The sequence below is a fragment of the Platalea leucorodia genome (genome assembly GCF_965183815.1).
Source record: "Platalea leucorodia genome assembly, chromosome: 8".
NCBI classification, from domain to species: Eukaryota; Metazoa; Chordata; class Aves; order Pelecaniformes; family Threskiornithidae; genus Platalea; species Platalea leucorodia.
In genome coordinates, this window is record NC_138830.1 from 47319572 (window position 1) to 47391660 (window position 72089).

The following is a 72089-nucleotide window of genomic DNA, read 5'->3' on the forward strand; positions in this document are numbered from 1 at the left end:
AGGAAGAGAAAATAATAATAACGATAAAAGAATATACAAAAGTGATGCACAGTGCAATTGCTCACCACCCGCTGACCAATGCCCAGGCTGTCCCCAAGCAGCGATCGCTGCCCCCCGGCCAACTCCCCTCAGTTTCGATACTGAGCATGATGGAATAGCCCTTGGGCCAGGCTGGGTCAGCTGTCCCGGCTGTGCCCCCTCCCAGCTTCTGGTGCCCCTGGCAGAGCGTGGGAAGCAACAACTAAAACATCAGTGCGTTATCCACATTATTCCCATACTAAATCCACAACACAGCACTATATCAACTACTAGGCAGAAAATTAACTCTGTCCCAGCTGAAATCAGGACAGGAGGCCACGTCCTGTACAGGCAGAACTTGGCTAAGGCGCAGAGCCTGGCTTGTGTGTGTTAGATGTCATGGGGAAGGAGAAAAGTGAAATGAAACAAAACCAGTTTGTCGACTATTTAAAAGATTGTTGGTCAGTGTAACCCTTGTGGAGGTTAGGAGTTTTATGATTTATTTCTTATTTTTTACAGATTGGCACTGAAGTAAAGTATTTGTCATTTACTCTCAGTAATCTTTTTAAAGAAATCTTTTTGATAGAGAGCTCTTGGGGAAAAAAAGGCATACCCTACAGTATTACTAGTGTAGGCAAGCATATGAATCTAGCAATGCATTTGTTAACCTAAAACAAAAGTACAAATGAGAAAAAGCCAGTATGGCAGCAAAAGAAAATATATATGTGACCGAAAATTGATTTTATCTCTCTGAAACTGTTGTGTACTAGCAAGAAATACTTAGTGCACCTTGGCAAAGTACAAACCCTGTAATTCATTGTCTTTTATGTTTTACCAATGAATACACAAACCGGTATCTCTCCATTTTATTACTATTTTGTTTATGAAGTGTTTGTGAATCTGTAGGACCTCTGGAAGATGGTAAAAAATTTATAAATATGCAAAGGCGCCAAGTTCCTCACTGGAACTGTGAACGTTGTTCATAATAGTAAGGAAGAGATGCAGACTGGAGATCAAAATGCTTGGGGGCGTACCCTCAGGCTCATGAAACCCTTGTGCAACTCAAACCTGGTTTCACTGGCATTGTGCATACAAAAGTGAGGGTAAAATAAGGCCCTGGAAGTAATGCTCAGTCTTATGCAATGGTGAGGCTCCTGCCTGAGAGGAATTGCTGTGAGAAGCAGAAACCAGTGACAGAAAAGAACTTGGGCAGAGGATGATTCAAATGCAGCCAGACTTCATATGAAATGGATTAAAAAAAAATATATCAGCAGCCTCCAGGTTGTGTTTCTCCCTGTATCCTGACAGACTGGCATGACTTATGAAGTGAGACATATTTTTTTATAAACCATTAATGGTTAACCTAAGGATGTAACCTTCTGTTTAGGAGTTCTAACCTGTGGAAATAAATGTGCAGTAGGATAAGCAAACTGGCAATTAATTTAAAACCTCAAGAGCGGAGAAGTTCACTTGCTAGGAAAGAGCAGCACAGTGATAAATGATTTGGAGAGGTGGGAAACCAGGGCAGTTAAGTGGCTTATGCAATTCATTTGCAGAGAAATATAAGGCGGGCTTGGGGACAAAAGGAGCAGAGCAAAGCAAAGAAAAAGAAATGGACCCTGAGGGTTTTACAATACAAAAAGATTGTAATGGGATTTAGGATAAAACTTTGTCTCTGACAGCTTGGGCATGGTGTTTAATGCAGTAGAAAGAGCAAACAGTAGTGTGGCACAAACTGGTAAAAAGATATCAAAAAGAAATTAGATGAACTGGGTTCCTGCAGCGTTTGAAAGGTTGGTGAGCGAGACCACATTTAAGAGATCAGCTGCATCACTTTTTAGTCAGCCTTTGTGTATCCTTTTGACAAAACAAGATGTTCTCAGAATTGTGGACAAAATTATAAAGGAGCAGTTGTGAATGACCACTCTAGGGTATAGGTGAGCAAGAGGCAGTACAACTGGCTTCTGTCTGAAGAGGGAAACTATGATTCAGTATCAGTGGAGAAAACAGAAAGGAATGGAAGGGGAAGGAAGCCACGGGCTGCTTGAGTTAGTGACTTGTAATCACGAAGGACGCTTTTGTGTTCCTTAATACTTAAAAGGACAATTGACTTTTATCAAAAGCCCAATAGAAAAAATGAAACGGTGTGAATGCATGCACCTGAGTTGTGTCTCTGCCACTCTTGCTCTCATTACTTTACAAGCTGGACAGATGAGCATGACTTGGTTATTAATCCAAATTTGCTCCAAGCTTAACTGAAAATGTACTGACTGTCAAACAGAGGCCAAAGAAAGCAAAAGACAACTAGGCTTTTTTTTTTTTTTTCTTTTGTGGTCGTTAGCTTGAAAATTGACTTTTTTTTTTAATGCCAGTATATGCTTTGTACTGTATTACTTGGAATGGGTTAGTATTTTAGGGACTCCTTTATTCAGATTGTCGAAAGTTCTTACCAGTAACTAGCTGTCATTAAAGTATACGCATGAACATAGCGTGCAGGTTCTGACCTTAATGTCAATTAGCTCCAATCCTACTTTGTTTCAGAGGTCTGAAAAAAAACAGGTGCCAAGGTAGCACAGGTCTACAAAACGTCCCAAGATGAGCATCTATAAAATACTGTAAATGAAGTGTTCACTTTACCCTAATAGGCTTCAGAATTGAGCCTTGTTGTCATGATTTGTTAAAAGATTACTTCATTTCTGGAATTTTTGGCTATATAATTTTTTTTTTTCCTGTGTGATCCAGCAGTTAGCTTTTCAGATCTGCTACACAACAATGTAAGCAAGTACACTAGGAAAAAAAAGCTGTTCTCCCAGGTGCCTGTATTTTTCCTTTCAGATCATGCGGCATCAGAAACAAGGATGTGATCCAGTGTTGACATGACTAGGAGCATAAGGCACCTTATGTAAATATGGCATTTACTTATGCATTTCTGTTCCGTAGCATGAATTTGATTCCAGTGCCTTACCTGGATCTCTTCCCAACAGATGAAGCTTGGCTGTGAGGAAAAGCGATGAGGGCAAATCCTATATCCTCTCCTTGATGTTAGGTTTTTCACTACCACTAATAGTATTTTAGCTATTGTATATCTAAAAGGCCTTTGGTCTTGGGAGCGTAAGGATGGTTGTCTTGGTAAAAAAAAACCAGTCCAACAACGAAGATGGGAGGGATGTGGACAGAAATTCTCTCCCTCCTGTTTTCTCTCCCTGTTGCCTCCGCTGGTATTTGCCCAGGCTGCGTGTTCTGGCGGTGGCTGCAGCTGCACAGCTGAGTACGGGCGTGTGAGTGATGCCTTCAGTCAGCATCGCTGTCTTTTCCAATGGTGGTTACCTGCGTTTAAGAATATGAGTATACAGAGGGAACAAAACTAAATAAAATCATAGTATGAACTGCCGATTTCCAAGCTAATCTAAAACCACCTTACAGTATTCCCTGCCTGTGCCAAAAAAGCACTGAAGAGCCCATTTTATTATTTCTGAGAGTAAGTCAACCTTCGCTCAACCCATCATTACAGAGGAAAAGGACTCAGCCTGTGCTGCCTTCTGCTTCTAGATACTGTGCGAGCCACTGCAAATAAGTCTCAGAGCCAGTTTTGGTTTTTTGGTTTTTTTTTTGTTTTGTTTTGTTTTTGTTTTCCCTTAAAAAAACCCAACACAATTATTCAGGCTTTGGAATATATCAAGAAGGTCGAGTCTTGCTTATTCTGCGGCACTTGGATTGTTGATACCACCCAAGTAACTGTAAGGATTTTTACAGTGACACACCAAGAACTGCTGCATTTTACCAAATTAGGTTCCGAAAGTTAAGCTAGTGTGTTCATCTACGTATCATCTGTTGGTTATTTCTTTGTATCCATGCTCACTATGGGTGATGTAAAACGCCAGGTTCAAGTCCTGTTTGAAGTTGGGCTTGTAACATATTTTGGCAGTATTTAGGGGAGATCGACAACAGTAATGTCAGTAGTAAGCTGATTTCGGTGCCATCTGCTGTATGTTAGCTGCAACTGCCACTGCGGTGAATGAACAAAGATCAAGTTTAGCTGGTGCACAAGGAAATGTAAATCCTGTTGTGTTCAGAAGTTATTTATACAATGGTAGACTTCGGTATTTTCTACGTAATAAATTCATTGCATGTCAATCTTCTAAGTAATATCTATGGCCAAAATGAAGATAATACATTTATTTCAGTATTAGAGTCAAGACCAAAACTAAATAGCTATTAAATCTTACAATTGAAAAGATTTATTTATTTTTATATATATATATATATAAAAAAAAGATTCTGTATGATCTCTACTACCAGATTTTGACATAATCGCTGTGGAGCAATTGTAGCAGGTTGTACCACCAGAAAGATTGGTTGTAAACTCCCAAGGTTTACAAAGGAAAGAGAACATGTGGATTTTGAAATTCCAGATGCATGTGCTGTCCTGACAAGGAAAATGCATTTCTTGTCTTGTAAATACAACAAACATTAACAACAAAGTAAGAATAAATACAGAGAGTGCAATGTCAATTTATCTAGCCAGTTTCCAGTGACCACACTTTAAAATGGAAGAACATGTCTCCACTCTGCTCTGAAATGTCATATTAAATTAACAAAGATATTCCCGTGATAGCTGTGCAGAAAATAGCTGGTATCACCACTCTAACTGCTGCCTTTTGTTGATTTACTCTTATTTTGGCAACATGAAAGCCAATGCCAGCTGACACACGTGCATCTGGCATGGAAAATACTGATAAAAAAGTCAGTGATGGGGCTTGATATTCAAGTGAAAGTGAAAAAAAAAATCTGTGAATATATAGAGAGACTGTCTCTGAGAAAGAAGAAAAGTATGAAGAGAGTTGGTGCATGCTATAAAAAGATAGGAAGCCCTTGTTTATATTTTATATATGTTGAGCTACCATTCCTTGCAGTGACAATGATGGCAGAGTGACCATAGCTGTTGCTTGCTCACTCTTCTCATGCGTCCACCTGAGAAGTAAGCATGTGGACTACAACACGGTTGTGGCCCAGAGTCCGGCGGGGAAACTTCAAATTGTAGAGTGGGTGTTGGTGAGCATCGAGGCCCTTGTTTCCCTGAACACTGCTAGTTCTTTGGGGTTTAGTTTAAGTCCCAGGTGAAGCAGGGAGAGTGCAGCTGAAACAGAGTGAAATTTTTATGTGTCGGTGATCACTTCTCAGGGTGCAGATACTTCCTGCTTCACTGAAATCTTCAAAAAGCGCATGTTGGCTGTGAAGCTACTAGAATGTATTATCAAAACAATAAATTGAATGTATGAAATGATCACATATTCAGTAAAAAACACTAGGGAAATGCATTATTGAACACACTGCCTCATGATGGTGTTTAGTCTGGCGCTAAATACAGCTTCAGTTGTAATTATATATGTGTTTTACCAGTGGGGCTCCCATAAATGGATTTCAAAGCCATGCTGAGGACAGTGTTATTACACTGATTTTCTATTACTTTCAAAATAATTTTGTTTCTGACAATGTGAACTGACAACAAAATGAAAATGTGTCCCACCCACTTAGGGCTTTTTGTACGTGCTCGCTCTTTCTTTTCCCTTTAGTTGCCCCATGTGAGGAACTTGATGTAGATCTTACACTTACCAATATCCAGCTGCATTTAAATTACTGCAGATGGAAGCCTGTGGGGCAGGAGCTCCAAGATGAGGGAGAGTAAAGAAGAGCACTCCTTTTATTGATGGAAAGGGATTAGTGTTGCTGTGAAGAGATTTATTTACAGAGGCTGTCTATCCTGAAGCGGCTCTTAGGCAGGCTGTACATGAACTTGGATTTGGGAACTGCATGGTGCTTCCCTAGAAGGTCTTGTAATCTGCATGGATGAAATGGGCATGGGAGACAGGGAAACCCAGGGAAATTGGTCATGTCACTGCCATTATTTCTGTGGGCTTGCATGTGACTTCAGAAGCTTATACAAGGTACCATAAAAGTGTACCTTTATACCTGACATTTAATATTTCAAGTTTTATTACGTAAAGACAGCCAAGCCCGGTCAATTCACTCAGAAATTCTTATTGAAGTGATCAGTTTATGAAAATTGTCTTCCTGCCATTAAATGGAATTAATTGCTAATGCAAAAAAAGGATGTAACAAGACACAAGACAATATAAAGCTGTCATATCAATAATGTATTTTTCCTGTATTTTGCTCAGTTAAGAAAAATTCAAGTGATCCGACCTTGTTTATTCTTTAGAGAAATATAGACCTACAATCATTACCTATGTTTTAGAATGGTTTATTAAGAAATAAACCATTAGTTGAGCAAATAATCTGCCATTATTTGACAGATCATTGGGCTGTTACATGAAAAACAGGATTACTCACAAGAAAAATGAGAATCCTAGGGAAGCTGTAGCTAGAGATGGGATTAAGCGAAATGTCTTAATATTTAAATATGGTATTAGAGGCTGAGGATAAATGGCTGACAATTGATGATAATGTTTGTGTACAAATTGGCTTAGATCATGTTGTGCCATTGAAGATGAATCAATCTGAACCTTAAAGCTGATTTACACTGAACAGATTTGCTCTTTTCAGGTCAAATTTGTGCTATGATGCTCTGTTCTTTTATAGTAGGTACTGCTGTCCCTGGCATTTGTGAATTTTATGTAGACAAAGTGGGCTTGATTTCCCTGTAGACTGTATTGCCCTATCTTCAGTTGTAGAAAGTGTGTCTTTCTTGAGTTAGGTGACATGAAGTAGAATTGTAGAAAAACAAGGCAGATGATAGGATTTTATGAATTTAGATAGGAGCATCATGATATTATTTGTAAAGATTTGGGGAAGTGTAGGTGAGAGAATTGTTTGGGTGGATAAAGGTGTGACAAGAAGATGGGTTTGGGATCTTGTTTGGAAAAGGTGGGGGTGTAAGGGAGGAGAAATGTGTGTGGGAGCGGAGATGGAGGGAACAGTTCCTAGTTTGGGAAAGTAGGATGAAGGGAAAACAAACTTGAGGCTGAGCAAGTCCAAACTGTGTTCTAAGAGGAGATGCCTCTCATTCTTTTTTTTGCATCCTGCTTCTGATGTTGGGGGTGGGAAAACTGTTTCTCTAGGTCACCCCCACTCATACTGTCTCATTCCTTTGTTTGGCTACTTCTGTAGAAAAATCTAGTGGGTATTTCATTTTCTCAGGCTTCTTGGTAGGGAAGCTACTTATACTGCTTCCTAGTATTGCAGCTCTTTATTACCTAGCAGAAAAGAGTTACTTGGGTGCAGCACAATCACATGCTCAGCATTCAATAAGAACCCTTTAGTTTCCTCAAATAAATGAGATATGTGAAAAAGATACGCTTATTTTAGATTGAGTGAAACTCCTCTAAGCTGAGTCTGAAAATCATAACTAACTGGAAATGGCAGAAAAAAGGCAATTGTGCTCTCTAGAGATAAGGGCAACTGACAGGTGGAGCAGCAGAAAAAAAACTATTAAAATGAGTGCATTGGAAGGAATGAGATCAACTGCTATAATGTTTTCTATGTTGCAAACCTGCTATTGCAGCTTGAACTGTTCCCGTTACAGCAAAACATTATTGGAAGGACTTAAATAGCTTGCCTAGCAGAGCAGCATACAGTACTATCACTGTAATTAAGCTTCTACCAGCATTTCTATGATAAACATATCTTCAGGGTCCTATAACCCAGGTTTCATATCTTTATTTGGTGCTTGCAATATACTGTGCTGTGATTTAACATTTGTCCAAGGATTATAATGTGAGATTGTGCTCTCATAGCGTTGCAGCCTTGTTCAGATCCGAGGCGCTTAGAGCAATATACATGTTCCAGAGTCCTATGGAGAATGTTGACTCTCTACAGGCTGTCCTGCCTGCGGGGAAATGGGCAGCTGAACATGTGGGTATAGTGAAATCACAGCGTTTGTGTTCAGTAAGAGCCTCATCCCTGCATGATTAAGTAGTTGTGCAGTGCTCGGGAGAGGGCAGGAAAATCACAGTGGACTGACAGTCACTGTCTGATTCCTATTTCATCTCCTCTGCTTGAGGAGGAATGTAATCAGTGCCAGTCCCTTTCTCTCCATATGTAGTATTGCAGAGTCTCTCAGGGTTAAGAGAATCCAACAGCCACTGAACGTGCATTAGCACATGTGGGTGGGCAGAAGTTAGGATCTGCACCCAAAATGCTTCATCTGATAAGGGACCTAGAGAAGATTGCTAGTTCATTGCAGTGAGGAGAAGAAAGAGACTCAGTAAACTTCAATTTCTGCACACTCTGGGTGCTTAACAATGACTCAGGCAGGTGTTCCCTTCTTTTTTCAGAAAGCAAGGAGGCCTCAGGAAGACTTCAGCTTCTAAAGGCAGCACATTAACAATACTCTTATACCCAGCGTGGGAATGCAAGGATGCTTTCCTGGGCCATTGAATGTGCTTAGCATTTTGTGCCATTTATGAGAATCAGTGGATGTACAGTTCAGTTTTCCTTCAGGAGCTTGGTGCTATCAGCTTAGCTACCCTGGAGTTCAGTCTCTCCCATCTCCTTTGGGATTAATATAGGTATTTCAGAGTCCCAACTATAAATAAAGAAGGTATAATGTTCATTCAGGATTTTTGCTAGCTTAAGTCCAGAGACTTAAACTAAAGTCTGTACTAATTCTGGACTAAAATTTGCTCATTACTGGGCTTCATATGAATGCTGCTGTGTGAAGGCCTCTCCTTTCCTAGCAAAAAAGAAAAGTTTTGAGACATTGCCTCTTCAATACTGTCTGCTGTAAGCAAGTCTCTGAGACGAGTACCCTGTAAACAGTGCCTGTGTTACTGTGCATTAGGGGCGTCTCATAGTGCTTCTTTTTAGTGGCTTATGCAGCCACAGCTCCTATTGCTTCAGTGACCACGAGAAGTAGGTCCTGTTTATAGCGATGCAATTCTAGACACCTTTGAGAAGCATCAAAATAAAATGCACTGCATAAACACATACCGTGTAGAACCTCGGTTGTGCATGTTACTTTTTGTTCTCTACCTAACTGGAGTCCAGTGTAGCCCCATTTGAAGTGTGTCAGCTCTTAAGTTTAAATTCCACATGCAAATGCTTCCAAGGCTGATCCCTTGGACGTTAGCCCAAACAGCTGCTGTCATGGAAATGAAAGCTTGTCCAACTGTTCAGCTGTTCCTTGGGGTCTTCAGAACTGTCCTGGGATGAGCTTTCTGTGGTCAAAGGAAATATTAACTAGAGACGAGTGTGTTTCATGAGTCCTTTCCTGTCCTGTAAAGGATTTGAACCAGAGGGCCTCTGAACCTGGTGAATAAAAACATCAGAGGTGGGTAGAAATTAAAAAAGCTAATCTTAGAGCTATGCAAGAAAAACAGCTGAGTGTTGATTATTTGTTGTGGTCTAAAATGGGATAATTTGGGCAGCTGCAAGAAAGGTCTGATGTAAGTAGTATGAATGGCTAAAATAAACATGTTTCTTAGAGGCAGAATTGAAGTAACGAAAGGGCACTGCAACTTGAGTCCCTTGACTAAATGTCTTTTTCCATGCCATATGGAGCCACATGAGGTATGTTGGTCATACATTTAGCATCTCATAAAAATAAAATCTGTGCTTTATTTCTCACCAGTGTTTTCTGCATGCAATAAATACTCTGTGGCTATGCCACAGATTTTAAATGCCTAACATGGTAATTTAAACTTCCAGATGTGTACATGACTAGCTTGCTCTAACTCTCCCTCATATTAACTGTGTTACCCATCACTCTTGCTCACAGTGACCTACGAAATGGAGGTTCTACTCATGCCTTATGCTACAGGTTCTCTGTTAATTGCAATGGGAATAATACTATATACATCATGCAGAGCTGTAAACATGTGCAGGGGAGGGTGTTTTAATTATAAGTCTTCATAGATCTTTTGCAAAAATCTCTTGTGCCTGGAAATGTGCTGTGAAATAATGAATAGTACTAAAGCTTTCATCCTTAAAATGCGTAAGCATTAGGGAATGTTACTTATTCAGAATGCTTTTATGCATATTAACTAACACTTGAGATGACGTGGGGAAGCGTGTGTGTATGGTTGCTATGGTACATGAAGAGGAACAATGGACCGATAACCTTTCAGAAGGGAGTCCCACTTTGAACACTTGAAGTGTAAAAGCAAAAATACATGGTGTACCTGAGATGAACAGGGAAGTTTGTGTCACAGCTAGGATATGAGCCCAGAGTTCTGCTCTTGCAAACAGGCTGTATTAGTGCATATTGTTTATAAGTCACAAATTTCCTCCTGAAATACGTCTACATCAAAGACAGTCAACTTTGCGTAGGTCTTTTTGGTGACCATTTAATGTTCTGCCAGATATCCTTCTCTTGGAAGGCCATCGTCGTGCTTCCAGTTCACTCAGGAGTGATGTATGTGACAACAGATGGATTATACACGGCTATGCCCATAGAATGCCTGGTCTGCTTGCCAAGTACTTGAATCAACATCCAAGAAAATCCAGATGTTGCAACAAAATCCAAGAAACCCAGTTCTGATTAGGGTTGATGCTTAATCATCTATTTATAGGAAGGTGTCATGGTTTAACCCCAGCCAGCAGCTAAGGACCACACAGCCGCTCACTCACTCCCCCCCCGAGGGGACGGGGGAGAGAATCGGAAGAGTAAAAGTGAGAAAACTCGTGGGCTGAGATAAAGACAGTTCAATAGGTAAAGCAAAAGCCATGCACGCAAGCAAAGCAAAACAAGGAATTCATTCACTCCTTCCCACCCACAGGCAGGTGTTCAGCCATCTCCAGGAAAGCAGGGATCCATCACGCCTAATGGTTACTTGGGAAGACAAATGCCATCACTCCGAATGTCCCCCTCTGCCGCCTTCTTCTTCTTCCCCCAGCTGTATGTGCTGAGCATGACGTCATATGGTACAGAATAGCCCTTTGGTCAGTTGGGGTCAGCTGTCCCAGCTGTGTCCCCTCCCAGCTTCTTGTGCACCCCCAGCCCACTCGCTGGTGGGGTGGGGTGAGAGGCAGAAAAGGCCTTGACCCTGTGTAAGCCCTGCTCAGCAGTAAGGAAAACATCCCTGTATTATCAACACTGTTTCCAGCACAAATCCAAAACATAGCCCCATACTAGCTACTGTGAAGAAAATTAACTCTACTCCAGCCAAAACCAGCACAGAAGGACTTAATTGTGCAGATTGTTTTACTAGGATTGAAGAGAATCACTTAATTTTTCTAGCTAACTCTAAGCTCTTTAGTAAAGCAAGAAGAGGAGGCTGGCTATGTTCTAACACTTTTTTACGGCTCTTCAGTAAGGGTAAAACGCTTTTCACTTACTCAAAGCAATCACTCTGCCTGGCTTGATGAGCGGTTTTGCCAGATCCATGCAGGTACTGAGAGACAGATCTGAGTCTGTTCAAGATGTGATTACTCAGTCAGGTGACAAGTGGTCACTGCCAAATCAACAGAATGAGATAATGATTTTGTGTCAGCATGAGGCAGCTCTGCTGCCTGGTGTTTCTGACTGCCCTGCATCTAGCCCTCTGTTGGCTTTCTAGGTGTGTTCTGTGATGCCAGCTCTTCTGCACGCTCGACTTGCTCGGTGGATCCCTGCTAGCCTTGCCTTCTGCCTCTGCTGTCTGTTGGTGTTGATTACTAGAAGGCAGCACAACCGGGCACAGCCATTGTGTGTTTCTGACCCTCGTCTAGGCTGCGTTGGTCACAAGGGTGGTGGTTTGTGCTGCTCTGGATCCTTACCTGGCTGCAGTTGCAGAGCTCATGTCATTCTCAAGCACAGCACTGTTAGGAGGGCAGTGCAGTGCTTGCATCTGTTTGCTGCCCATGTTTGCAGTGGTAAAATACTCCAGGTTTGGGAAATCATCAGACACCCAAAGCTGGAGTAGATAGCAATGACATTTGGGAAGTTTCAGCATCCACACAGATGGCTCTCACCCAACTGAGTGATACAGAGGAGAGCTTTGTAGTCTCCCCAGCTGTGTTACATACCCGTATGATCTCAATCCGTCCTCCCTCCTGTTCAAACAGGAATACCTCAACCGTGAAGCCACCTACTCTGCTGTACACCAAGGCATGGTAAATCACAGCGGCAACTTCTCTGACATTCATGCTGGCTGGTCTGGGAAGGTGCACAAAACCTCCCCTTGCAGCCCTTTGAGAAGGCCAAGGCTATGCAAGCAGGGCTGCCTGCAAGTGGTGCAGGACCGGCTGACCTGGCTGGAGGCTTCAGGCTGGCGCTTCTGCTTGGCGGTCTGCCAGGACCGCAGTTTTGGGACGAAATCCTCCGCTATTGTCAGCTGTGCGTATTCGTGAAATGCGCTCTGGTCCTCTAAAGGAGGAGGCCTGGCAGGGTGGGACCTGCGGTCAGCGTGTGGTTTGCTCGCAGAACCTTGGTTGCTGGCTGTGTTGTACACAGCGTCTGCAGGAGGAAAGAGGAGCAGATGGCGGCAGGATGGGACCCATGTGCGTCAGGGGAACAGATGTGGGAGCTGAGCAGGCTGAGGTGGCTCAGCTGCAGCTGAGGAATGAGGAAGCTGTGTCCCTCAGGCAGAGGGAAAACAAACAAACAAACAAAAAAACCCCCTCTGCTTACAGAGAATTTGCTACAATTTGCTATTTGGATATAACATAACTTTTTGGATCAGAGGGAGGAATAACTTTTTTTTCCTCTCCTGTTTTTGACCTACAAATTTACATGCTGCTATTTCTCTTTCCTCCTCTTTCCTCATCCTAGCTATGTTTTGAGGCATATTCTTATGCAAAGTTTTGCAAAGTCCCCAGGCATTCAAGGGGAGGCTTGGTAGTGGGTAGGGAGTGCAGTGGGAGTGCTGGGACTCCCAGCCCTCCTGCTGTGAGGGCATTGCAAACTGTTGCTGGCAATGGCAGAGTATGGGGCAGAATGTTGTGTTTGGGGAATTGAGCATGACATGGGTGGGAGAGCTCAGTCTGTAGCACGGGAAAAAAGTAATTAAGGAGTGATTGAGGTGGATTGGAGAGGTGGTGGCTGCTGCCAAGTCCTTTGTCAGCGTGCTGCCAGTATCAGTTGTATAAGTGCTCAGAGAGATCTGTGCATGTCGGCTGGGTCATTCTGCCTGTTGCTAAGGGAGGCTGGCTCTGCTGAGGCTCTCAATCAGTGTGGTGGCAGCGTAGCCCAGCGCAGCTTGTATGTGGTTATGTGGCGTTGGGGGTGACATGAAATAAGGAGCAGCAGGCTTTTTGCAGAACAGGGGGGACATCGCAGCTGCCACTGTGCAGGGAGGGGGGAAGAGAGCGAGGCTGGAGCTGGCTGTAAGAGCGAGGCAGGAATGACCAGGAGAGGCGGTGGACTGAGAAGCAGCTGCTGAAGGCGGCTGTGGGAGGCACAGCAGATTGCCAGCGTGCACAGTCACTCACTCTGCCATAAACCTTTGTCATAACCTTAGCCCAGTAAAATATTATAAACAGATTTTAAACTGACATAGGTGTTTGCTCCTGTTCTTTGTGACTGAGCAGCTTGAGTTCATCCTGAAGATCTACAGACAGCATTGTTTTGGGTCTGGAAGGCAGAGCCCGCCTTTCCTACCGTACTGCACGCGGAGATTTGCAGAGCTGGTGGATCAGCAGGGTTACAGTAATCTGTCTAGAGGAGTAGGAGGAGGAGAGAGGCTGAAGGCTGATTAAATTACTGATTACAAATACTGAATTAAATCCACTTGCAAGGAGTCTTTGACTTCCATGAAGCCATTACTCTGTAATTGTGTGACAAATGATTTCTGTGAATACTTTCAACTTTTAGGTGGTCACTGAAAGGTTCTTGGTACTTTTTTTTACTGGTTTGTTTGTATGGCTGCTTGGGAAAGTTTTGCTGCATGGTTACAATATAAAAATAATGAACAAATAATGACTAGTGGATAATGCATGTGTTCGTACACAAATACACTCATTCAAGGCAAAACCCAACCGTTTTACAAGTATCACTGAAAATAAAAATTAGTTGGTATTGCTTGAGAAAATCCTCATTAGTAGTTGCAGTTTAGTTTAGAAGGAGGAATTTTCTAAAGAAGGAGGGTTGGACATCGTCTTTATCATCAAAACCAGATTTCAGTGTCCTATGACAAACTAGTAGGACTTAGGACTTAGTGTTTGATTCCGGGCAAACAGGCAAACGTGCCCCGAGTAGGGTGATCTGGACTGACGTTTGAATAAAGGAGGCATCTGGAGCTTGCATCCTTTCCCCGAAGCTATTTCCCTGCCCTGTATGCCCTCCAAAACTCCTGCCTGAACAAGATCGCTACTTTTTCCTTCATAAATTCAGGCTTTGTAGCCTTTCTGGCTTCTGGAAAGGTCTGAGTATTTTTATGAAGTCAGCGTTAAAGCATGAAGCCGATTGAATTAACTTTCTGGGATTATGAATTTTACTGAACATGAGTAAGATGCTCGTGTGCGCGGGTGTAGCAGAGAAGGGAGCGGGAAGTCGAGAGAAAGCGGGTGGGGGGGGCGGGAGCGGCCCCTGCCCGAGAGCTGGGAGCGAGCGCCACCAGGCGGTCACTGCCCGCCATGGCAGCCGGCGGCCCCCGCCGCGGGAGGTTTGCTCCTGCCTTCGCTCCGCTTGTGAAGCGGGACGGGACTGACAGCGTTAACTCATGCCAAATTCGCTTGTGCTTTTCTGCTATTGCACTAGCGTGCATTTTATACATCTGTGGTGTGGGACGTATCGTGCGCAGTAAGTGCAGCGGTAAAATCTGGCCCTTCGGATTCCTTTCAGGTTTTTGGCATTTTTAGGTTCTTCAGGTTTGCTCTTTAAATAGGGAGAAGAAAGCAGGGACAGTTGCTCAGATAAGACATTTTAAAATTATGGACTTTGGACTCACATTTCAGTCTGTTTTCTCTGTACTGCCCCAGTTGCATAAAAGTAGTTTGTAGTGGCTAGACATTGTCCCAAGAAATATCTGCAATGTAGGAGGTTTTCTGTGGGTCAGAGCAGGAGATGGCTACATGATGCCTCCTTTTGAACCTTTCCATCTGAGAATGTACTGGTTTGTAGAGGGCACTGCAGGTCAGGCCTTGAGCTCTAGTGAGGCTGCCAGAAGAGCTCCTTGGACCATTTGCAGTCCAGCTGTTATTGACTTTCGGAAAAACCTTGTTTGGCTTATCTTTTAGTCGTGTTTGCCTGGGGAACTCGTTGCCTTGCTTTCTTCTGCTTGTTTTGGTAATTCCATTCAGAGCACTGGCTTTCAAGTATAGGTTCCCTTTTAATGAGGAATGAAAGAATTGCAGAGATTTATGATTGATTGTGGCATTGATGAAGGGGTTAACTAGAAGGAATTAATAGAGTCTTGTGGGAAAGCAGGTGGGACAGCCCCTCAGTGGGGATAAGTGGAAGGAAATGCTGTTTTTCCCTTTTCTTTCAGGTCAGGCAGGAACAAAGTCAGGAAGCTGCGGGAGGTCAGCAAAGATCCATGGGGTTTTGTTGCTCATAACAGAGTTTTGCTGGTTTTGTTTTCTTTTCCTTTTTCTGATGCAGACTAAAAGGGTGTCTTTGCTGTTTTGTTTTCTGTCATGCTTTTTCTATGGACTAGATTTAGGCTAAATCATCCACTTTGATCTGATCAGACTCTTATTCAGTTCCTGGTAAGACTTCATGCCTTGTGCTACAGTAAAATTGTGATAGCTTCTTAAATGAGAAAGATAGCACCTTGGTGATTTCTTTCATTCCAGGAAGCATGTGAAGGTAAAACCACAAGAGTTTTATTTCTTCCTACCTCAAACTTGAAGCATTTATTAAAAAAAAAAAAAAGTAGGAAGGGAGAATAGGTCAGGAAAGATGGTGATTATTCTTTTTTTTCTGTCCTAGCCCCACCTGAAATATAATGGAAGTAAGTATAACTATTATTTCTAGCCAAATAGGATAGTATATCTGCATGTTTACTACCACCATGAGCATTTCCCCTGCTTGTGACATATGCATAGGAAGGAAAATGTTTAAAATAAATGTATATAGGTGGATCTGTACTCGGAACTCTAAGCTCCAAAAAACCAGTGTGGCTTGTTGTGACTTGCTCACTACGGGTAGTCCTGGCTGGATGACAATACCTGTGCTTGAGCAGGTCCGATTGCCGGGTTGGCTGGTCCCTTCTGGTGCTATTCTAAGCTGGTGTTGCTGAAAGGAGAAAAGGGAAGAACCCACTAGTTGAAGAACAAGAACTCAGAAAAGATTTTTTTTTTCCTTTTATAACTAATCCTTCTGTTTTTGCTGGATTTGCTTTATATTCTTCCTGACAGTGTATCAGTAGTACTGGAATGTAACCAGATAATACCTGATACAATTGTTCGTTCTTTCTCTGAATAATGGAAAATGGTTTTGATAACGGGACCTTAGCTCACCTGACCTATCTGGGAGGTGCGGCAGTGTGCCAGGTGTTAACAGTCAGACAGCTTTTCATTGCTGCTTTGATATGTATTGGGGATTCTGATCACAAGTCATTGCTTCATAAAAATTTCTAACAGAGTGGGAGTGAAAAAGCTTTATTAAATGGCATGAACTTCTGTGTCTGAAAGTAATAAAATAATAATTTATGATATATTTTTAGGGATAAGAGATTAAAATGCATATTAATTAAATGAATAATGAAAACCTTTATGAGAATCTCTGCTACAAGTTGCAAGTAGCTGTTTAATCAAATTCTTTCTATGGAAAAATGCATTTCATTATAACATAATTAGCACATCTATTGTGTTTTTAATACAACTTGTGCTAAAGTGTGTTTGATCTGGAGTTTGCTCATGGCAATTAGCAGTGAAGGAATTGAACTTTTTTGCTTTATTCCAGGCTTTATAAATTATAAGTGCCATATCTGGGGAAAATTGATGTGAGTTTTTTGAAGCGCTAGAATAATTTTGGGAATATATTGGGGTAGTCATTATTAGTTGTGAAAAGAAATGGTAAGAAACTGTGCTATCTAAACCTGCAAATTTAGGGGTCATTTTTTTTTTCTGTCACAGGTGTGTACTGTTCTGTCATGCCCTATCTAAATCCCAGACTGTGAGAAAGCTGGAATATTGTGTGCTACAGGGTAATCCTGCTTGGATATGTCTGTAGCAGCAGATCGGAGAAGAAGAAGACAGCAGGCCAGGGGCCGGGGTGGTGATGCTGGGGGTGTCATCCTTTTTTCCCATTGAGGTAACACTGATAGACCGCTCAGGTAGCGGGCGTATGTGTAGTTCCCCCGCCGGCGGGTGGTGTGTACTGTCCCAGGGTGTTAGTACTTTCTGTTCTGCAGTGTGTCCTGTGCCATTTGAGGGAGTACTTTTCCAGTAGGAAAAAAGGGCAGGATCTCAGTAAACATGGTGGTTCAAACTCACCTTGATGCCTGGCTGCTGAAATACCAAACATCTGCTCAGAAATTGAATGCATCCTGTAGCACTGGCAGGCACGAGTCCTCCAAAGTCAGAGGGTTCAACCTTACCAGCTGCTGAAACCAGACGGCACTGTTGAGGCTTTTCTCTTCCTTGCCCCAGGAGCTTTACTGACAGCTTTCCAAAGAGTGGGAGAAAACTTCTTTTACAGAAAGTCCTTTGGTGAATTTGTGTGTAGTCTGAGTTCGCTTAGAGCGTAGATACCAGTGTTTTTATGGTTGAGTTCACGGTGGTACAAAGCCTGGTATTGTCTTCTGTGTGAAACTCATTAATGCACAGAAAATGCAAACTTGAGATTGGCTTTTATGTAGTAAAAAAAAAATACAGTACAGGAATATAAAAAGAAACCATCCAGTGCAAACATCTTTATACAGTGGAAATTGATACAGTGTTCCTTAAAATAGCTTTATAAAACAGGCTTAAAAATAGCGATTACAGGTAATACTATCTGGATGATGCTTACCAAAGTACTTTACTTACTGCACTAAATAATTTCATAACTAACTTTACCTGTTGATAGCCAATACCTTAGTTATTGATGAAAACCTTAAACTGTAAGTATTATTAGTTAGCATTCTTTATAATATACTAACATGTGGAACCTCAATAGCATACACTGTTGACTGGATTAAGCAAAACATAAGAGAATGAACACATTAAAAATAAAACGAAGGCTGTCATCCCAAAATGTGCTGCTTTTATAAAGGATGTGATCCAGAGCTGTTTTGACTGATGGGCAGAATTCTACTTAGTTTTCCTTTAGTTCATATTTGAAAATTTGAATGATTGCATTATTGATGATAGTAGTCATTAGTGTCCGGCTAAGTGTTATGTTGGACAACTTTTTACAGTAGTGAGAACTCACGTGAGACCATATTGTAGTGCGTTGCTATTTCCTGCCAAGAAAGCAATTTGGGGGAAGGGAGTGTAAATTAGAGATGACATGGAATAAGTGAAAAGCAAATTTGTGAGGTTCCACTATACTGGTTTAGGAAAAGAAAAAGATTTAGTGTTATTTGGTTAGCTACCAAATTTAAATAATCAAATCAACTAAACTAATACATACAGCTCCAGCACAGATTCTGCAAAATTGAGTATCTGTGTGGTAGGGCTCTGTTCCTGTTGAAGGCAACGGGAATCTGCATTGCCAGAAGCCAGAGACAGGCCATTGTCCTAAGAGACCCGCTTTTTACAAAATGTGTTTGGCTGAGTAACTGCCTTCACGGGAAGTTTCATTCTGTTCCTTCTGTGGCTCTTCATCAGGCGAGAAAATAAACACACGCTTACCAGGGACATAGTAGTTGCAGCTCCAAAACCTTACTTACATTTGCAGTTCTTTTATGCAGACAAGTGTGTGGGTGTGTAGCATTCTGGTTTGGAAGTCTACAATATTTTCCTAGGTGGAAAATACCCGTTTTACAGTACCTGCTTAGAAAAAAATCAAAACAGTTTCACAGTAATAAGGCCCTTCATTTGTTTGTCCCTGAAAAAATACAATTGCTTTAATAATGTTGAATAAAAAACCTATTCAGCCTCTTTAGAAATCTAGAGAGACCTGTGTTGCCATCTAGAGAGATGTACAGTATTGGAGTCTTAACATTCCCCCGATCGCCACATTTCCTGCCCTGCAGGATGTGTTCCATTGTGTAACACTGAGATCCTATTACAGAAAGAAAAAACAAGTTTGCTGCTAGCTAGACCAAATTCTAGCACGCCGGAAAGGTGCCTGAAATCATCATCACGCTGTTAAAAATTACTGATGAAACCAGACTGTGCATGTAAAAATCCTGTCTAATATTATCTTTAGTAACTCATACATGTAGTAGAAGACTATAGAGCAAGAATAATTGATAGCTTGGAAAGAAGGAAAAATAATGCCTCTTTTTGAAAGTGATGGAATAATTTCTAATATTAAGTGATAGACCATATGTTCCTCCTCTCCTCTGCTGGGTAAGCATAAGCGTGGAATATCAATAAAGATGTTCCAAGAGGGCCAGGCAAACCAGCTGGCTGGAGATACAGGAGGTTATTCAAACATTCCTTCCCAATGCCACTGAACTGCTCTGTTCCAGTGGATGGTGACCTTGAATGCATGTTGATGAAAACAGTACAGGAGGAGAGGAATGAAGGAGAAACTGGGGCCAAACCCACTTTTTAAGGAGAAGTGTCTATCTGGATAGGGAGAGGAGTTGTATCCTAGAAGACTTGAGCGGGTCTTCGAGCAGCAATTTTTGGGAAAGAACTGAATGTTAGCAAGGATAGCAGTGCTGGGGGAAGTCAATATACGGGATCTGTGTGTTTCTTTTTAACCCTACTGCTGTCAGGTTTTTTTTCATGTCTGTTTGAAACCCTAATACGGCTTGAGTGAAGAGCTGTGAGTTCTTCTTTGGCCATTGGCAGGCTCTTGATGTCTATGTGTAGTGGGAGGGAGAAAATTCATGGCTAATTTGAACTCAATACACAAAATCTTCATTTGGTTCTGATCCATACAGCTCAGCTAACATTTTAAACCTGGGTCCCCAGTCATTTAGGAAGTCATAATTGATATCTGAGTCTGAGGAGTCTGATTCCAAAGAACTGAGAGATTCTGCAATGGACTCGGCACCTTCGTAGCCGTAAATGTGAAGTGTGTCATATGGCAGCAAATCCCTGTCATTGTCAGCTTCATCCTTCTTAACTTCAATCATCATTTCCATTTCTCCAGCACCAGAAGTTATATTTCCAGGAGGCTTTTGGACTTGTGCATATGAAGAGGGAACTGCTTCCGGCTTTATACCGTTCTTGCGGACAGAGTTGAGTACAGATACATCATAGCTGGTGGTATCCATTTCACCACCACCTTCTTCATCATAAGTGACAAGCTGCTCATGAATCTCTGCCACATTCCTCCCAAGACCGCTCAAATCCTTCTTGTGTCTCTTTCTTAGAAGAATTAGCAATGCGATTACTGCAAAGAAAACTTAGATGAGCACGTGTAAATAGAGAAGGAAGTAAAACAAATTGCATTTAAGATACGTAACACAGTCTGAAGTGTTGGGTTTTTTTTCCAGAGTGAATTTTTTTTAACACATATTTATTTAAAAAAAAAAAAGTTTAAAATACTGTTTAACTGTAGGATTTGTATGTTCTCAAAGCAGTTCAGTCTGTACAGGAATTGTACAACTGACTCTTGAGCTGGAATCACAAGTACAAATGCGTAGTGTCACAAGTTCATTGAATCAACTACTGCCTTGAACTGGTAAATCTTTTAATGCCAGGCATCAAATGCTACTTATGTGGTAATTGCAAAGGAGGCCTCTTCTCAAGGAAGAAAAAATATTGCCCCTTCTCTGATAGATTCCAAATACAGCATATAGGTACTGGTCTGCTGATTTGTTACAGATTTATTAATGTATATATGTTCACTGTACTGTTTAAAGGGTTTCCAGACTAGTTCAGCCTTTGGAAACAGGAATCCTATTGTTATTGCCCCAGCAAAAATTTCCTTTTTTATAGCTGCCTGTGAGCCTAGTAACAATAAATCAAGTGTACTATGCATACGTGCAATAACCTTTCCAGTGACTCAGCTTTTCCAATAGAATGAATAGCTTTGTAGGTGAAACTATGCTAACAGGCCAAATAGAAAGAGCAAGCGCAATGAACCAAATAGTTACAGTATTTCTGCCTTTTTGACCATTTTATAGCCACAAAGCTTTTGTAGATCTCGGTTAAGAAAAAACAAAACAAAACAATCCCCACATTTTAAGTCAGAGAACATTACAAAAGTCAAATACTTACCAATGATTGTGAAGATACAGATAAAAATTGCCACCAGTGCTTGTATACTAACTCCAACTTGTTTAGCTCTTTCCTCACAAAAAGTGAAGTTGCCTTTTTCATTACACTTGCAGACACTGATGACAAGTGTATTTGTGCTGCTGAGCTCAGGATCACCGTTGTCTGAGATGATGATAGGCAAGTAGTGGATTTTGGCAAGTTCACGATTAAACTGTCCATATTTGACAGTGATATTAGCTGTGTTATCTGGAAGAAGTAAGGACATCTAATTAAGTGATAATCTCTACCAGATTTTCCTTATAGATTATCAGTCAGTTGGTACATCTTCCCCTTAGACAGAGCCAGCCTTTAGGGAACTCAGTGAAACTTGGGTGGCAACAAACAGTATTTTTTTCAGTAAGTTAAGCCTTTAAAAATAAATTGTTACTTAGCTCAGCTAGACCAATCATAGGTCATTGCTACAGCTTTTCTCCCCTCTATCCTGGTGTCTCACTTTGGCTAGCTGAGAAAATGCATTGCAGGGATACGCTACCGTAGTTCTCAACCAAGGAGAAGTTGCTATCTTCTGTGGCCAGGGAGAATTTGAAGAAACCTCTAGGTGATATTTCATCCTTGTCAGTAGCTGAAATCCTGATGATTACCTACAAAGATGGAAGAGGTCATAATTTTCAGTATAGATGGCCTCCAGTGATAAAACAGCTTACAGCATTTAAGTTAGGCCTGGGCTGTGTATCCTGTATAACCCTTCAGTAAAGGGCAGGACAGAGATATCTTGTGATGCTCCTCTTCGAGTTCTTTCAAGGCAAGTAATTTCCTTGTAGGTCTTCAAAAAGAGCAGTCTTGCCCCTTAGTTCACAGGTGGGAAACAAAAGAGGAAATCTTGTGTAATTAAAGCATAAAAAAAGTCTTATGCTGAAAGACATGGCTCGTTTAAATACCTAAGATGGCTATCTTCTAAAGTGTTCAACTTACTTAGAAGTATGACTCTCATTCATTGAATGTCATTGAGACTGCCACTCCTGAATGACATGCTTGTTTTTGAAAACCTCAACCTGGGATAGATCAGATGTATAAAATATAAAAAATGTGTATGATTATGTCCCAAAAGTATTTTAAAAATTAAATGGAAGGTGAAATAATACCTTGTGTGTTCTAACAGATTCCATCAGAGAGTCCAGTCTGTGACAAAGTCTCTTAATTAAACAAACGTTACATGTATGGGCTAAATACTTGTGTCTGAGGCCAAACATCTAAACCCACAAATACTAACACTGTTTGTGCAGGCAGATACTTGCACTCTGATGAATACTACAATAATGTTATATGCAGCGATGTTTCTCTTAGTATTTTGAAATGGTTTCATTCTCAGTATCACGTATGAACATTTGTGTGATAAAACTGAATTGCTAATTTTTGCTCTGCAAGGCTTGACTACTTCATGGTTCAATTGCTAATGCATGTACATACTTGAAAGCCTGGAGGGAGAGGAACTGTGCAGCCCATGTGTGTAAGCAGGTAAAAGTCAATATTCCAACAGTGTAAAGTCCTGAAGAGAGATTTCTGACCACTGATGTTTTGGAAATCAGTGAAATGATCAGGTGCTTGGGTATGAAAACTGAGACTAACTTTTATTAAAAGACATCTTTCGCTTGAGCTCGCAAGTAGATAATCCATGTTTAAGGGAAAAACTCTCCCTCCTGTCTCACCTTTCCTGGTGCAGCGTTTTCACACACTCTGGGTTCCTCGGGATAAACAAGTTCTGGAGCATTATCATTTTCATCAGTAACTATTACGTGAACTTGGGCATGTGATTCTCTGTCAGAAAGACGGCCTGAAATGACAACAACAAGAATACAGGTCTCTCGGATGTCTGGCATCTCAGTGCTGTCTAGCCCTCTCTTTCCACTGTTTGTGTCCACCTCTCTGCCTCCTGCATGATGAATATGGAAAGTTTCTAGCTCCATCATTAATTTAAATTTTTCCTTTGACAGAGTCAGATATTTTCCTGAAAACTCTCCTATTGGGCTAAATCATCAAGGATCTATGAGGAAGAAAATGACAATTGCTTATGGCTTCCTGATTCTTCACACTGTGTGGCTATGGGATCCAGCATCGTTCTCTGACACTAAGGCAACAGGCACAGAACAGGCCACGTCTATATTATTAAATATCTTTCACCCTCCAGAAAAGGCCGGCCTCCCCCAAACCGACTTGACACTGGCCCCTGGGCCTGCCCTGCTTCCTGAACCCGAGCGAAGCTGCACGGAGGTGCCTGTGCAGCAATGCTGCCTTGGCGGCAGCATGGGAGGGGAATTTTTTAACGGTGTAAGTGGGTGAAGCTGGCTGGGATGTTTCTGCTCTAACCACAGGCTTAACCCTGTTTCCCAAGCTGCTTCCTCTCCTCATGCCCTTTTTATTCCTTGTAACAAACTGGATGCATTTTCATAATAGCTAGGGGCCAAATCTTAAAACTGTATTTGACCTATTTGTAGATACTCATTTGATTTGGAAGATTATTGTGCAAACCCTGCAAGCATCCCTTTCATTTGTAGCTTTGTGGAAACAGGCCGTCAGGTTGCGGCTTTCCTTTTTGATAAGGTACAGTCCTGCTGTAAAGTTGTACACTGATTTCTTTCAAATAGGGAAGTGGGTAGCACTTACCATCTTCAAGGATTTCCTGAGCTGCTACAGTGATGTTGTATGAGGAACTGAATTCTCTGTCCAGAGGCTTGGGAAGTTGAATAATTCCAGTATCGGATACCCTAATATAGTCTCCATTAGGGCTAGCTTTTCGTCGAATAAATCTGTTTTTTGTTTAAAAAGAGATACGTCAATGCAAGGGTGATAACACTGTGTTTCACTTCAGTTCTTCATAGTGGAAGGTCAGGGAGTTCTTGTGTGACAAATTATGTTAATATCTTGACCAGGTGGTCTCGGAATATTTCCCTAAAATTATGCAAGCTGTGAGAGCGAAATATATGCGTCGGAAAAGTTTCCAGATTATAGTCTGGAAACTATTCAGAAGTCCAGAAGTTTCAGAAGTCCGTTTTCTTTTCAAAGCACATGCTTGAGAGAGTTATTACAATAAAAAATGTAACAATAAATTATAACCATGTAAAGATATCCAGGATTTTGCATTTTCCTGTAAATGTGCAAATGTTTTATCAGTAAGTTTATGTGGTAATTACATGGGTAAATGTAATTTATGTTCGTATTTGTTGGTTACCATATATTTAGTGGTGGACTTGGCAGTGATAGGTTAACGGTTGAACTCGATGATCTTAAGGGTCTTTTCCAACCTTAACAATTCTATGATTCTGTGATTCTATGATTCTATATCCCTGGCTGCAGTGCAGGAAAAATCAAACAGGATTTTTTTTTTTTTTTTTTTTTTTTTTTGGCATGCAGATTCTGAAAAATAGGGCCAAAGTCTCAGTTCTTTGTCAAATTCTTGGAATCATTAACAAATTCTCCACTTTAAAATAGAATTACTAAAGCTGGTGTTGTGTTACCTGATTTTCCGTTTAGCTGCGTCAGGGTCGTGTGCCCAAACTGAACCAAGTGTTCTTATTTCTGGATCATTTTCCCTTACTTTAAATTCATATGGTAGTTTGGTGAAGACAGGAGGCTCGTCAACATCAGTGACTTCAATAGTGACTGTTGAAATGCTTCTAGAGCCACCGGATTTAAAATAGCGAAGATCAACTGTGGGATCTGTTGCTTCAATGTCAAACCTGTATTCTGCTACTTTTTCGAAGTCCAGGGGCTAGAAAAAAGACAAACACAGATATTCTTCCTTTGGAGTAAGTAAACTTTGCACTGGCTATCTATGCAAATTTAAGCTTTGTGCTCTAATTCATGTTTGGATATATTACCAAAATGCATCTTAGCTAGACTCTTGGGAGAGCATTTCCAAACTGAACTTCTCTTTCATAGAGTGGTTTGAGCAGCGTCTGGTTTTGAACAGATTCATCCAGTATTCTAAGTTCAGCAAGTATTTCTTGGTTTAAATAATTTTCTTCTTATAATTTTGTAGCTACCAGAACTTGTTTAGCTCCTTTTTCTCAAAGGTTGGGGACCGGATTCTCCTCTTGGCTAGGCTTTCTGTTCTGAAGTCATTCAAGGCAGACTTCATAGCTACACTGACTGATAGCTGGGGCATTTAGTGATAAATGACATCCTCTTCCTTGTTTTTGCCATTGACTGAGATTATAAAAGGAATCACACAATGGAAGGAAGGCCGGGAGCTAGGGCGGTAAGAATGCCCAAGCTATCGCTCATTTCAAAGTTTGGGTCCCTTTGCATTATTGCCTGTGACTGTAAAAGCACCGTGAAACACACGGTAGTTAATTGTGTTGACTCTTGTTTTTCTCTTTGAGTAGACATTGCAAATGGAAGTGATAGTGCTTATCTAGCAGTTGAAATTTTATCTCATGTGGCTGCATATTTAAAATTATGACCTGTGCATGGCCAAAAGACCCCATGGACAAAACAGCAGGGTGAGCGTTGCCCACTGAGTGTTAAAAGATGAGCTGATTCCAGATCACCTGGGTGTATGTGTAAGGTCTCTTATTGCTCCTCCTTGGGGCAGAAGTTGCAAGCAATGCATTCCTCAGGTCCTGGAAAGGCCAGGGGAAGGACTGCATTTGGTGAAGGAAAGCTGCTTACACCTAGTGTGACCACAGCTGAAGACTTTACTGCCGGTCTTGGAATAATTGGTACTCTTTTTTCCTTAAAGTTTTCTTTTCTTCTTAATGACATTTCTAGTCTTAACAGTTAGAGAGACATTTGGAAGTGAAAAACACGTTCCTGTCAATGTGAGGATTACAGGAGGTGATTTATAGTCCTCCCTCCTCTTTTTTTTTTTTTTTTTTTTTAACTGTAAGTCAATGAAATCAATGAACTCTTGGCTTGGCGGTGCTATGCATAACGCAGGAATGTCCCTTGGTACAAATCAAGTACGTCTGAGAATTAAAAAACAAAGAGCAAACCATAATAAAGGCTTTGGAGAGTCTGGGCCCTCTTGAAGAGTTACAAGGAATTAGTGGGGAAGCTCTGAAAACACCCTGAGGAAAGTAAGGGAGCAAGTGCCAAACTATAAAGAGCACTTTTAGAAGAGTAGTCAGGTGGACTGGTTCACATTTTCTACTTTGGTTTCACTTGGGCTGCAGAAGGGAAAGATTCTTTGACTTGGTCAGTTGGTTCAACTCTTAAGCCAAGTATCTGAAGTTTGAGAGGAGCCTGAAGTGCGTAACCTGAGTATCTGACATAGTCACCATTGCACTCTGCAGTAATTCTAGATTTTCCCAGGACTGGCAGTTGAAATGGACTAGTAAATCACCAGCTCTTCTACTCACAGAACTCACAGAACAGGGTTTTCAGGATGAACGTATTTCATACTGACTTCCACGCATTTCCATTTTTTCCTGCTGCTAGTCCCAAACTGAATCAAACACTTGTTACACATGGAAAAACAAAATAATCGTCTTTGTTACTGGGAAAAGTACCTTCTTTGGCCTAATAATTCCTTCATTTGTGAATGGATTTGCTACAATTTCAAAGGTGTCCCTGTAATCTCCTCTGACAAAACTGTACTTCGTATTTCTATGTTGTGGTTCATCAATATCTTCTACTTTGACTCTGCCAACTTCTCCTCCTACTGAAATGTTTTCAGGAACTTTAAAGTGAAATGATGCTGTTAAAAAAACAAAACAAAACAACACAAAAGAGACATAAAGACTGTGTACATGGAAGTTAGAACTTCATTAAAAATTGTTCTTACTTTCTAGACTTACAGAAAAATATTTCATTGAGAATTCAGCATTATATACCTCTACAGACAGCACTTTGATGTATTTTTTATAAAAGTATAATTAATTCTCAAAATTGTCAAGATCTTGTACGAAGCGATGAAATTAATACTAATTTTTATTTTCTCTTCCAGGTGTACATCACCCAGGAAATGTGGCTAGGGCTGAAATACAGAAGACCTTCTGAATATGTAAGATTCTTTTGTCCACTTTTAAGAAAAGTTGAATTGTGATGAACTCTGACATAAATTCATTATAGTTGTGTCAGCCTTTGGTTTCCAAGTGATACAGTGCTTGCAACGCTTGGACACTTGCATTATACTTACGGTGTTTGAATACTGGGAAGTTGTCATTGATGTCGGTTAAAGTGATAATGACTGTAGCTGTGCTTGAATCCCCAGAAGACCCTGGAGCATCTTTCGCTTTAACAATAATTTCATATGTTGATTGACTCTCTCTGTCTAAATCAGCCCTTGTTGTAGAAATCACACCTTTGAAAAAATAACATTGAATATGATTAGATTTTGCAGCATGTCCAACATCTCTTATTTTTGACAGCGAATTTTTGTCTTATGCCACACATTCAGCTTTAGGTAGCATTTTTACAGCAGTATTTTTCTAACGCTAGAAATGTTAGGAATCTTTCTACATGAAGGAATATTTGGGAGATTTTGTACAATACATTCCTTTAAACTGATCTTTGCTGCTTAGAAGCAGTCTAACAATGTCTAAACGTGGTCACTACAGCATCTAGAGAGTTTGTCTGAGAACCTCTTTATCTGAGTTTTTTGCTCTAGAAGACTAGTATGGTTACAAGAGATACTGACATTATTTTTAAAACTGGGCAAAATTTAAACCAGAAAGTTTAGGAAAGCAAAGGATTGAGTTATTGGTTATTGAATGTTGCTTCAGAATTTATGTATTCCCTTTTCCCGCTTGGTCAAAGGAATGGTATCTATGCTAAACTGAAAACATGAACTTATATTAGCTCCTAGTCAGTCTCTTCACCAGCAGGGAAAAAATGACCTTTCATCTTCTCATTTAGTTCATGGCACCTGATATCCTGACTTTATTAGTTCATTTCCAGATGCAGACAGTGGCATTGCATGAGTTTGAATGAAAAATCTTTCTAAATTATGGTGAAAATTGTATTTTTGAACTATTATAACTATTATCCCCCTTGTCCAGAATGAAAAAGGCTTAAAACTGTGTTTTCTTCAAAGTGTAAGGTAAGGACAAAATGTAAGGACGTTTGCGTATCTGACCTACCAGAGTCATCAACTGTGAAGTATTCGTCTCCTTTAATGACTTGGTAGGTAACTGTGGCATGACCTGTAACTGTTGGGTCATCAGCATCGAAGGCTGTCACTTTGGTGACCGAGGTTCCTAGAAAAGGATTTCCAAACAGCATATTTACTATAAATTCTGCTTTTTAACTAGAGACATAAAGGGAAATGAGTGACGGAAGAACGTACCTACTGGTGACATTTCTGGGACAGATCCGTTGAATACTTTTTGTTCAAACACGGGGACATTGTCATTAATATCATAAACCTTGATAATGAATTTAGATGGGGGTTCCAGTGACTGGTTGTTTCTTCTGTCAATAATGAGAGCTGTCAGCTCATACTCTGCTTTCTTTTCTCGATCTAGCCTCTCAAATGCATACACATCACCACTGGTTTCTTCCACTTTAAAAATGGTGTTGGCATATTCACCTTCAATAATATACTTAGCGTTGTTGTTCCTTACGCTTGATGTGATCTAGAAGGAAAGTATAACTCAAAGAAATAAAAGTGGGCTTTGGCATCCAGATGCAACACAGTTTCTACCAGAAGATAAACACAATCAGGACTTCTTCAGACTCGGTTTGAAACCAGAATAGCCATCAAGACTTTTGATGTCAGCTGGAGTATTACTGAACGAACAGCACCACAGCAGGTACAGCCATGCAGGGTTATAGGATGAAACTTGCATCCAGACTGAAACTTGCTTACATATCAAGAAGCATTTTTTTTTAGATAATATCTCATATTTCCTAAAGATACAAATTGCTCATGCAGTTAACACATACAAATCATTAACCTCATTATGTCTGAAATAACACGTGCCACCACGTTCAGTTTGAGCTACTCTTGTTTGCAAGTAACCTTCTGAACTTAGCAGAGATTTTACTTAGATTTCACAGAATTACAGAATCAAATCTATGTTCACAGCTACTGACATTATTCAACGTTAGTCTCTATTTCTTAGCATGGAGCAGAATTCTGCCATAGCTGACAGCTTTCTTGTGTTTAGTCACATTCAGTTTTTTTATAGTCAGTCTTTAGCCTCATGCTATGACAGTAGGATTAAATTTCCACCCCATAGATTTTAAAATTCAAGATTATATGCAATGAAAAAGGGATGGGGTAAAAGGAATGAACATTAATCTGTTTTAAAATATAATATAATCCAATCCAAAATGGTTTTGCACATTATTTAATCTGCAGATAATCTGATGCTTCTTCCCTTTCTATACCTTCACCCATCTGAGGACACTGATAGAAGGTCTAAACCACAATTTTCCATGCACTATATTGCATTCTTATTTCAGCAAGCTATTTATCAATAATTGCGGGGTTTGACCAAGAATTTCTAGTCTTTTGTTACTGATGTTATCATAAATTGCAGCTGTTTGGTATTCAGGATTTGATTTATCTTATAGTTGTCATTTACTGTTGAACATTCTTTCATTTCTGTTTTATGTTTTGAAATGTGTCAGTAAAATTTTCTTCCCTCATTCCACATACTTAATCATGGTTCTGGCTGCTGGGGCTGCTGAAGAACTGTTTACAACTCCAGAGGTGTAACATGAGAAATAACCTCATCCTGATCTCAAAGATAGTATAGTCTGTGCCTTTTTTCTCAATTTTTATTTACTTATTCAGTGCAAAAGGTATAGACTTCCAAGATTGCCTTTTCTAAAACTGAGGATGAACATACAAAGGAAAGCATCCAAGGTCATGAAAGATAAAATCAAAATGTATCAGCATATTCCTGCAGCTGTCACTCAGTTCTGCCGCGCTGCTGCTGTGGCCTTTTTTAAAAGGTTTATCAAGTGTTCAATCCTGCAAGTGCAATGCACTGAACACAGCCATTGCGAAAGTAATCAGAAGCATTCCACTGTTGAAAGACCACAGAGCACAGTACAAAGTGAATTACTCTTATTTAGGACAGCTCCAGGAATAGAAGCGTTCTCCTCAATCTGCTACTGAATTGGGCTGAAATGAAACAGAGATACCCTGTGTTAGCTGAGAGTACCCTATGGCCTCTTTTCTCTCTCTCTCTCATGCTTTCTGCCAGCGAGCAGCACTGATCCAGAAAGGTCTGTTTCACTTTGCCGAGACAGCCTTGACAGATGCTGATTGTTGTACATGGGAGGAAAACGTACAACTGCATTTATCTGAAAAGTGTCAAAGTAGTTCAATTTGAAAGACTGGATTGGAAGAACTTTGTCTGGGTGATATGCAGTTAATCATAGGATTTTATGAGCGCTGCCCTGAAGAAAATGAGTTTGCAAGCAGGTCAATGCTCGTTATTATTTTTAAAAATTATTTTCTTTCACTTTGTGAAACAAATTTTTCGATTGTGTAACAGTATTCCTAAACATAGCACTTTTGTTTTGTATCCAAGCTGAGAGAGGTAAACTGTCTGTTTTTTAATGCATATGTTTTTATTAGCTGATCTCCTAGGATTTTGAAAGGATCGTGAGCTACCAGAAAAATATTGACATACGTCAGCCGCCAGACTTCCTTCCTAACTGTGCACCTGCATGCAATGCAATTGTTTCTGCACTGCGGATGCTCCATACTTGCCATTCTCTAAAATTTATTTGTATTTTTCAAAAGAATTAGAATCCCTTTGACATTATTCTTGATTTACTCTGTGTCCACATTCTTAAGATTTTAACACGTTAGTATGTTGGTATTAAGTCCCATTTCTATTTCCTTTTTTTCTCTTCTATTCTGCCTAAACTGCAAACCAGTAATACTTTTCAAGATACTCATTTGCTGTCTGCATTTCTAATTATACATTGCTAGCAGACTGCTATTTACCTTGCCAACATGGTGTGGTAATGGTGTATCAATCTCTTCTTTAATATGCATTTGGTTCCATATCCAGTCTCTCTTCAGTCGTTTATGACTGGCATTGTTTGAAGAAAAGTTTTGGCTTGTTTTCTGACTTTCTTTGTCAGCAAATGCTATCGCCAAGAACAATGGGAAAAGTAGAATGAGGTGGTTCATCTTCTTCTGTAGCCTACAAAGTAATACAAAAGATGAAAACTATATAAATAACAACAGAATCAGATTAATCGGAGAGAGCACACATAGAAGTGCAAATGGACTTTTCTTCTCTAGGAAAGTTTGATTACTTTCTGTATTTCTTTTCATCTGCCTTAACATCAAAATTTGAAATACCAGGCTTCTTTCTTCCATGAAACAGTTTTAACTAGATGACAACTGTAAAACCCACCAAAAATATTTTAATGAAATAAAAAATGTGCAAGTTTTGAAAGCTAGCATAAAAGCCAGCATCCACTTGAGCTGCAACAGTTAATCTGAGGAGAAGATTCAGTAGCGAAGATGACCCGTTCTGCATTACAGAAGCGTAGTCCAGGTGCAGAGCATAGCTCATGGGGAGGGTGGCCATGGGAAGCAGCACCAAGGCTGAGCCAGTTCAAAGTTTATGTTAACTCAACTTGAAATGAAATGTTTCAGCTTGACAAAGCCAAATGCAATGTTTTGACTTGCCCTGACACAAAATACGCTGTAGTCAATATCTTCATATGGAAAATATTGATTTGGAATAAAATCTGTTTTTTTCGTGGAAAAAATGATTCATGTGAAATTTTCAATCAATTCCAAGTACAACGTAGCAAATTATCTTGCTCAGAGAGCTCATTTATTGATTCAATTCCTTGTCTTTTGAAACGTTTGAAGACACACATAAAATTCCTTTATACCCTATTCTCAGGTTTTACCATCTACAAGATGATAATTTGTGAAATTATTCTCAGGTGAAACCATATTTTTGCATCATATGTTAATAGTAGCAAACTTTAGGCCTGACTTTCATATCAGATTGAGAAGTTATTTTAATGTAGCAAAGCCGATTCAATTTCTTACTAAATTTCCCTTTCCCAATATAAAGGACTGTGAGGTAACTTTAACACTCAAATAATCAGACTTTAAATTACACATAAATGACTTTCCATTACATTTTAGGAGCTGTCAGCATGCACATGAAAAATAAAACCGTTAATTGTGATAGAGAAGTTGGCATCACACAGGTGGCTAGATGTGAGATTAAATTAATATTTTCAGCAGGAAGGTCCTGAGACGTTTCCAGAATTACTCGTTGGTAACTAGGCAATCAACGTTATCTCATGGTGCGGCATCATTGTCAGTAAAAAGATTTTATTTACGATGAAATTTTGCTTTCCTGTACTTGTCTCTCTCCTACATCATTGTGCATAAGCTCGGGAACATTCCTTCTTCTTTGTGATTGTGCAGGAAATGACCAAATATGGTGGCTTAGAAGTTGCTTTTTAATAGCTAAGCTGTGTTTTATGCAGTTTTATGGATTCATATAAAACTTTTTGATTTAGCTAGTTTTTTGTATTCTATACACTTATTTTGGCTCTGAATATTTTTAGAAAAATGAGGAAGATTTAGTTGTTTTGCTTTGTTTTATTTGTGTACGTGAGCATTGTACAACTGGAAACTGGAAGGCATTGATATGATTCTGTTGTGATCGCATAAGTCTGGTTTTTATTCATAAAATTACAAAACATGAGAACCAAAGGAAACCAGTTGGTTAACATCAACTAGTACAGGCTGTAGTTTTGGAAAAAACAGACTGTAGTGTTTAAAACGTCATTTTCCCTTGTTGCTCTGGTACAGTGGAGATCTCCTGTACTGCTGTAGTGAAGAGGTAAGTTGGGAAAACTGAGGACAATACTGCTCACTTCAGTTGCCATTTACGAACATCCTTGCAGAAAGCATTTTTAACTTAAATAGTCAAATCTCTGCTAAAGCATACTGGTCTAAGTGTAAATCTACTTTGTAAAGAGAAATTTTGTGTCTTCCCAGTAATATTTTCCTAGTATTTGCCTCTCTGTTTATTAATGCTCAGGTCAGAGCCTGCCGTGCCCTCTGTCAGACTCCTCAGGGTACTTCTCTTGCTGTTGCTGAGAGCGATTACTAGTAACAGCAACTCCGGGACCTTTGGTATCCACATACAGGGGCACTGCTTATCGGAAATTGAAGGCTCGAATTCGTAACGAGGGCATGGTTGTCTGTATAGGAGCTCTGGGGCTGTGGTAATATCCTGATTCTTCCTGAGGATCCATGCAGCAAATGTAAACTCTCCTTTGAGGTAGGTGGCCTGTGTGTGTTTAACAGTTCAGGCCTTGTTTGAAAGCTTGACCATTAGTACAGAAAGTGCTAGACTGAATCTTTTTGAATATATGCACATTTCAGCTGAAACTTAAGCTACCCCTTCCACTAGGCAGATCCATCTTTGTGTTCTTAGATTTTAAGGTGGCTTCATTTCCTTTAACTCCTCATTAATGAATTCCTTGTTAATACTTGTCCAGCCTCCTTGTTAAGTTAATGGTTCCTTTTTGAGCAATTTGGTGGAGTTTGGTCTGCCCTCTGGTATGCACTGTAGGTCAAACACAGACTGAGACAGAAGAGCCTCTTGCAAAAAACGACTTCTGCTTTGTCTTTGGCATCTTTCAAAATTTCTCACTTTGGTAGAAGTAACACCGCACGCTCGAGCACTTTGCATGCTGTCTTTACTAGGGACATTTGATGTGCATTGCTCCACAGGACAGTCTGACTCTGAGAAGACTTCCTCTATGATACCATGCAAGTTTTCCATTCAGCAGCTGGAAGTCCATTGCTGTTGAATCCATAGCTGAATTCATCACAATATTTAAGAATGCCCTTCTTTGGCAGCACATACAAACACTTCAGAAGCAGGACCCTGCTGAGCAGTAACTGTATAAGGGCACTGTCCTGGTGTGAAGGCCACGTTCCATGGATGTTCACTCTTGACAAGCTGTACTAAATGCTCTCTCTTTTTCTGGCCATGATAGTTTTCCTTTCCAGCAGTCTCATTTGAAATCCCAGAGGTAGTAGCAGAAGAGAGAGATTCCCATGCCTGAGCAGGGGAATGCATTCCCATGGAGTCAGAAGCAAGAAAGTTTCTGAGGGATGACAGGTGGATGACATGTAGGGATTGGCTTTTTGTTTTTTCTCAGGTCTGCTGTGGCAGCCAGGACTGAGAAGAGGAAATAAGATGCACCCTTTCAAGTAATGACCCCCGTGGCCACGTGCTTCTGGAGGAGGAGACAGCACAGCATGGGCTGTGACCAGTCTGTCCCATGTGTGGCTCTCCCTGGCACGCTGCCGTGAAGTCCAATCGCTGGTCTACCTTCATCTACAGTTTCCAGTTACCCCTCTGTTTCTAACTGATTAGACCAATAATTCAAACTTTTTTCAATTTAAGCAGGGACCATAAATGTTCCTTGAAGTTAGCAGGGGAATGGTTTATTCAAATAGCTAAGTTTCTTTCTTTGCTCTTAAATTTTCTTTCAGCAAATGATGGTTTTTTCCACCAACATTATTCATTTTATGTGTTGAATTATTTTAGCAAATAACTCTTGGTCTGCAGGGTACTATAGACAGTTAACTGAGAAATTCTGGTATTCAAACTGATTTATGGGACAAATGACTCATATGGTGTAGTTTCTTCTCGCAGATTGGGAGTAATTATTAAAAAAATGTCAGGTGGAGATACAGACAATACTGTACTAATTAAAAGTTTGCATTTTACAAGTTGTTTTGGTAAGTAATCAACTGTAAGGTTGATGAACAGCTAATATAAATAAGGTCTCCATGTAATGAAAACACATTTGATGAAATATTATGAACATTTGTGGTTTCTTTTTTCTGGTATTTGCCTCTTATCTGGTTTACTTCTCACTCTGAAAATGTGTATTAATGCTTATGCAAGGTTTGCTTAGTTGGCAAAGAAATTTGTTCTGTGCTTGCATGTTAAATAGAAGTTAAACCAGGTTTCTGCATGGAGACTCTGGTAAATGAGGAGACAGTTGTAGCTGAAATGATGTATTTTTCTGGTTGATTGGATTAAAATCTTCTGCTATCTTTGAGAATTTTTGTTTTTCAGCATCTAAAAATCAGAAATAGTACTAGAAATAGTGGTAAGGAACATCGTAAGAGAGAAATTTGCTTAAAGTGGCTATCATACACCAGAAAAGAAACACATTTTAAAAGGCTTCTGTCCATAGTGTTCAGATAATTTGCATACCTGATTGTCAGAAAAGCTGGAAACAAAATTGTTATCGGTGAATGAGCTGGAAAGTTAATGATTATTTTTGCTTACAGTATCTTGGTTGGAATCTGAACAATGTAAGTGAAAATTAAAAATCCCATGCAAAAATGAGAGTTTCATCAAAGCAGAAAATATTAACAAAACGACTAATAAATCAATACTATAGGACATAATCTATTCCATTCCCCAGTACTGGAAATGTTGCTGTTTCTGGTTGTTAATCAAACCTCAGCTGTCAAGCCTGCAGCCATGTAAATGTAGGGTATACTAAATATCTGAAATACTGTCTTGAATCAATTGGGAGAAATATGGAGCTTGAAGGAGGGCGTTTGCTCAGCTTAACCTGCCCTTGCTGCGGGTGTGGGTGCGGGCCCTGGCCCTGCGGTGTCCCGGGGAGCGGGGTGCTGGGATGGGTGCGTGCCCGTGGGGATGTGCTGGCTGGGCTAAAAGAGAAAGAAAACTAAGAAAACATTCTTCACAAAAGTTTTTTCAGAAAGGTTGACTTTAGATAGCTTTAGTTTAGTTCAATAAGTATTTTCTGACTATCTTTCCTCCTCCTGTCTGCTGTACCCTCCCCAGTATTCCTAAGTAGCTCTGTGCAAAAAATTCAGTTGAATTTGCAATGGATTAAACCCTACAATACAGAGTAGACAACACTTCAAAATTTTTTTCAGATGCAAAAAATTTACTTTGATACAACAGCTAAACACCTCCAAAATTACTATGCTCAGTGAAGCCATGACAGATGTAAAGAGAGCAGAATCTGACCCAATGTCAAGTAACAAAATGACCCTCAACAACCCTGCAATACAGAATCCATTTTTAACATTAATTTCTCATCTGTATGATGTTCAAGACCAAAGGTAAGTGTGTGAATGCAGTGAGCGTTAAGAAATAGAAAGGTAACATACCAAACACAGGAGGGGAATAAATTGTCTTTCTCTTTGCAATGCTTGTAGTTTTGGTAAGTAGGCAAAACATTATTAAAAGAAAATAGTCCTAGCAATACTTAACGCTGCCTTTCAGGAACCTTAAATGGCTGTGCAAGCATGAATTGATAAAGCCTCCTCCTTTCTCTGTGAAACGTACTGCAGCTAGATAAAAAGCAATATCCCTTTCAAAAGGTACATTTGAAGCACAGAGGACTTAAATGTGTTTGCCATCTCCTGACAGTGGACCAGGGTCAGGAGTAACAAGTCTCAGATTTTGTTCTCCCAGTTTCTTCCTGTCATAATTAGATAACGTTGCTCTAACGAGCTTCTGACAAACCCAGAGAAACACGGCAGCAAAGTAATCACATAGGTATAGTTGTTACCTTCACTCCAGTTTCTGCTTGGCATCTAAGTTGCAAAACTGTGATCCTCCTTCGCTCCCTTGAGCTTACAGTGTGAGAAGAGTTGAGGGCACATAGTGAGTACAGTGAGAATGGGAACTAGGGTAGGTCTTCAAACTTTAGTAACATCACTTAAAAAAACTGTCTAAGTGAATTGTGCAACATTCGACTTGGAGCAATCATTTTTTTGTTGCATTTTCAGATATAATTTGTTTCGGGTGGTTACTCAGTGTTTCTCTTATTTCCTATTAAAGCTGTCTTGTCACGTGTCCTCAACAGTGTACAATGATTCATTTTAAAATAGGCCTTTCCTGAGAACACCGTGCTGCTTTTTTGTTTCCAGATTATTGAGCTGATTTAAATGGGCCTAGTGCCTGACTACCTGGTATTACATTTTTGATTGTCCTTATGTCGATTTTATGCATCTGAGAAGTGGTTTCCACTGACGACTAAACAGTCTGGAGTGCAAATGCCTACCTGAAAACTGATTATAAAATGACTTTTTATACGCATGATAGTACCTTTGAGTAAATAGCCACTTTGATGACTAAACAATCTGGAGTGCAAATGCCTGCCTGAAAACTGATTATAAAATGACATTTTATCCTTGTGATAGTACCTTTGAATGAATAGCCACTTCAGCAATATCTTAACTAAACTTGCTGCTTTAAAAAAAAAAAAAGCACACATCACTCAGTATTGTGAGAGCACTCTTGCGTGCATTTGGTGCTGTTCAGTTCTTGGTGTTGATGGTGCAGCACTGTATATCAATATAGCTGAGGAGATAATTCAGGACTTCTGATTTTGGCTCTCGTTTTGGCTCCTCATGTTTTTCCCAGAGAAAAAGAGAATAATTCTAATCTGAAAGTTCTTTGTGATTTCAGCTCCAAGTTTCTGGTAGGTCTGGGGAAAATGTATTAATGATTTTTTCGCCTGTCTGTTCAACTCACGAGAAAATTCTCCTGGATGATACAAAATACAACTTCATCTCATGGGTGGATGGAGTCCTCAGCCAGGACAGATGCCTCTTTCAGAAATGAAGAAATTTGATTATATAAATACTTACTATGTATATGTTTAAGATTTATTGTCTGGTGGAAAGCAGGCAGCCAAATTAATTGGTCTCCCAGTCTTTCTGTTATCTCAGATATGGAACTGGCTAATAATGGGGAAGGCAAGCACTGGTTTGGCTTTTTTTTCTTTTTTTTCTTTTTTTTTCTAAAGAAAGCAAGCCACCCTCCAAGCTAGTGATTGAGAGTTTGTGCACTGAAGACAGGTGAGCAGCAATAATGACATCTACCTGAATGTCCTCCCAGAGCTTCCTGACACCCCTGCTTGCATTTTAGCAAGTGACTTGCTGACTCCCGGATTAAAGTGCTGCAGTAAATACTGAGAGAAGGGCATATGAAAAGGCTGTGAACTGAAAATAAGAAATATATGGTCTGAGAAGACATTTGCTGTAAACAGAATGATTTTAGAGAAATGAGTGAGGAAGAAAGTGGTAAGAGGTCACAAAGATCTCCTTTGTTCTTTTCCAAGAAGCTTTTATGGAAAAGGGATATATAGATTTGCAGTTTGTTTGCTAGAAGTCACCTCATCACAGGTCTGAAAGAGAAGCAGGATGAGTCAGGTGCAGGATCTGATCTTGCATCAATAAATTCTCCTGACTTTACTGTGGTTTGTTTTACATTGGTGATGTGCCTGATAATATTTTAGCTGGGTAGATTAATAAAAATTAAATTGTTGGCATGAGTGGGGAAAGACTAGCCCATAGCAGGCTTTGCTTATTTGAATCTATGAACAGTGCAGTACTACAGGTGCAGCCAGCCATCATAGTAGGCCAGAAATATTGTGCTTTGTGCTCTTGTCCATTTTGGCTCTGAATTGCTCTGAATCTGACCCGTTATATACAGTCGTGACCTCCGGGACAAACAGGGAAATAATTTTGTTGGTGGTGCTACTGCAGCTCAAACACTGTTTCTTAGAGCACTAACCTTCAAAGGTATCCTGATAACTGTATCAGCAGACTCATAACATTTACTGCCCATTAGCTGTGTGTGCAAGACATAATCATGATCTTGATTTGGCTCACAAAAATTCCGCTCTGATAAATGCTGATTTAGTTGAGAGAATTCAGAGGCAAGTCTATTGGACAGTCAAGCACCAAGGCCCAAAATATCGAAGGTAGGAGGACATTTAACTTCTGTTGATTTCTGTCAATTTCTAATTAATCTTATCTTAATGTGTACTTTCCAAAAACTTACAAAAATATGTTTGCAGTTTGGAGGTTGCTGTCTACGTTCCTATATGACTCCTATCTGATAAAGAATGGATTAGTTATAAAACTATGGAATGTGTGTTGCTGGCGTAGGTTCAGATTCAATTTCCTGTTCACAAATGCACATTTATTTGGCTTAGATCTTCATTTACCTGTACATAACACCTGTACAGCTCGGAATCGGCTCTGAATTTGGCTTCTGTTAGAATTCAAGAAAACCTCAAACAATATCTTTTTCTGGGAAAATTTGGAAGAGATGGGCTGATAGATTGAGCCTACTTGTTCTGTGTTCTTTAGGGACTGATAGCCTTTTGTGGGTAGTGTTACTTTAAGTACGTCTGGAGATTTGAAATATTTCTGTTTGTGGAAATGAATCCCATACATGATCTAATAAAACATGTGACTGTATTTCTATGTACTTGTATAGTATGTACTAAAGTATGGAACTTCCACATAGGTTGGAGAGAAGCTAGGGGTTTTTTTTATGCCACATGTCAAAAATCTTATATAGTGAAGTTATCCAACCAAGAAGGACTGCTTCTGTGTTTCATGTGCACAAGCTATGATTCCTATTCTAATCTTTAATTAAATAACTCTTCTATCAATCTACAGTAACCTGTTTTTTTATCTGCGTTTCTTACTTGCAAATCTGATAATTGAGAAGCAAATTAAATACATGTTTTAGTTACTGGGCTGGTCTCTTCATGAACTTTAAGGAAGCATTATTGTTGGGCTAGATAATAATTCTTGAATTGCTTCTATTGTTGAAATGACAGTGCAACTTTCTCCTGTTCTCATCAGATCAGTTATGCAGTCTAATTGTTGTTTTAATGGATGACTGTTTTCCTTTCATATGAGCATCCTGGTATGTCTAGCAAGTAATCCACCAGTCTTAGTAAAACTGCTGGCCTTCTACCTCGCCCAGGAGAGAAATACTTGTGAAGGTTTATCAGAGCCACACTGAATCATTAGGTGAATTTTAAGAATCTTCCTCATTTCACCCTCTCAGCATGCAGATCACGTATCATGCCAGGTGCAGAATCAATGTCTTTACTCATTTTTCATGATAATGTTATTTGTCATCACAGAGGCTGTAGAGATACTTGAGAGCTGATGATAACCAATTTGAAACTGAACAGTTACAGTACATGAAGCACTGAAATATATATGTTCTGGTGCTGCTTAAGAGTTCTTACTCTGGCCATGCTACTGTAGTCATATAATGCTTTACTACAGAAACTTTCCCTGAAGTGACTCCAAAATGGATTAGGTGCCTTAAAGAAGAAGCAAGTGGTATTGTCCAGTCTTTCCATGCATAAAGCCTTTTACTTCACATACAAATATGTTTGTTAGTACAAAATATAACAAGGGGTAAAATGTGCTTAAGCACAGTGCCCAGTATAAACCCAGCCACTAAAATATTTTGAAGCTCATTTGTGATTAAATTATTAAGCCAATTAAACAGAAGATTTTGGCTTTCTCTTACTTGTTGACAGCACAGACAGCACTGAGTTGAAGGTCATAAGCTTATCTCCTATAGCTCTTTACAGCTCCTGAGCTTTGGGGGCATGTATATGAAGGCTAAATGACTCCTAAGGAGCAGAAGTATTCTGGTGTTTAGTGAGGATGCTCAAACCCACAAGCAGAGCTTGGGTGTTGGTACAGAATATTATCACCTCATCGTCATCGTGTCATACAGATTCTGTGCTCTGTTGATTTAGAGCATTCCATTTTTTAAAACCAGGAAGCTCATAGTATGTATGAGTAGTATGATTTATTTGCTTTGCAGATGTTCCAGAGGTGAAACTAACAATTAAATGACAAAAAATGTGTTCTTGGCCACACATCTTTTGATGACAGTTGCCAAATAGTGTTGAATTCTGAGCTATTTTGGGGGGTTAACTTTGCATTAAATACAGCCCTTCTGTTCTGAAGTGAGCTAATAAGATGGGTGGGATAAACCCTGCATGCATAGTTTGGAACTGCCAACATTTTCCCCTATGAATTCTTTGTCCAAAATACAAAGCTAAGAAGAAAATCTTTCCCATCCAGATTAATTATTGTTAAGGACAGATGCTGAAAATAGTGATGAAGTGCTAGTGTTACATACAGGCAAAGAACCTGTTCTCTTCCTTGTATCCAAAAAGTAGTTTCAGGGATGATCTTGCAGGCAGGTGTACTCGTTCCTGCAAAGGGTCTCACTGACTTTGAAGAATGATTGAGGCTCTGTCATTCTCAGTGGCATATTTACGTGGCTGTAGATCCAGCTTCTTTCTTGCTTGCTTTGAGCCAATTTGCTTTTGCTTAGCCCAAACTGTTGTGGCTCCAGTAGGAAAGACAGAGGTTAAGGTGTCTCAGTGCTGAGCGTCCCTCATCCCCAGCACCTCCCACACTCAGACAATGTTGTTTGATTTTTGGGGAGCGGGGCTTTGGGTGAGAAGGGGACAAGGGAATCCTCCAAAAATTATTTGGCTCATCCCAGAGCAGAAGTGGAACAGTTCAGGTATATTGGAGGTGTTTGTGATCACTAAAACGATTTCTCAAGCATCTCTAACCAGAAGCCTTGTTTCCTACAATAAATTGTGCGCGCATTTCAGAATTGATCTGTTCTGATACTGCCCCCTGGTTAGCTCTGGCTGTACACAGAGATTAGCTGAAGCTGTCACTGAATGTTTAAGAGTTTGGCCAAGCTGAAACAAAATAAGGTACACTATGAGAATGAGGTATTATAGAGATTTTTCCATTTCCCCTTTGTTTCCAGATAAAGCCGTAATATCAGAGGGGCTTCCTAGCACAGAGCTGCAACTGAGTAGCTTCAGTTAAGGAAAAGTCCCCATCCTTTGAGGAACTGCATGCAATAAATACTTTTTTTTTTTTTTTAAGTACAATGTAGTCATGTTTACAGCAGATAAGATTTTTTTGACATTTTGCTTCAACAAAAGCTCAAGAGCAAAAATATCTGTCTCGAACACAAGCATCATGCACAGGTCACAGTAATTGATATTTATTGCGCTAACAGTAATCTGAAGCAGAGAAACCATGTTTAGCTGTCTGTGTGTTCCAATTCCTTTGTCCATGTTATTCTACTGGGTAACCGAATGCATTAGTATTTCAATTTTGTGGCAGATAAAGAAAGCATGTACATATACATAAATCTCTTGTTTTCTGGCTCGGCAAGAGGCTAAAAAAGCAGGGTGTGTCTGGATGTATTTTGTTTGGTAGTTAGTATTCAGTATTTTTCTCCCTTTTTAAAATGTCTAATTCAAATGTCAGTTCATTCTTCTCTATTTCCTGCCCTTATTCAACTAGATTTCCAGACCAGGCTTAATTAACCTTAAGACCTTTTCTGCCCACCCCTATAGTTACAGTCTTTTCCTGGAACATTTCCATTGTTATAATATCCATGTGTTGTGAGATGATACAAATGATATTATTACTGCTGTTATGAATTTACAATGAGCCTTTCAATATTTTTACTTACAGCTTAGCTCTTGTCAGGAAAATCTCATTTTCAAATCAAAATAAAATTAGGGGAACAAATTTCCAGCTTACAGTGCTGATAAAAGGAAGCTGAAGGGCCTGAAAATTCAGGCTTCAGACATAGAGAAGCTTAAAAAGGTGGGAAAGCTGTTGTAAATTTTGTGACTTCTTTTATAGCTAGACTTTTTTTCTATATGGATTTGTTTCCATGTGGGAGTGATTGTGATTTAACACAGTGTTGTGTTGTGTTTTGCTCCATTATCTATGCACTGACTTAAGCAAGTCATTAGTCTGATGAATTTTACAACCCCAGTCCAGAGGCCATGAGGGAACCCGCGCCCAAGGAGAGCTTGCTTTGTGAAACAGATTGCAACCATAGCAGGTGATAGTTGAACATGTAAGACATGACTGCAGGAGTGACCCTGTTTCAAGGCAGGCCATGCTTTTGTTTACATGTGGTAACAAGTTTTTGTGAAAGTGATAAAAGCGAGAGCTGTGGGCTTTCAGCTGGCTGACCCGGGGGACATTTCTGCTCACAGGTCTTCTCAAGCCAGCGCCCAGGATCTAGGCTGGTGGCTGCTGCTGCCGCCCTGCTGGGGCTCAGCGCAGTGAGCACTGGGGAGCCGCCTGCATCCCCCCAGGAGCTGACGGCTTTAAAGTAACCTGACTGTTTGGGAAGTTCTTATTCACAGCAGTCCTGCACTTGTGGGTTTGCTGCCTGAATCCGAAACACAGCTGGAGGTATTTCTTAAGCTGAGGTGGGAATTTTTTTTTCTCCTTAGTTAGTGGCTGTCTAAGTGGAATGTTTATTTCTCCCACAGCTCATGTTTCAATCATGCCCACTGAAAACCCCTTTCTTGTGCGAATGAAGCCTCTTTCTTCATTTAAAGAAGCTGAAGATCAATCCATATAAGGCAGGTAATACGGCTCACCATTTCACAGCAGGAAAATGACGCAATATATTCCAAAGAGAAACGTGCCCCTTTCTTCCTGTTTGAAACTTGAGTCATCTCCAAGTGCAATTACTGGAGGATTCAGTCTCTATCCTAGTCCTCAACTTTTACCAAGGCTGCTGCTGGCAAATCAAGTGTACAAAGCAAATGTGTTTGTTAAACGGTGCTACAGATGATAGAGCTCTGCAATAGCTTTGTCACTGTCAAGTTCACATTATTGTCTTTGTAAAATGAACCCATTACAAAAAGCATTCCTGCCTTTTGTCTCTCTGCTTTCTGCCCTCGCTTCTTAATTTCTGCGCTGGATAGGTGTTTTAGGTGTATTAGTAATCTGGATGATACTAAAATGTGCATAGTGTAGCAATATTTGTTTATGTTTTACTGACAGCTTAAAAACCTAAATCAACAGTACTGAGCAAATACACAATATATACTATTTCATTGTAGGTTTGGATTCATAGATTAGGTGGTGAAAAGTCTGATACCTTATTAGTAGTATTGATTGGTTGGCCTAACCCTAACATGAGTAAACTGGTTCTTTTGCAGACAGATGATATATATCTGAAAGATAATGACAATAAAAGCCAGTAAGATAATGCAAATCTCCTCTGAATTCAGGTCTAGGACTGGAGGTAGGGGGAGGGAGTATCCCACAAAAAGAATGGGGAAGCTAACCTAAAACTGTGTGCCAGTGGAGATTCTGCCGATGAAGCTGAACCTATCACAGGAACAATTCCCATCAATGGCAGGATTTCCTATCATTTGCATGAGAGCAGCATTAGGCCCTTAGTCTCCTCAAGCAGTATGTTGTAAGGTAGACTTTGCACTCCTCGAGGATTTCCAGAACACAGATTCATAGCAGATAGCATCATAGAAGGAAGGGGAAAAGGAAGACTGATCTACCAAAGCATTGCTTAGAAATGTGGACAAAGGCAGGAGAAGGAATTCAACTGTATCCTCCAGACACTGTGGAAGTGGAATTTCCCCTTACACTGTCATACACAATAAGGACAAGGGCCCGTGTGTGCTGCAGATAACCCACCTTGTGCCCTGTGAACTTTGCCAGGTGTCAGGAGGACCATTCCAGAGCTTGCTGGTGGGCTTGGGGAGAGAGGAGGATGCAGAGAAATGGATGACTTCAGTGGGGGCAAAGCCAGATGGGCTACTGCTAATTTGTGGAGACTGATAGTAGGCTCTTTAAAAGAATGTGTAATAGAAACAGGGGGCTTTTTCTCCTAAAGTTTTGGCAGAGGATGGTGGTGAAATCCCACAGGAACAGGAGGATTTTGATGACAACTAGACTGGGACAATAAAACTGACCTCTTTGGATTTTGAAAAATGAAGCATTTAAAACATTTCTGCTTTTGGTCTCCCTCTAACTATGGTGGTGCTCTGTAACTCCTTGCATTTCAGATGACAATGTTAGGGCAGAAGAATACCCTTTCGTCTCCACTGGTCTTTTGGAGGGGTCCCTGTACAATTTCTGCAGCATGTCCCAGGTAACTGTGCTTGCCTTTTCTCTAAAATATCAGTCATTTTTCACTGTAAGTTCTGGACCCTTTCGTGGATGATACTTGATAACACTTTCACATGCAGCTCCTAATCTTTTGTAAGGCAGTTTTGCTGTCTATCTCACACAAAAATACTTGTCTGGAGAAAAGTCTACCAGACTGTCCGTCCACCTGCTTGATGCTTTCTGGTTTTCTGATTGTAAATCTTTGCTTGGATATACTCACAGTACCAAAACTGAAGTGCAGGCAGTGTGGACACCTGCAATGGATGGATAAGTTTCCCCTTTGCCCTTCCTCTGTCTTTGCCCAGCCCTGGAAAACACAGCTCTTGAACCCTTCGAGTTCCCGTGAACACACGTGGGCTTTAACTAGCACCTAGGAGGACTGGGCCCCAAATCTTCTCTCTGCCTGCCCAACAGATGTGTAGAGCAGCGTATGTACAAAACAGACTCATGGCACAAATAACATCCATCTGAGAAGCATGTTACAGAGAGAACTTAAAATATTCAGCAAAGTCTCACATTCAAAATATAGCTAGTTCCATGCTTATTGACAAATTTGAAATTCAGATCAAGATCAGTGAAGCTCAGGTTCTCATTGAATGAAAGGGCTAATTTGTATTCTTGCACTGAAGCACTGTAAACAGGTTCTTCACAATTTTTTATTAATTTTTTTTATATTTCAAGATCAGACTCATTGCAGAATTTAGGAGGTAGGTGGCACACGTGTTGGTGAATGATGTGCATTCATTTTGCACGTCATTATTCCCAGCATTAGTCCTGTTGGTAGGATTCCTGGGTTTGCCGTGGGCTCTGTACTTGGGCCAAGGACAGGCCCTGGAGCAGGATGCCTGCAAGTTTCTTGGCAGCAAAAATGGTGGCTCCTGATCTTGACTGTGGCACCAGAGTGGTGTCTGCTTTCTGTGTTTGCAGTGGAAATATACCTGCATAGGCCCTTGGAATGGAGTAGGGTGCTGAACTGAAGTCCATAGATGGATTAAGCAAACTCTCATCATGGATCAAACTCTGGATTTGCTAAGGTCTGTTCTCCTAGTTCAAATTCTGATCAGCTCTTCAAAGGCATGTGTGGGGAATTGTTTTACCTCAGTGATTGTGAGCTGGGCATCTCTCTGTCCTAGCAAATCTCCAGTTCACACAAATAATCACTGTCTGCTGTGCTCTAGGGTAGAAGGGAAAGCAGTCGTGTCAGGGCTAAACTTTGGGGGATTTTTGATTTGTAAACCCACAAGGATAAAAAAGGGAAAGACATTTGTTTTAAAAAAAATACACCGAAGTATCTTCATGGCCAATGAATTTCTCACAGAGACAGAGAACCTCTTATTTTCTTCTTGGCACTAACATTTGAACCTCTGAATTAAACTTCTAGAACCTGAGCAAAAACAGGAATTATGAACGCATGACAAAAATAACCATGAAGATTCTTCACAGAAAGCTCAGCCACTAGAAATAATCAGTTACCTCCATTCTGTGAACCTCTGCTTTTTTAGCAAATATAAAGTATTAGCTGGCCTGATTTAAGCCTGTAGTTCTGTAGACATGTACCCTGACAAAAAAAAAAAAAGAATTTTTAAAAAGTTTTTCTATTTTTCATTTGAAATATTAATTGAAGTAGTTGTTTTACGGATGCACAGTGAAGTCCTTTGTTCCGTAAGTGCTGTGAATCAGAGGAGCACCTAAACCATCCCCAGTGATTTTTACCTATATCCTGGTTTCAGTTCTGTTTCACTCAACAGAGGCAGGGTGCGAAGCCAACCTGGCAACAAAGCTGGTAACCGTGTGGGTGGAACTTGCTCTGCCGAAGCTGCCTCCTTAGCACTGACCCCTGCATCTAGCGCTCTGCAAGCTGCAGACTGCTGAGTGACGTGTAGCTATTTCATGGCATAATTTCAGTGTGAGCATTTGTTTTAAAATGTTTAAGAAACAGTTTTATGATCTTACGTTAAAGAGCAAAGCTTTGGGAAATACTTCTTGTTGCAATGCAGTGCAGCTGTAGCACTCTGAAAAATAAAGCCCAGGTTTGTGGACAAAGCAGGAATGATTTGTTAATTGAGTTTATCTTTTGCTTTCAGATTCATTTGTTTTATTGTTTGTAACTTCACATTCTTCTCTATAGTATACTGTACTATTCTAAAGCTTTCATATGCTAAATTAATCCTGTGTCCTTTTCTCCTGTTGGTCACCCTTTATTTAAGGATAAAAAGTAACTCCTGGCGATACAGCAGATAAATTGCAAGTCAGCATTTCTGTGATGTGTTTCTGGTATATTGGTTGTTGTTACAAGGCACAAATTAACCTAAGATGAGAAGCTTTTGTAAATCATTGGAGTATCCTTGCTTTTGTCTAATATTTTTTCCTACATGAACATCTATAATACTGTATGCTTTTACAAATGCTGATATAATGATTTATAATCAGTGGAGGCAGGAACACATTGATTAACTATACCTTTGTTAACTGCAGTAGCAACCAACTTTTAATGTTTTCCATAGCTAAGAATGGAACAGATTTTCTCTCAGAAATTCATCTTCTTCCATATCTTTTTTCCTTGCATTTCTTTCCTTCCTTTATTACAGCGTGACAAGCAGCATAGTAAGGTACTGTGCACACTGACAGTCCCACTACTGCAGAATACAGTTCTCACAGAAAAAGCAGTATCAGTTCATCTCTTATGCATAAATGCTTTGTCTCTGCAAGCTGTTCAGCAAACTTGATAGCTCAGGGACTTGCTACACTGTCTTTAGGATAAGATAAAAGCCTTTTCAACCAACTTTTTGTATCAAGCCACTGCTCATAAAATACCTCATCAGAAAAAATGGTTCTTTTTGGACCACTGAGATCAAAAAACTTCTAAAATAAGAATTGCTGGTCTTTTAGAACAGGGGCTGTATTACCTGGTAGTCCAGGGTTAGGGTCCTAAAGTCACTTTAAACTTTAGAGTGAGGAGACCAAGTCACTGATGTGTTTATGTAAACTCCCCTCTGAGCTTTAAACAAATCTCTTAGCAGGAGAGATATGCCAAAGCTGGCTAGTATACAGGCTGGCTTTTGCCTCTGGTCACAGTAAAGCCATAGCACCTTAAAGACAGATACCAAGTCAACCCCCAATTTGATAAAACATATTGCATCAAATCATAGGACAGCATACACCTGCTCACTGAAAACAGTACTAAGCCTGTACCTGTCCACACTGCAAGTGAAATCCTTTCCTAAAGGGTTTACAGGTGCCATTTGCAGTGTCATTTCTGTCCGTTTTCCGTTATGAATGAGCATTGGCAACCTAATCTAAATATTACGAAACAGAACTACAAAAAAGCATTAAATGTCTCCTCTTTTAAACAATCTGGGAATATTGTGGTATAGCCCAAGAAAGCCAGAGATTTTCCTCTTCCAGTGTCAATTGTAAACAGCTCTGCTGCTCTCTGCACTTGATTTGGTTGAAGTGCCATCAGCGTTAGGCCCAAAGGATTCTGTGGATATGTATAAAATTCATAACCTGTCTCCAGGTATTTCTTAAATTATTTAAGATATTAGAAGAGATTTTTGGTGGAGGTGAAAAACCTTTGAAATGAACTTCATAGCTGAAGGATAGCAAATACTGTTTATCTCTTACCTGAGTCAGAGTTGGTGGAGCTTCGGTTTGTTCCCAAATCAGGCAAACTAAAATCAACAGTATCCCAAAATGTTAAGCAGCATACAGAAAATGAAGATCAAATAGAAAAATCCACTTCTCTTTTTGTTAAGCAATACTGGGAGTGTTCAGCTCTCCAGTCTCCAAGGTTTTCCAGCTGGGAGTCAGCCTTTTCCCATCCTGCATCCCGGCATCCTGTTATTGTTCCAAGTCTTAGTAATACAGTGAGAAAAGGGAGTGGAGGAAACAAGATAAACTTAGCCTTATTATTGCTATACCTGCTTATTTGTTGCTGACTCTAATGAGGGAGCTGAATGAAAGGAAATTGGCTCTGAGAGAAACACAAAAGTTGGTTTGTTGTTTAGTATCATTTTATAAAGAGTTTTAGGTTTTAGCAAACATCTGAATGGTACTTTAAATAGTGTCTGATATTTGATCAGCACAGACTATGCCTGTTTTGCACAAACAGGATTTTCAAAGCAACTTTGTATTAGTTGACTTGTTTTCTCTACTGAAAAGTTCAAGGAAAGAAGTGAGAAAGTTTCTAAAGCGGTTTGGAGATGTCCTATCTGTAAGGATTTTTATACCTGCAAGCAAAAAAGCTAGAGCCCTCATATGAATGAGACTGGGTTCCTGTAAAGCTCTTTCAGCGCTGGATATAAAAATGAAATTTAACAGTATTTTTCACAGGTAAAATTATGACCCCAGAAGCAAGACAGTGTAGGGTCTTCCAGGAGGCGAAAATGTTTGTAACATCTTGATTATGGTTAGTTTTAAGTCTCGAGACCACTCAGGGCAGACAGAAGGGAAAGGTTCAGCGTTTGCGTTACGTTCCTGAGCCTGACTTGCTGGGCAGCGGCAGCCTGGGGTGGGCTCACCAAAGCGCTGGCGTCAGTGTCTCTGTCACCCACATAAAACTTAAGTCAGGATATTGTTTGGTGAGCCCAACCTGATGAGCCAGCGGGCTTTTCTACAGCCCAGCCTGAGTACCCACACCCTTCTGTGGGACTGCGATGCATTCTTCAGGGCCACCTGCCGTTTTCTGCCCCCTGTCTGCATGTTAAAACTGAATGCAAAGGTATATCTCTGGCACTGTACAGTACAAACGGAAGAGGAATTTTTTTACTAAATAGTGCAGAAGAAAATCCGAGAAGTGTGGGGCTTAACTCAAAACTCACTTTTTTTTAATGAGTTATAATAAATGTAGGCAAATGTTCAGTGTATCTTAAGTAGGACTTTAAATAATAATGTTCCACAGTCAAATAGTCTCTTGCCCCTATTTGTCATCACGGTCCAGCACAGGTGATGGCATTGATTTGGTTGGTTAGATTATTTCACATTTTTATGATGTACAGCAGCAAAGATGAATGGCTTTCTAAAAAATTTGATACGTTAATTATTCAGAAAAGTTAAGCAGCTAATGAGGAGACATTTTTCAAAGTCTCACATAAGGAGACCAACTAGACTTAAGTTTCCTTACAAGAAAATAAGCCGTTCCTGTGTCATTGCTGAGAGAAGAGCAGGGAGGATGTTGATAGGAGTTTTCCAGGGAACTGCAGTTATCTGGTCAGGATGCCGCTCAGTGATAATCTGGTACCCACAGCAGACAACAGTCCCAGATATGATTTACTTTTGCAAATGACTTCAACTGTATTTGCAACCGTTGCATAGCCTTTGATGTTCATATCTGTGGACTTGGGAGTAAGCATGCTATTTAGCTAATCTAAACAAAGGATGAGGATAAGGGAGCCCTTCACATCCGCTGCTCAGAAAAGGAAAAGAGAAAACCCCTGTGCTCTCTATATATGCCTTGAGGCAACAGGCCTAGATTATCAAGGTCTGTTTTGATGCCTGCTAAATAAACTTTGTATTATTAGTTGACTTGTTTTATCTCTCCTGAAAAGTTCAAGGAAAGAAGTGCGAAAGTTTCTAAAGGCATTTTCAGCATGCTCTGTTTCAGAGCTCAATAGAATAACTGAAAACCATTTATAAGCTCGGAGGAAGATACTTTCATTTAAATTTTAGAAACCTGATTTAATATCTCAAAACCTTCCACATTATGCTTTATAGATTTCATCTCTGCTGATCTGATTCTTTAAGGCTTCTTTCTGGCTATGAGGAAATGTCTATTGAGATTTTACCGAATGAAGAACCTGTCTTTGCAGCCCTCTCCAACAGGCAGCAAAGCTCCTTATGGTTCAGACCCCCCCATGCCCTCTGGTTAATCCCAGACGTTTGCACTGCTGTGCTTCCTAGGTAGTGAATTTCATCACGTTTTCCAAGCTGCTGACTAGCTAGCAAGCAGGTTTTCTTGTAGATCTTAGACTTTCAGACTTCTTTATTGTTAGGGCCAAATCATAAGACTTTGGAAATATTCCTTGGTGACTGGTGTCTTTTGCAAGCAAGAGGGTAATGTTTTAAACCAAATATTATTAATTGACGCTAAGTTTTGCTAACAAGAAACATCCTGTGCATGATTGGACAACATTGGCAGGTATACTTACCTTTTAGGGGCCTCATTTTACGTATGAAATCTTATTTAATAGTCAAACTTCTGGAAGTGAAAGGAATAGGTAGAAAATGAATAGAATCCTTAGCATCTAACAACTTCGCGCTGCTCTGTGTGGCTCATGGATGGAGCTGGTGGCACAAGTAAAAGGAGTGATAATTATTTACTTGGCATTTCACAGTGTTTGTCTGCCATTCCTTTTTCCAGATGACACCAGGCCTTTTTCATTGGTCTGTTCAGCGCTGCTGTACAAGTTTTCTTCCATGTTATATCCAGCTGTCCCTACTGGATCATTTGCTTTTTACCCCGAGGTTTTCCCACAGGTGTTCATTAGCTGCTCTTTTTTGACTTTGTGGCACCTGGGTTAGATGTGTCTGGTTCAGATCAGCATCTCTTTCTATGAAACTTTATAATGTTAGCCTGTGTTATTTAAATGCTGGTGGCTGAGCAATCTTCCAGACTACTTATGCTAGTAAAGTTTAAAATAGTCTTTCCTTTCTTGGATAAAGGGGGTAAAACTCAACTTTGCTTTGAAAGTGCTTGTGCATTGTTTGAATTTGACATTTCTGGGAATCTAAAGTAATAACTGTCATCTTGCTACTGCTGAAAGGAATAATGTGTTATAATGGGCAGAAACAGAGCCCTCATTTACTATGCTAAATCTATTAAATTTGACTGCTCTCACTATACGCGGATACCTGTGAGTGGGTTCGTGTAAGTTAATGGAATTGATAACTGCGCAGAATAAATGCGAGATTAAAGCTTGCATCTTTCTTCAGAATTATATTTTATCTGTTGCTGAGGAGATTGGTCAGGTGATCTGAAACTCCAATTTCATTACTTTCTGCGTAGCCAGCAAAGCAGGCTGACTCTCATGATAATAGCTTTTGGTTACATCTTGTTTCAGTTTTTCACTGTAGCGCTTGTTCGCTGTCCCATCTGATCAGTGGTCTCTGAAGTTCTCCTCAAAGAATTCATGGAAACCATCGTTGTAGGAACAAGTTCATTGCTTTCCTAACCAGCACAAATTCCAGCAAAGTTGATGAAACAGCCCATGCCTTTCACTGAGTGAGCATGGATTTTTTTTTTCTTTGCAAGTAATTCTAGTTACAGTGAAATTCCACATGATAGATAAGTCCTTCTTAATAAACAGAGTCATCAAAACCATAAACAGCTATTGACACAGCTGCAACTAATGGTGTTTTAATTTCTCAAAAGCAATCGTCCTAATATTTGACTCTCGCTGGAGAAGGGCTTTACACTTGGCAATACAGCTCAAGAATGCTTTTGTAGCAGTTTATAAAGGTTAGACCTAGTAGTCTGTCTTGCTAAAACCAGCATGTTATAGGTGCTGTGCAAGTGAAGGTCTGCCAAGATTTGAAATTCAGTCACAGCAGTAATACTTGTGTCAGTATGTTTATGACCAGCTAAGAATTATGGTAGGGGAGAGCATAAGCTTTCCTTTGGTTATAAAAATAAACCTGAAATGCTAATTTTGAGCAGCTCAGATAATCACTGTAAAATCCCTCCCATTTTAAATGTGCAGTTGTATCTGACTGTTGTCTGAAGCCTCTCTGGAAGAAACATTACTTAAAGTTTAAAAAATAACAATTACTGCTCCATGTGGAAAGCATAATCTCTGCAGAACATTGTGTTGTTATTTCTGGGACTTTTAATCAGGGCAGTGCAGTGCTTTTAGTCATTTCCACTTGGTAACTGTTTTCCTTTTTGTCACAGATTGAGGTGCGTATCCTGGAGTGAGTCTGACTCAGCTTCCTTTTGTCAGGTTTGTTAAACAAAAGAATGTAGCTCTGATTTTTTTTTTTAATGTGAGGTGTATTTAAAAAACTGCTGAGGAATTTGAGTTAAAGCTGGTGGAACTGGATGTTTGCTGGGGACATGCGACAGCATTTTTCTGGAAATGTTTTCCAGAGTACCGTTATGGCTGTACCTTACGCATTTCGTTAAACTGGATCTCTCATGGAAGGTGCCTTAATCAGGCAAATCTCTCATCATGTATGAGACCTCTGGCTGCATAAGGCCTAATGACTGCAGGATTTGCATCTAAAACGTTCAGCAGGGAATGGTCCCAGATGATCTTGTTTCCTTGTTTGGAAATGACAGGAAAAAATAGATGGTAGAAAATGCACCCATATTGTACTAAAACTCTTAGTAGCCCTCTGAGCAGGAGTTGTAAAATGAAACTGCCTCACCATTGAACTGAAAGAAAGGAATCGCGAATCCCTTTGATATGTTCATTGAAAACACAATCCACAGGGATTTTAACAAGCAAGCCTGCAGGCTAACTCAGGCACACTAACCTTGACATGTGATTTGAGTTTGAAGAGCAAGTCTGATGCGGAGGTGTGAAGCTGATCAAAAATTTTCCAGAAATGTTTTTGATAAACAATCTTGATTTCAGTGAAACTTTTTCACCCAAAGAACATATCTGCTTTAATTGAAATGTCCTTTAAAATAGAAACCCAAGCCAACACAATCTCTTCTTCTTCCCACTTAAACAAAAATGTTGAAAATCGTTACCTTTCATTCATTAAAACTGCTGATGGTTTGTAGAAGCAGTCCAGCTTTCACCTCTGACTGATAATGTAAATGGGAAGCTCATGTTTTGGTGTAGGAAAGTTTCTCTCTCTCTCTCTCTCTTATGCCAGGGCTGAAATGAGAGCGATAACATCCATCTCAATTTTTGGTAAAGTTTGCAGTGCAAACACTCTTTATGTCTGTGGCATTAAATTAAAAAATACACAGAACCAGAGTCTGCAGTAGGCGATGGCGAGGTAGTGCTGTGGAGCTGCTGGGGCAGGAGGGACGGGGGAGGTTTCCTTCTGTTTGAGCCCTGTCTTGCGTTTCTCTGGACACTGTGCTCGTGTCCTGCCTGCGTGCTGTGATTCCTCGCTCTGTAAGGGAGGCAGCGTATCAGGAGCAGGGAGCTGGAGAGAAGCAGGGATATGGCCTCCTCTCTTTCCTTCCTACACTATTTACATAACTGATATGCCCATCCTGATACTGGCTTTCATCTGACATTCTCCCCATTAACTGATCAGATGTTGCCAGCTGAAACGCTTGGCTGCAAGCTCCTGACTTCAGTGGTTGGGTGACCAAGGGGAGCAGATCTCAGACCCTGCACTCAGCAACACTGGCTGTTTGACTTATTCTGAAGTTGAATGCCTGCTAGGAAGCTCTAAAACAGAAGAAGATTTTAGATAAACTTTAAAAAAGGTTGAAATAATGTTGATTTTTCTTTCAAAAAAGACTGAAACCTGATTTTTCTGCCTCTTGCTGTTCTGTGAGAGCCTCAGGGGAGATAAAAAGTCAGATTACTGCTTGAACTGCAAGCTATATACCAAATAACCATTCCAGACATGGGAGAGATGTCTTCCCAAAAGCTGCAGCACACAAATAGCTCTGGGATGCTGGGATTCGTGTGGCTAATCAAGTGCAGAAGCAGTTTTATCTTGAGAGTAAGATTTTACAGTATTGGGGTGAAAAGAGCAGGGTGCAACAAAGAGTAGGTCACAGACTTGGGGTTGCTTTCAGGGCGATGTTGGGGTGCCATTCACCTCAGTGTCTTTCCCAACACTGATGCACCGTATCCACTTGCAAACTTGCCAAAGAAGGGATGTGTCTCACCAGCACTTTGTTCCGTGCCAGATGAGTCTGCAAATAAACAAGTTCCTGGAAGGGAAGCTGCGCTGGGTGTTTACAGGACATGAGTTGACCCATATCTTAAATGCTTTCCTTGATGCCCCTTGAAGTCTGTAGATTTTCCTTTAATCTTGTTACATGGAACTGCCGGCGCTCCAGTGATTAAATCTCCATGCATGAAGTCATGCCATTGACGTTAGTGTCTCCTGCACCAGGTCACGGATCGTCCCCCCTCCCCTGGTTTCATCACGCAGGGGTGGGCAGAGGCGCTCTGCTGCTGCGCTTGGAGCATCTTCCAGCAGTGCTCTGCTGTGCCCTGTTAAGGTGCACACACGCACGTGCTGTCTCGCTGCTGTGCAGCCAGGGCCCGGCTGGGAGCACAGTGTGCCAGCCCCAGCTGGTTGGCAGATCACAGTCGGGGCTGGCCAGATCTCTCTGGCATATGGTTTCATGGAGTAGGAGAGAGGCTGCAACACCCTGCTATCGATGCGTGAGGTGCCAGTGAGGGGATGGAGAAGCGCGAGGCGTGGGGTCCAGGCTCCGCTGCACGGCACAGACTGTGTGTGAGACTCCACAGGCTTCTGCGACAGAGATCAGATGGACCCGAGTCTCAAATTGCTGCCACCCTTTTCCCAAGGGCACAGGATTTCAGACTGGGGTTTTGTTTTGTTAAAATAGCATGTGGGAAAAGGGAAGGAGGTACATGTGCTTTCTATAAAAGCTGTTCGTGGATCTGTCCGCTGGGCTGAGCGTGTCTGAGTGTTTGCCAAAAGGAGGGTGGAGAGAGCTGCTCTGAAAGAATTCTTGCTGAGGGGCTGAAGTCTGGGAGCCAATGCACTAATGCCTTGTAAATTGGTTCAGTGACTTTTACTCATTTATATGCACTCCCTTTATTATACCCCTAGACCCTATGCTGCCTTATTTCTGGTTTTGCTGCCAAACACTGTGCAAATGCAGATGGTTTAAGTGTATCACTGACAGTCCCCCATGTATTGTTCCTGTTCTGCAGTCTGCATTGTGCCTCTTTTAGCCAGTGAGTATATGTGTAAGAACTCCTAATGGCTTGGAAATCAGTCAGTATAGATTTTTTCCCCCAACCTGCTGAAACTGAGCCGTCCGTGTGGAGGCAACAGCAGCTAGTATTTTCCTTTATTTAAACACTGGAGGCCATTCTCTGCTCTGATGCTGTGTCCTTCTCTGCAGTGAAGCTGCTCTGATTTGCACTAGTTTGAATTTAGCCATTGCAGCGGAATGTGGAATATAAAGTTTTGGTCTTTCCCTAGAACAGATAAAATAGCATTTAATTCTTAACAGAAGAAATATATGTATGATTGCTTAAATAACTTCCTAGCTTCCAACAGCACAGGGGCAGTGCAAATCTGATGGAAATCCGAAGATCTGGGTTTGGGTTTTCTTGTTTGTAATTTTGGCGTAAAGAAGTACCCTGCAAATAGTCAGGGACTCTAGTCAGAGATGTTCAAGGGCTTGGTCTATAAAATACCAAATTTCAGTGACTGTGATCTTAGCAATGCAGTGGACAAGTCATTTTTAATCTTCTGGTTACCTGTGAATTGCTCAGTTTGATAGTGCTGAGGCATGGGACTGCTCTCCCCAGCTACATGGTAACACTTCTGAGCTGTAAGTATCTCATTGCACCTCTGCTAACTAAGGGAATAATGCAGAATGAAAAATGTGTAATGAATAATGAAAAGACTCAAGCTTTAGGAATTAATGATTCATGTTGAAATATATCTGCCCTGGACAATTTTCTTTTGCTGATATTTCATCTTGAACGCACAAATGGTTATGCTGTGCCCATCCCTGTGCACTTTAACAGAGATTAAAAAGAATAAGAGTTGGTTACTAACATCGAAACAGAATCTCCAAGGAGAGAATATGTATATTTAAAAGCACAATGGAAAATTTAAGACAGTTAAATCCTTGCTTTGACTTTTCAGGATTTACATTAATTTTGGAAATTCAGAGAAATAGAAAAATGATTGATCTTGCTAGTTTGCAAAGGTTGTGCATGAACACTTCTATTAGGATCTATCTTCCTGAACGCAATCCTGAAAAAATACGCCGCTAAATTAACTTATTGTGTAAAGATATATTTACAATAAACAAGAGGAAAGATAAATGTTCATGAGTTACTGCAAGTAGATTTGCAGCTATTTTGACTTGTCACCAGTTTAATGCAGCAGAAAATTATGCTGATTTAACTTTAAAAATTTGTTTTGAAGAGCAAGAGTAATTTTAAAACACTTGATTTAAAAAAAAAAAACACCTTTTATGTATTATTTGCCCACTAAGGGCAATATTTTTAGATGTGCTTCAAGTATCTATGAAATAAAATGGCTGATAATTAATATTATTTGTGTTACAGAATAACTGATAGCCTCCTCTGAAGGCTGCCTGAGGTTAAGCCAGAGCAATAGATCCCGAATCCAGGCTCTTCTTTGGTGGATGGGGCAGTTCAGCCAGGGCAGGTCTGACCCAGACCTTGACCCTGCCCTCCCCTCAAACCAGAGTTCCCTGTGAACGTGAGGATCTGGCCTGTTTGAGTATTGGACTGAAACAGCCAGATGTTAGTGCATTTATTCCTCAAATCTGTATAGACTAGAATAGACTATTTCAGTTGGTGCGATCATCTTTATTTGGCTTCTGCAAGGCTGGGCTAAGATCTCACTAGAAAATCTTTCTTGTGACGCTTTCAGTGTTTCCTGCCCGCCTTCAGATGACAAAGGAACTGGCTTTCTTGAAGAATTTTGTTGTTTCCTCTGCTGACCTTGACTGCCGTCTGCAGGTGTACAGCAGCACAATGAGAAATGCCTTCTACGTGTTTCCTTTACAACTTCAGAAGGGTTGGTTTAGGGGAGGCTTGGATGAAATATGAGCCGTTTCTAATCATCCCTGTGGAGCATTATCACAGCTAGGGCTGCACGTAGGAAACGGGTGCAGCAGTGTTCTGAAATGTAAGCATTAAATCTGAGCCGATTTTTAAAATCTGGCTTGTTGGAAACAAAAAGGCACTTAACCCAATAGCAGTGAAATGCAGTGACTCAACAAGCTGGAATGTGCTGTTGGCTGTGGGTGATGCTCTTTGGTGGCTTCCATCTGGGTGGGGGAGAAAACGCGTGTGGTGTGGCTCTGGAGAGAGTGTTTCGGTTCAAGTGGGAGGGAGTCCTGGCTGCGCGGGATTTCACTGCGGGTAAAAGATGCCTTCGCCAGCCCAACGTGGGACAGCTTGTCTAGCGCTGAAATAGAGCAGCACATCTGTGTGTCGCAGAGTATTTGTTTCACATAAGCACTCTCTGACTGTCACGGCAAAGATTTTCTGTCCTGTCTTATCTGGAGGGGAAAAAAAGAAGATGTTACTATTATCATTACAAAAAGTAGATTTGTTTTGAGAGAGGTCAAATTAAGACTAAAACGATGGGTACCTGACCATGATTTAACAGTGGTGCTGCATCTACGGGCAGGCTGAGATATTTAATACCCTACATGAAAGCCTGTAACAAAGTAAGGTTTTTTTATGATGAGTCAGTTTACACTATTGGAGTAGACTTGATCTCTGACAATTATACAAGTGTAAATATAAAGAGCTTCTACTGAGACTGTAAACAACAGCTTAAACACTTACTTTTTACAAGAACTTGAATAATAGTTGAAAGTGTGGATTTACTTCTTTAGCAGTGATTGACCAGTTCAGGTGTCTTGGGTTATATTTGAAAAAATGCCGTGCTTTATTTTGACTTGACAGTCTGGAGGTAGAGAGGAAAATGAAGAGCAACTGTAGTCACGGAGCTGAACTATTCAGTAAGGGCTTAATGCATCACAAATCAGGAAAATGAGAAATTCCAGGTTTTGATTTGGCTTTACAGAGCAAGAGACCAACTAGCATATGAGAAAATGAGACTGCTGTGTCACGTGCCTTTGTTAATAAATATGAACAAATACGGTTTGCAGCATAAATCTACGGTTTGTGTAACCAAAAGAATTTAGTCACGGAACAATCTTTGCTTCATTCTGCTTATTGCTGGAGGGTCGGAGACTTTCTTGCTTCCGTAGGAGAAGTTGTGCCTATGAGGCAGAGGAGCGTATTTGCATGCACCTTTATTGATAAGGTGCAGCCAAGAGCCTGGGGTGCTGGAGAGATTCCTTGGCTTGTAGTGCTGTGGCGTGCTGGTTTGAAGGGAATTGCCGAGACTAAACAGGTGGTGATGGTTGGGTGATTGCAGATATTCCTGTCACAAAGCTGAGAATTTGTTTTTTCTTTTGCTGTTTAGGGGTTCCCTTCTCACCCCCACCTTTTCCAGCCAGCACACTGCATTTCTGCCTTTTTCCCTGCCAGTTCACAGGCACTGAATATCCTTCTCCTGCTCCTCCCTGCAGCTCCTCCAGTTTTTCTCTTGCCCTGCTTTCTTCTGTAGTGCCTCCAGATTGTTCTGCACTGCAGATGAAGCCATGCCCCTCCAACCTCTGGCAAGCAGAAGGGAGCAGTCCCCCTGCCTGCGATACCAGGGAGCCTAGGGTGATTGAATGCGGCTCTCCTGCTTTTCCGATTTTTCCCAGCAACAATAGATACGGCCTATCCAATGCCAAAAATATTTTCAGGGATGACTGGATACGCGTGCCATAATCCACCCTACTACAGTGTGATGTAGGAGTTTGTACTGGTGCTACATATTTCAGGGCTAAAACACTTCTTTTCAGCTTCATTGATAGCTCATCTACAATAATGTATGCAGTACCACAAACAAAGATTAGACCTGCTGGGACCATTTGCTGATGAAGTTTATTATGATGTCCAGAATGAAATAGGGCCCTGTTGTGCAGATCATTGTGCAGATGGCTTATCGGTTTGAAATCTTCAGTTCAGACTTGGCCTGCAAAGTGCTCTTTTCTCCACTCCTGCAAGGGGATGAAGGCTCTAGGGTAACATTTTTATTGACTTACCCAGCTGTAGCTTAATTAAGTTTTAAAAGCAGGCTTACTTTAAATTCTATGACTGAATATAGATGAAGTCCCTTGAAACAAATTTGTTTGTGAATGAGTCAAATACTATTTCCTATTGATTTCCTTATTGATTTCCTAGTTCTTGCAGATCATATCTCTTTAAGAATGGCTTAGATTTTTTCATTCTGGATTCTCATCTATGACCCACAATTTTATGATAGTACAACTAACTGTGTACCCCATGTTGGGAAGAATTGTACCATTTCCCTTAATAGTACTGCTAGCATGAGTAAGGTGATCTGAATTTTGGATTTACTACTGCACGTTGATACAACCTGGAAGTGTATCTTTCTAAAGTACTAAGAAATACAATGGTGATTTTAAAGACTTTTATTACCATTTAAAATCAAATGCTGCATTCATTTTCTGAAAAGCAGAAGCTGACTTCTGATTTTAATTGGATTGGTAACATTTCTCTGCATTTTGTTATATGCATTATATAACTGTAATGTTAGCTACTTTCAGTTATATAAATGATGCAAATACTCACAAAGCACTTCATCAGCAATAAAGCCCTAAACTGATGATGCTGCAAAGATGTATACTGTACACGTATTGGACTCTTACTGTCTCTTCAGGGGAGGCCTGCTTGCTATCAAGGGTTTCTTCTTCATTCCCTGGTTCAACAGTTGTTGTAGGGACATGTAGGGCCAAAGGATCTCTGAAGCTCATGAGAGCGAAACGTGGAACCTACCAGATGAAGTCAGGTGTGAGGTGTTCTTGTCCCTGATGGCCTCTTTGTTGCGACCTCCGTCCATCCGTCACAGAGTGAAACTGGGTTGATGTTGCCAGGAGATGCTGTGGAGTTCAGGTACCCAAGGCTAGTGTTTCCCATGACATTCGTTGCATGGATGACTTATGAAATGTCCCCCTTCCTTGGTCACAAGAGGAGTTTTTTTTTTTTAAGAGAAAATAAGCAACTAATTTCTCAGCTTTTTGAAGGTGTTCAATTAAAGACACATATCACAGTGGAAGGGGAAGATGCAATCTGGATGCCTGTAAATGCTATCAAATACACTTTGAACAGAATAATATGTGGGAATGGGAACTTTCTTTCCTTTCTGAATGCAGTAGTTCTGGTTTGTTTTGACCCATCTATGCTTCTATCGAAAGGATTTCCGTTGTATAACAAAGCTTGAGACAGGAAGCACATTGTGTTTGGACTTTTGCTGAAATAAGGTATAGACTGTTGTAAAATGTTAAACCTGTGCCTTTAAAGTGGGCTTTTCTCTATTGGCATTGTTTTTTTCACACTTTAGAAACTGGCTATTGGGGAAACAAAGCAAAATTGAAGGAAAAGGAGAAAATCGTTTTTCTCTGTTGGTATAGCATTTCAATGCTAATAAGTTTTAGAAATAGGAGATCTTGGAGGAGGAAAAAAGGAGTCCTGTTTTAAAAATAAAGCATACTCCCTTTGCCGCTTATCAGCTTCCTACAATAGATAAGGGTTGTGTCTCACCTTGCCTACATCTGAAATCCCCTCCTGAAGAGCTGTTTGTTGTAAGCCAAGATATGGTAATCACCTTGCACGCTCATCTGACTTCAGCAGGCAGACATCTTCTGCCCTGTTAGTGTCTCCTCTGTGGCTATGACATCTGTCTGTCTTTTTTCTGTATTTAAGGACAGCTTTAAAAAAAATGTCATTAGCATTGGCCCATTAAAAACAATGATAGCACTGGTAGATTAAATAACAGATCATGTATATTAGTGATACACGAAAATCAACAGCAGTAGAAAGATTTCATCTTTAGGGTTTAATTTTTTTCTATGCCAATAGTGCAATGGTGCTTTTAGCTCTGAATTCAAAATGTGTTCTGACATTTTGCATATATAAGCAACCTAAATTTTAAAACAGTCGGTTTGCTTATGTATACACAGTGCAGTAGTAACTACTCCTATGGATGAAAACTACATTCCTTGAGTTTTGTGAGCTGTCCCAAAGTCATAGCTGTACTTAAAATAGCCAAATCTTCCATGACTGAGAACTTTTTAATAAGTATGAATGCCTCTGATTTTAAAAGGAAATTTTCTCAGTAATCTTATGAGTAGTTTTGTTATTTGATGTGTGTTAATTACATCCTAATTCCTCTTGGTTGTAACGTGAAAAGTAAATGGTGAGACATATCTTACAATGACATGTACGACTTCAGTTGTAGCGAAAGCTGGTCTGTATTTTCTACAAGATCTTCTTTGGCAGTTATATGGGAGACTTAAGACGATGAGTGTAGAAACCATGAAGCAGAAAATATGTATGGAGAAAAGTCATTGTCTATTAAAAAGTTACGTGGAAAATACTTGTAATGATTTCTGTCTATGAAGTTGGGTTCATTATGTAGACAATACTAATCCAGGCTGTCTATTGAGCAGTTTTCTTTCTAGGTGCCTTCCCTGAATAGGCCTCAAAGATGAGAAAAAATTTTGAATTTTTTGGGGTGATATTCCAGGTTAATGGTAATAATCCTTAATGCATCATAATAATTAGAACATCACTTGAGACTTACGAGTTTTTGAGGGGGAGATGCAGTGACCTGCTTGATACAAGGTCTCGTGTCTGGTAGGAGAGGTTTTTGTGCACTTCTGTGGACTCTTCCTCAGTACTACCTCAGGTCTGTTTTCACCACAGTTGTATCTTTCATGCATGCTGTTTTGTGCTGACCAGCTCTCATTCCAGTGCTTAAAAAATGTACCCCACCTAGTGTGATGAACGAATCAACTTTTAAGAACAAGAGGAAAAACACATTGTATCCATCAGTGGTCAGAATCCCCTGGGAAGCTGGGAGTTCAGGAAGGATGCAAGAATGAGAACTCAAAGCCAGAGCAATCTTAAACACACTTTTTTAACCTTGAGAGGATAACATTTAAGGTTACCTAGTGGATGGTTATCTGTGGCCAGAGGCTACTGAATTCCTGAGCAGACCACAGTGGCTGTGAAACTTATTATTGGGGTAGGGCAGTACTAAAGGTAGAAACAAGGGTTTCAGCTTCTGTTGCAAAAGCTTTTCACAGAGAGCACCAAGCACAAATTTAAACAGCATACAGCGTAAAGCAGCTAATTGTAAACCAGTGTGTATTCATGTATAATCTTTAGCAGCTTTCTAATCCGAATAATCAAATAGCTCAGGATGTTTGCAATGGACCGTGAAGCTTCCCCCCCCCCGACTTGTTCTAGCATGTGGCTGAGGAACAGCGTTCAGTACCCAAGGAAAAGATGGTTTCAAGTATGTGGCCCATGTACCATCTGCTAAACCTGTACTGGCAGCCTTTTCAATGAATTAAGGGATGAACAGGGCATGGTGGAACTGGAGCTGTTGTCTTTCCATAAAAAGAAGGCTATTTGGGCAGTTACAGTTTTCCTTGATGAGTGAAGCCAGCTTGGGGCTGACATTCCTGAAACGTTCAGAAGCTCAACCAAATTTCAAGCACTGGACTGTGGGAGATAGATAAATCTGCACCTTTGTTCGACATTAAGCTCGCTTAATACGAAAAGCAGCAAGCACTGTTTCAGTATGAAATGCTGTGTAGTCAGGATGATATTTAAAAAAATTAAAAATAGTCTCCTGATAGGTGGAGAAGACCTGAAATGCATCACTGAAAATCTAACAAAAGCAACATTTTCTTCCCCTTCTACTAACAGAGATGTTTCTGTGAAATGGCAAAATGTTTACAGAACCAAAGTTGTTAAACCAATGTCGTTCCTCTTCTGACATTTTCGAAGCCTTGATAAGAATCTCTTCCTCATCGCAGCTTGTTGTTCCTTTTTGGAAGTAGTGTCACACTGCTGTAACAGTGAAAACATACTTCATTTTCGGGCAGACATACTCGTGTAATTTAATGTGGTTTGTATTGAAACTAGTCCCTTAATCACATTACGGAAAAAAGAGATGAATTACAAAGTTTCGAATTTGTCCATTATCTTTCATTAGAAAAGAAATTTAAAAATTGAATGCATCCCACATAGGTCTGTTGTTGCTGAACTGCTTCAAAGCAACTCCTTTGAAAGGGTAAATCAAAGTCAAGATAATAATTTCTTTGCTTCAAATGTCATGCAACTCTAAGCATAGTTGAAGTCCTGGTATAAAATGCTGACAACTGAAGAAAACACTTCATATGTTGTCCCACAAACAAAACTTGTCTTTTGGTACACGCAGCACAGGTAAACTTAAGAATTATGCAGGCTTTCTGAAAAGATGAGAAATTAACCCAGGATTTATTTTGACCTGTGTTTTTAAGTCTTTTGCTGTCCTGAACTTTTAGCTTATTTTTTGAATTTTCAGTTCTTGGCTTTTTTTTGCATTCAGTGAGTTAAAGCATATGCTAAATGATACTGACATAAAATACAGTGCAGATCAGTTTAAGACCTTCAGTTAAGAGGTACTACATGACAAGACATACAAATGAAGTAGACCAGGCACTGAATGCAGCAAACAAACTTAAACTTGTTTTTCCATTTCCAACAATGAAAGATTTAAAAAGAAATAATTTTTAATAAAAGGGTTTTAAATTATAACTCAGCATGGGTTTATGAAAGGGAGGTTCTGCTTGACTAACCTGATCTCCTTCTGTGACAAGGTGACCCGCTTAGTGGATGAGGGAAAGGCTGTGGATGTTGTCTACCTGGACTTTAGTAAGGCCTTTGACAGAATCTCCCACAGCATTCTCCTGGAGAAGGTGGCCGCTCATGGCTTGGACGGGCGTACTCTTCGCTGGGTAAAAAACTGTCCGGACGGCCGGGCCCAAAGAGTTGTGGTGAATGGAGTTAAATCCAGTTGGCAGATGGACACAAGTGGTGTTCCCCAGGGCTGAGTACTGGGGCCGGTCCTGTTCAATACCTTTATCAATGATCTGGACAAGGAGATCGAGTGCACCCTCAGTAAGTTTGCAGATGACACCAAGTTGGGCAGGAGTGTTGATCTGCTGGAGGGTAGGAAGGCTCTGCAGAGAGACCTGGCCAGGCTGGATCGATGGGCTGAGGCCAATTGTATGAGGTTCAACAAGGCTCAGTGCTGGGTCCTGCACTTGGGTCACAACAACCCCATGCAGTGCTACAGGCTGGGGGAGGAGTGGCTGGAGAGCTGCCTGGTGGAAAAGGCCCTGGGGGTGCTGGTCGATGGCCGCCTGAGCATGAGCCAGCAGTGTGCTCAGGTGGCCAAGAGGGCCAATGGCATCCTGGCTTGTATCAGGAATAATGTGGCCAGCAGGACCAGGGAGGTGATCGTGCCCCTGTACTCGGCACTGGTGAGGCCGCACCTCGAGTACTGTGTTCAGTGTTGGGCCCCTCACTCCAAGAAGGACATGGAGGTGCTGGAGCGTGTCCAGAGAAGGGCAACGAAGCTGGTGAAGGGTCTGGAGCACAAGTCTGGTGAGAAGGGGCTGAGGGAGCTGGGGTTGTTTAGTCTGGAGAAGAGGAGACTGAGGGGAGACCTTATTGCTCTCTACAGCTACCTGAAAGGAGGTTGTAGCGAGGTGGGGGTCAGTCTCTTCTCCCTAGTAGCAAGTGATAGGATGAGAGGAAATGGCCTCAAGCTGTGCCAGAGGCGGCTTAGTTTGGAAAAACTTCTTCCCCGAAAGGGCAGTCAGGCACTGGACCAGGCTGCCCAGGGAAGTGGTTGAGTCCCCATCCCTGGAGGTATTTAGAAGATGGGTAGACGTGGTGCTTAGGGACATGGTTTAGTTGTGGACTTGGCAGTGCTAGGTTAACGGTTGGACTCTATGATCTTAAAGGTCTTTTCCAACCTAAACGATTCTATGATTCTATATATTTTATAATTCAGATGTAATTATTACTTAATATTATGTTAAACTTAGACTATAACCTATATAAAGTAAAGTAAGTTATATAGGAAAAATAAGATTCAGACAGCTTATTCCTTAACACTTTGGTGTGAAAGCACAGCATGGGAAAGTCGTTATCTGTACTTGCAGTCAGCAGCTGCTGGGGGCTATGTGGAAACTGAAAAAGTCCTCAGCTGTTTCCACTCTAGGTATTCAGCTTCGGGGCACCTTAAACTGATCTAAGCCTGGGGTACTCTGGTCCGATGTTCTGCTCTCTCTGATCTCTGGTACTTCCATGATGTTCACTGAGTTGGTTCAGGGAAGTAGTCTGACTGAAAACAGTTCGCCTCTGCTAGTGCAGGTGAGTCTAAGAAGGAATTCCTGTCCGATGCTGAAAAAGAGTTGTCTGTCTTTAGGCGCTGTAAGAGTAACGTAGCCAGTAGGTTGTTCAGATGTTGCATAGAAGCCACATCAAGAGGCATCCCACTAAAACCTGGAAAATGGAGTAATGTTTTACACTTGCTAGATCCATATTTTGGTACCGTGACTGACTTTGGGTAGCCTCGTAACCGGTCCCATTTAGTTTGGACTGCTCAGGAATTTCAAGAGAGTAATTTTCCATGTGAGAAAAGATATGAATTGGTCCCATAATGCTGTTCGCTGGTGTTACTCATAAAGCTCGAATGGTCTGGATTGGTAACTGCTAAATCATTGTAGCTCTGTCATCTTTACTGATGGATTTTCTATTAATGTGACAGTTAAGTGGCACATTAAATATTATAGCCATTATTTAATCTTCTTTTTAAAATATAGTCTCGCTTATTAAGTGTAATCTGACTTCAGCTATACTTGTGTAACACATTATGCCCATATAAATGGCTTTACTGCAGGTGAAACTGAACTCTTAGTGAGGTCAAGATGTATAAAGTTTAGCTAGCTGTCAATTTTTATGAATCTGTTCTGAAATACTTATGCCGACGGAAAGGCAGCCCTTCAACAGAGAACAGAATTTACAGCTTCAAAAAAAAAATCTAACCAGAATATGGTAATGCTATCCTTAATATCGGAAACTTAAGAATCTGAAAATTAAAACGTGGTAGGTTTGCAAAGGTATGAACAAAATGGTATTGCTGTTAAGAAACCAAATGAATGTAGTAGAACTCTTATCCTTAGAAATAATAACAAAACCAGCAATAATAACAGTGATAAAGGAACATCTCGCATTCAGGAGTAGCGTGCAGCTTTTGTGGAGGACATAGGATAGTTGTTATCACAAATGCTACCTCATTTAAAAGTAAAAGTAAGTATGACTCTCGCCCATCAAATCCTGTGTAGTTAGGCATTACAACTCTCTGGTATTAATTCTTGTCCTCTTTTAGTGATGCCATCACAGTAACTCTTAAGTGCGTGTAAGTGCACCACGAGCTTATGCCTCACAATGCAATTAGGAGGTGGATAAATAGTAAGAGTCCTGAAATCTCCATTTGGGTTGGGAACAGCTCAGTGGTGATCACAAAATGGCTTGGGAATGACCAGACTGAAAGATTAGAGAATGGGCTAATTTAAAGCTTCTGAAATAGGCTGAATTTGTATGCTTGGTAGTGATTAAAAAAATCAAATAAAACCACACCTCTGCTCCTAAAAGGAAAATGAAATGAAATGACCCCAGAAAGAGATTACTTTGATGAAAATGATTTTCTAAAATGAATGCCATAACTAAAATTTTAAAAGCTTTACCTATAGTTACTTATTTCTCTAAGAAACCAAGTATACTTTTTGTGAAATGGCATTTTGCTTGAATCAGTTATTCCATTTTGAGGTCAGGCTGCTTTTACGTTATCAGCACCTCTAAAACATAATGTGATATACAGACAGTCATAAATTGCTTCTTGTAACATGAGAAATAAAAAAGTAATGGATTCCCATTGGATTATAAATGGTAGTGGTAGGAAGACCTTCATAATTTTGTGGCTTTACCACATATGAATTATAGGCATGATCTCTCACGAGCAGGATGCATATAAATATCTGGAATCATTGTGCATTCATTTATGTATTCTCCATTATGCTTGTAATGTGTCTAAGGGTAAAAAATATGGCCATGTAGATGACAGCAGAGTTCAGCAGAAAAATATTCTGACGTTTGCGCCGGTGTGATTTGTGCCAGAAGGAGCAGCCTTTCAATAGCATCTCACTGCTGTCTTTGGCGGGTTACCCTGACCTGAGAGGGACTGTGGGCACGGTTAGAAACAGTGCCTGCTCCTCACAGGTAGAAATGTAGGCGGGAGGATTAATGAGCAGGCAGCAGTCATTGATGACTGGCCTTGCCGCTTCCAGCTCTCAGCTTAACGATCTTTAAAGAACATGGTGAAAACTCCCATCCCTTTGGCTTTTCCATTCAGGTTTTCATAACTCTTATGTAGAAACAAGTGACTGTTGTTCAGTCTGAAAAGTGATAAATTGTCAAAATGAAAAAATCTACAAAGTTGAACCAAGTCCATGACTGCTATTGAAAGCCTGGTTTGTAGTTAATCTCTTTGCTGGGTGCTGATGCCCAGTAAGTGCTACATAGGAGTTCGTTAGGGCTCACGCTGTCCTTGTGGCCGGCTCGAGGCTGAGGTAACATTTCAGTGAAACTGGAGACCAGATATGAAGTGTTTATAAGCTTGCCACTGTTTTGAAAAACGTCATCTGGTGTAATTCAAACAAGGCAGTGTCCCTGCAGCTGTCGGCACTAACAAAGACCACCAAAACGTTATGAAGCTGGAGTTTCTGTACCCAATAATTTTGATACATCCCATTACTTCTTCTACAACTTCATTTAGGGAAAATATGCTTGCTGCTCCTGTGCTTCCTACACGTGGTATGACCACAGCAATTCCTGCTATGTATGTTATAACTGCTGATTAATATACAGGATACTTCTCTTTTCTTTTCCCCTTCTTTTTTGTGCGTATATGTCATTATCACCAGCTTTATGCATTTTAGCTATTTTACCTCAAGAGAAGACAATACTGAACTAATAGCTATTAAAAATAATTTCATACAAGTGCCCCATCTAACAAAAGTATCGCACCCCAAACGGAGGCAGGAACTGGTGTTCGCTCATCGATGCCAGTGGTGGCAGCCTTCCCTGGGCTCTTCCTCACTGTGGTTGCAGACCCTTTTTCCCCCATGCTGGCTTATGAGTTCTGACAGTTCTTTCTGCCCCAAATGGACGAAAACTTTTCTGCATGCTGACAAGATGAGTTTCTGGGTCCAACAGCACAGTCGTTCACAGGAACATGGCGTGTGCAGTTCATTTCCTGCTCTGGTTTAATGAGCGTCCCTTTACAGTTTTGTGGTGGCTTCAGTGTTTTCGGTAACATTGAGAGATCTGGGTGAAATGACAGCGCAGACTATTGTATTTCCAGTTTTCCAATACGAAAATCCGGAATTAATCTAATTATAAGTACAAGAAAATTTTCTTATTGTGCTTATGAGAGCCATAGAACAAAATGGTGTACAGTGGACATTGCTGGTTTGAAAACTTAACCTGGGACAAGAAAATACTCTTTTGTTCCCAGTTCTTTGTTAAATCTCCACTGCTTGAGGATTTGTTTTAATGCAGTTACCTGTGGAGTTTTTTAAAAGCACTTTCTGTTGCAAATCTCCTCAAAAGGATTCTGCAAGTGCTACACTTAATTATATCAAAGAATGAAAATTACCTTTAATATGTTCTCCTGCATTAACCTTCTTCCCTGTAGTAAATAAGATGGTGTAAAGTATAATATTCATGTGATGGACATTGCATTAAGCAAATAGATAAATGAATATTTCTACAAGTTATACTATATAAACGTATTACGGCAAGTTACCACTTTAGTAATCTGGATAATGTTTTTTCCTAGCTTTTGTGCATACTACCGGCAATTGTTTGGATCATATAAGCTGTATGTCCTTTGCAGCCAAGACAGGCAAACATTTATTGCTCCTATTTACAACGAAATTGTTGTCAGGATTTGATGGAAGGGATAACATTGTGCCACAACTCGGTTGTCACTCTCTGAATTTTTTTTTTTTAAAGCAATACACTGCCGTTAGTTTGACTCTCTGAGAAAATACGTTTTTTTACATGAGAGGCAAGTATAATGTTGGTTTTAGAGAAAGACACAAAGGGTTTTTTTAAACTGAGCCTGTGGGTCCCCAATTCTTTCTCCAAAAACAACTCCATCCTAACAACCTCTCCATTTGAATTTTCAACTAATACAAATTCTGCTGTTTCCGAAGTGCCATTTCCACAGACTCTGACATTTCTCTGCTTCACTACAGTTGGGAGGGATGTCTGAGTACACGCTAAGAAGATCACTTTTGTTTCTGTATGATGGCAAGTATGTGCTCATTACATAGCACAGTTGTGTCAGCCCGAAGGCCAAACGTTCAGGGACTGTAGAGCCGTGTGGTTCCTTGAAGTGACACGTTCAACTCAACTCATTTAGCAATTTTAATTCATGTCATTACTTAGACCTTCTTAAATAGTGTAGAAATGCTTTAATGGCTCATCTTTTTTCCTGGAATGATTGTTGTTTAAATTATACCTAAGACCAGAAGACAGGCTTTGGAAAGCTGTTCTGTGTAACTGTGACTGGGGATTCGTGGGCACAAAAGACGAGGCGCGTAGCCAGCTTCTGCACCCGCTGAGCGCACGCCGGCATGACATCTTTGTCTGCTCCCTCGCACTACCCTATTTACTGGAACTGCACTGACTGACTGCATGCAGGGATCTGGGTTATGCGAGGTTGAGGGGTGAGCAGTTGAGTGCAGGGATTAAGCAATTGCATGTGCAGTTTTGAGCATAAAAGCTAGAAGCTGTGAGTAAAACTGCCTGGAAATATGATCATTAGTAACTCATACAGTTAATAAACTATATAGATACGCAGTCATCCAGCCATCTGTCTGACTGCATGTACAAAGTCCTCCCCAAAGTATATGATACAATACGCTCAAAATCTGTGTCATTAAGGATGCTGCAATATTTGTAAAGCCATTCCATTTCATATTCAATGCCTTCCTAAATAAGACCGATTAACTCTGTGGCTAATATAATGAGAAATCGTTCTGTGATAGTCAAACTGAACCAAACCTAATGTTTCTTGAACTGAGCAGAAACGTGTTCCCATACAGGCCACCGTTAGTCTGTTCCAGCATAGCTGCTCGTGGTCTGAAACATTGCTTCAAAGATGAGGAACTGTTTTCTCTAGAAGTTTTGGTGAGATTTTAAAGTAGGTTGAGGAAGGCAGAACTTGGATGCCTGGTTCCCCCTCTGAGGGATCATTCATGTAAATCACTTCCTCAACCTGGGAAAACACTGGTAGCTCTTAATAAGGGTCAGTTAAATTGTAATGAGTGAATGTAGGCAAGTGTGTGTGCATGTTAATTTTGTATGAGCACAGTTGCTGGTATTTTAAGTCATGAATTTAAATGCATGCAAATTCATCTAATGCATTAAATTGATAGTTTTTGGAGTCTGAATTTCAGAAATAAATCTGTCATGGAAATGAAATGGTATTCAGAGACAGTTTTCCTCTACTGTAGCTATAACTTAAGATTTCTCTTTTTTTAAAATATCATTGTCATTCTCCTATTAGCTAAAAAAAAAAAAAAAATTAAGTACCCTAAAAGTAAACTAAACATCCATATAAAATGATTGCTTTCTGAAGCCTCTGTTAAATGTTACAAAGTTAAAAGTTGAGAAATAAAGCTGTCAATGCAATAAACGTGATTGCACCATTATGTGGTCTTTGCTGATTTAAATGCTGAGGATTGACTGTCTACCTTGCATTTTTGAGTTGAAAGATTCACTTCCTTCCTTTTCCTTCCAACTTTCTTGAAAGTTCATCATTTCTATTCCTAACTTCAAAACTTTGCTGTTTCCTTTTTTGTGCCCCCAAAAATAAGGCATAGCTTTCACCTCATCAGAATACTGAGAGAAAATTAGACATAATTTTTTATAAGAAATTGGACTTATGCTTATAAAACTTATGAGTCTTGAAGAGTTTTTGGACAGATTGCCTGCCAGAATTTCATAGCTAGCTGCTAAAAGTATCTGGAAAAAGAAGGTAACATTTCCATGTAAGCGATTAGATTAGTAATTCAAACTACTGTTTCAGCACCTTTCATAGTAGCCTTGCAGTGTCTCAGGTTGCACGTATTGCAAGTAAGTTATCAAAAATTGAGCAAAAATATTGTTGTGTAGAAACCTTCTCATTGGACATGGGATGTGGAGGCCTGTTGTAGTTCAGTCGTTTGCATTTTATTTCTTAAAAAGATCTAATCTGGTTTAAATGAACTTGGTCTCTTAGGTTTGTCTTGGTCTCTTTAAGCACTCCAGAAATGTCAGGCTGGTATTCTGCCTGCACATAAAATATCTGGAGTTGATCTAGTTTCCCCACTATAAGGAATATCTTTAGGTTGTTCTGCCTAATAACCTTGAACAAAAGTATACCAATTTAGTATGATACTACTTAGTGTTCTCATTAGAACCTCTTATTCTTCTTCATTCTCCAG

General features: G+C 40.3%; 1 protein-coding gene across 2 annotated transcripts; it reads right to left on the bottom strand.

The window, feature by feature from the left end:
- Positions 1–17671: 17671 nt before the first annotated feature.
- Positions 17672–48696, bottom strand: CDH5 (cadherin 5). Of its 2 annotated transcripts, none has more exons than XM_082320308.1 (12): positions 48563–48696; positions 31073–31274; positions 28451–28739; positions 28245–28361; positions 27302–27466; positions 26673–26860; positions 24678–24931; positions 23827–23969; positions 22872–22996; positions 21698–21806; positions 21166–21411; positions 17672–20335 (listed from the first exon to the last, which is right to left on the bottom strand). In XM_082320308.1, exons 2-12 carry the CDS (start codon positions 31259–31261, stop codon positions 19842–19844), a joined length of 2319 nt encoding a protein of 772 aa, XP_082176434.1. In that variant the 5' UTR covers positions 31262–31274; positions 48563–48696; the 3' UTR covers positions 17672–19841. The 2 variants fall into 2 exon arrangements, with proteins under 2 accessions (XP_082176434.1, XP_082176433.1); XM_082320307.1 differs by having other exon boundaries at positions 17672–20347.
- Between the last annotated feature and the right edge of the window lie 23393 nt (positions 48697–72089).

What these genes read in the sequence shown, in the direction of transcription:
- CDH5 (XM_082320307.1), bottom strand. Translation starts at nt 31,261, where the DNA reads ATGAACCACCTCATTCTACTTTTCCCATTGTTCTTGGCGATAGCATTT. An exon ending in CTTCCCAGTATTCAAACACC is followed by an intron (nt 26,861 to 27,301) that starts GTAAGTATAATG and finishes TTTTTTTAACAG; the next exon opens with CATCATTTCACTTTAAAGTT. An exon ending in CTCCTTGGTTGAGAACTACG is followed by an intron (nt 21,412 to 21,697) that starts GTAGCGTATCCC and finishes TACTTCTTCCAG; the next exon opens with ATAACACAGCTAATATCACT.